The sequence below is a fragment of the Triticum aestivum genome, chromosome 2B, assembly GCF_018294505.1.
Source record: "Triticum aestivum cultivar Chinese Spring chromosome 2B, IWGSC CS RefSeq v2.1, whole genome shotgun sequence".
NCBI lineage: Eukaryota > Viridiplantae > Streptophyta > Magnoliopsida > Poales > Poaceae > Triticum > Triticum aestivum.
The window spans coordinates 683,463,955-683,536,043 of NC_057798.1; the positions used below are offsets into that span (position 1 = coordinate 683,463,955).

General features: G+C 46.7%; 2 protein-coding genes across 5 annotated transcripts; both read left to right on the plus strand.

Moving 5' to 3' along the window:
• Positions 1–32,019: 32,019 nt before the first annotated feature.
• Positions 32,020–34,486, plus strand: LOC123046698 (probable protein phosphatase 2C 43). Of its 2 annotated transcripts, XM_044470113.1 has the most exons (5): positions 32,020–32,556; positions 33,021–33,385; positions 33,700–33,936; positions 34,077–34,138; positions 34,236–34,486. In XM_044470113.1, exons 1-5 carry the CDS (start codon positions 32,238–32,240, stop codon positions 34,312–34,314), a joined length of 1,062 nt encoding a protein of 353 aa, XP_044326048.1. In that variant the 5' UTR covers positions 32,020–32,237; the 3' UTR covers positions 34,315–34,486. The 2 variants fall into 2 exon arrangements, with proteins under 2 accessions (XP_044326048.1, XP_044326046.1); XM_044470111.1 differs by having other exon boundaries at positions 34,077–34,486.
• A 6,113-nt stretch (positions 34,487–40,599) lies between these two features.
• Positions 40,600–54,068, plus strand: LOC123046697 (probable L-type lectin-domain containing receptor kinase S.5). 3 transcript variants are annotated; one of them, XM_044470109.1, is made up of 3 exons: positions 40,600–41,140; positions 51,353–51,436; positions 51,504–54,068. In XM_044470109.1, the coding sequence occupies exon 3, from the start codon at positions 51,681–51,683 to the stop codon at positions 53,796–53,798; it is 2,118 nt and encodes a 705-aa protein (XP_044326044.1). In that variant the 5' UTR covers positions 40,600–41,140; positions 51,353–51,436; positions 51,504–51,680; the 3' UTR covers positions 53,799–54,068. The 3 variants fall into 3 exon arrangements, 2 of the variants coding, with proteins under 2 accessions (XP_044326044.1, XP_044326045.1); XR_006422547.1 differs by lacking the exons at positions 51,353–51,436; positions 51,504–54,068 and adding an exon at positions 41,575–42,118; XM_044470110.1 differs by lacking the exon at positions 51,353–51,436.
• The last annotated feature ends 18,021 nt before the right edge of the window (positions 54,069–72,089 follow it).

The following is a 72,089-nucleotide window of genomic DNA, read 5'->3' on the forward strand; positions in this document are numbered from 1 at the left end:
CATCCCTACAAAATCATATAGTCTGGTTGTTGCTCTATCTTCATCACACAAAGTATTTAATCATGCACAACCCTGATGACAAGCCAAGCAATTGTTTCATACTTTAGTAATCTCAAACTCTTTCAACTTTCACGCAATACATGAGCGTGAGCCATGGACATAGCACTATAGGTGGAATAGAATGGTGGTTGTGGAGAAGACAAAAAGGAGAAGATAGTCTCACATGAACTAGGCGTATCAACGGGCTATGGAGATGCCCATTAATAGATATTAATGTGAGTGAGTAGGGATTGCCATGCAACGGATGCACTAGAGCTGTAAGTATATGAAAGCTCAACGAAAGAAACTAAGTGGGTGTGCATCCAACTTGCTTGCTCACGAAGACCTAGGGCACTTTTGAGGAAGCCCATCATTGGAATATACAAGCCAAGTTCTATAATGAAAAATTCCCACTAGTATATGAAAGTGACAACATAGGAGACTCTCTATCATGAAGATCATGGTGCTACTTTGAAGCACAAGTGTGGTAAAAGGATAGTAGCATTGTCCCTTCTCTCTTTTTCTCTCATTTTTTTATTTGGGATTTTTCTCCTTTTTTTGGCCTCTTTTTTTTTGGGCTTCTTTGGCCTCTTTTATTTTTTTCGTCCGGAGTCTCATCCCGACTTATGGGGGAATCATAGTCTCCATCATCCTTTCCTCACTTGGGACAATGCTCTAATAATGATGATCATCACACTTTTATTTTTCTTAAAACTCAACAATTACAACTCAATACTTAGAACAAAGTATGACTCTATATGAATGCCTCCGGCGGTGTACCGGGATATGCAATGAATCATGAGTGACATGTATGAAAGAATTATGAACAGTGGCTTTGCCAGAAATACGATGTCCACTACATGATCATGCTAGCAATATGACAATGATGGAGTGTCATAATAAATGGAATGGTGGAAAGTTGCATGGCAATATATCTCGGAATGGCTATGGAAATGCCATGATAGGTAGGTATGGTGGCTGTTTTGAGGAAGGTATATGGTGGGTGTATGGTACCAGCGAAAGTTGCGCGGCACAAGAGAGGCTAGCAATAATGGAAGGGTGAAAGGGTGCGTATAATCCATGGACTCAACATTAATCAAAAGAACTCATGCACTTGTTGCAAAAATTTAGAAGTCATAAAAAACCAAAGCACTACGCGCATGCTCCTAGGGGGATAGATTGGTAGGAAAAGACCATCGCTCATCCCCGACCGCCACTCATAAGGAAGACAATCAATAAATAAAATTGTGCTCCAACTTCATCACAAAGCGGTTCACCATACGTGCATGCTACGGGAATCACAAACTTCAACACAAGCATTCTTTAAATTCATAATCACCCAACTAGCATCACTTTGATATTATCACCTCCATATCTCAAAACAATTATCAAGCATCAAACTTATCTTAGTATTCAATTCACTCAAAAGAAAGGTTCACATATCTTGAATACCAAGTATATTAACATTAAGCAAACTACCATGCTATTAATGACTCTCAAAATAATATAAGTCAAGCATGAGAGTTCATCTATTTCTTCAAAATAAAACTACCACCATGCTCTAAAAGATATAAGTGAAGCACTAGAGCAAAAATTATCACGCTCAAAAGATATAAGTGAAGCACATAGAGTATTCTAGCAAATTCTAATTTGTGTAAGGCTCACTCTCATTAAAGGATTTCAGATCTTGAAACTTCATTCAAACAGCAAGCAAAGCTAAAGGAAACTACAATGCAAGGATAGCACAACTCATGTGAAGAAGCAAAAACTTAGGCTCAACCGATACTAACCGATAGTTGTTGAAGAAGAAAGGTGGGATGCCTACCGGGGCATCCCCAAGCTTAGATGCTTGAGACTTCTTGAAATATTATCTTGGGGTGCCTTGGGCATCCCCAAGCTTGAACTTTTGTGTCTCCTTAATTCCTCTCATATCATGGTTTCTCTTCTTTGTATCAAAAGCTTCGTTCACAACAAACTCAACAAGAACTCGTGAGACAGGTTAGTATAAACCAATGCAAAACCTTATCATATTCTACTGTAACAAATCACTTAAATTATTATTCAACATTGCATACTAAATGCCTCTGCATATTTAATACTCCTATCCTCAAATAGAATCATTAGACAAGCAAACATATGCAAACAACGCAAACATAACAGCAATCTGCCAAAACAATACAGTCTGTAAAGAATGCAAGAGTATCAATACTTCCCTGACTCCAAAAATTATGAACTAAAATTCCCACTGTAATAAATTTATCAGATCTCAATATGCAAAAAGATTCAACGTTAGACCATGCTCTGACTTTTCTAGGGAATTTTTTCAACAGCGATAAACTTTCTGTTTTCAAACAGCAACATGCATACTAGCAAAATAAGCATGGCAAAGGCTATCCTTGACCTTTTTAATTGAAACTAAAGAAGAAAAACACAATTCTAAATAAAATCAAGCAAACACTAACAAAAGAAAATGACTCTCCAAGCAAAACACATATCATGTGGTGAATAAAAATATAGCTCCAAGTAGAGTTACCGATGAACGAAGACGAAAGAGGGGATGCCTTCCAGGGCATCCCCAAGCTTAGGCTCTTGGTTGTCCTTGAATATTACCATGGGGTGCCTTGGGAATCCCCAATCTTAGGCTCTTGCCACCCCTTATTCCATAGTCCATCGAATCTTTACCCAAAACTTGAAAACTTCAACCACACAAAACTTCAACACAAAACTCGTAAGCTCCGTTAGTAAAAGAAAATAAAACTACCACTTAGGTACTGTAATGAACTCATTCTAAATTAATATTGGTGTAATATAAACTGTACTATAATTTCTCTATGGTCCATACCACTTAATACTAGCCATAGATACATCAAAATAAGCAAACAACACATAGAAAACAGAATCTGTCAAAAACAGAACAGTCTGTAGTAATCTGCATAAAAAGTATACTTCTGGAACCTCACAAATTATGAAATAAATTGATGGACCTGAGAAATTTGTCTATTAATCATATGAAAAAAGAATCAACCTAAAAGCACTCTCCAGTAAAAAATGGCAGCTAATCTCGTGAGCGCTAAAGTTTCTGTTTTTCACAGCAAGATCACATAAACTTCACCCAAGTCTTCCCAAAGGTTCTACTTGGCACTTTATTGAAACAAAAGCTATAAAACATGATTACTACAGTAGCATAATCATGTGGAAACACAAAAACAGTAGGATAAATATTGGGTTGTCTCCCAACAATTGCTTTTCTTTAATGCCTTTTAGCTAGGCATGATGATGACAATGATGCTCACATAAAAGATAAGAATTGAAACATAACGGGAGCATCATGAAGCATATGACTAGCACATTTAAGTCTAACCCACTTCCTATGCATAGGGATTTTGTGATCAAACAACTTATGGGAACAATAATCAACTAGCATAGGAAGGTAACACAAGCATAGCTTCAAGAATTTAAGCACATAGGGAGGAAACTTGATATTATTGCAATTCCTACAAGCATATATTCCTCCCTCATAATAAATTTCAGTAGCATCATGAATGAATTCAACAATATAACCAGCACCTAAAGCATTCTTTTCATGATCTACAAGCATAGAAAAATTTCTACTCTCCACATAAGCAAACTTCTTCTTTATAGCATACGCATCATCACAATAATCATCATAAATAGGAGGCATGCTTTCATCATAGTAAATTTGCTCATCAAAGCTTGGGGGACAAAAAATATCATCTTCATCAAACATAGCTTCCCCAAGCTTGTGGCTTTGCATATCATTAGCATCATGGATATTCAAGGAATTCATACTAACAACATTGCAATCATGCTCATCATATAAAAAACATTCTATAGATTTCTTCTTCTAGTACTTGAGCACAATTATCCTTTCCATCATACTCACGAAAGATATTAAAAAGGTGAAGCGTATGAGACAAACTCAACTCCATTTGTTTTATAGTTTTCTTTTATAAAATAAACTAGTGCTAAAACAAGAAACAAAAAGATTCGATTGCAAGATCTAAAGATATACCTTCAAGCGCTAACCTCCCCGGCAACGGCGCCAGAAAAGAGCTTGATGTATACTACACAACCTTCTTCTTGTAGACGTTGTTGGGCCTGCAAGTGCACAGGTTTGTAGGACAGTAGCAAATTTCCCTCAAGTGGATGAGCTAAGGTTTATCAATCCGTAGGAGGTGTAGGATGAAGATGGTCTCTCTCAAACAACCCTGCAACCAAATAACAAAAAGTCTCTTGTGTCCCCAACACACCCAATACAATGGTAAATTGTATAGGTGCACTAGTTCGGCGAAGAGATGGTGATACAAGTGCAAAATAGATAGTAGAAAAAGGTTTTTGTAATCTGAAATAATAAAAATAGCAAGGTAACAAGTGGTAAACGTGAGCGTAAACGGTATTGCAAAGGTAGGAAACAAGGCCTAGGGTTCATACTTTCACTAGTGTAAGTTCTCTCAACAATAATAACATAGATAGAACATATGACAAGCCCTCAACATGCGACAAAGAGTCACTCCAAAGACACTAATAGCGGAGAACAAACGTAGAGATTATGGTCGGGTACGAAACCACCACAAAGCTATTCTTTCGGATCGATCTATAAAAGAGTTCGTACTAGAATAACACCTTAAGATACAAATCAACCAAAACCCTAATGTCACCTAGATACTCCATTGTCACCTCAAGTATCCGTAGGCATGATTATACGATATGCATTACACAATCTCAGATTCATCCAACCAACATAAAAGTACTTCAAAGAGTGCTCCAAAGCTACTACCGGAGAGTCAAGAATGTGTGCCAACCCCTATGCATAGGTTCCCAAGTGTCACGAAACCTGCAAGTTGATCACCAAAACATACATCAAGTGGATCAATAGAATAACCCATTGTCACCACAGTTATCCCACGCAAGACATACATCAAGAGTTCATAAAAGACTCAATCCGATAAAATAACTTCAAAGGGGAAACTCAATTCATCACAAGAGAGTAGAGGGGGAGAAACATCATAAGATCCAACTACAATAGCAAAGCTCGGGATACATCAAGATCGTGCCATAGAGGAACACGAGAGAGAACACGAGAGAGAGAGATCAAACACATAGCTACTAGTACATACCCTCAGCCCTGAGGGTGAACTACTCCCTCCTCGTCATGGATAGCGCCGAGATGATGAAGATGGCCTCCGGCGATGGGATCCCCCTCCGGCAGGGTGCCGGAACAGGGTCCCGATTGGTTTTTGGTGGCTACAGAGGCTTGCGGCGGCGGAACTCCTGATCTATCTTCTTTTCTGTAAGTTTTAGGGTACGTAGGTATATATGGGTGCAGGGGGTACGTCGGTGGACCTCCGGGTGGCTCACGAGGTAGCGGGGCGCGCCCAGGGGGGCGCGCCCTCCACCCTCGTGGACATCCCGGGACTCCCCTGGTGTGCACTCCAAGCCCATCAGGTTGGTTTCCTTCCAAAATTAACTTCTCCGGTTGATTTCGTTCCGTTTTGACTCCGTCTGATATTCCTTTTCCTCGAAACACTGAAATAGGCATAAAACAACAAATCTGGGTTGGGCCTCCGATTAATAGGTTAGTCCCAAAAATAATATAAAAGTGGATAATAAAGCCCAATATTGCCTAAAACAGTAGATAAAGTAGCATGGAGCAATCAAAAATTATAGATACGTCGGAGACGTATCACTTGTCAACCTTTCAAACTGCTCTAGAGATGAAGTACGACTGCGTTTCTGCGCTTGGGTGCTTGGAGGAGCTGCCTTGTTGCGCCCACCTGCAGGATCGTGAGACTGCTTGGATCGGTGCTCTGTGCGGGGTGGTGAGTCGACCTCTTCTTCATTGTCCGATTCATCACTCTCTTCCTCATCTTTGTTGTCAGGGGATTGCCAGTCGGCACTCTCGTCCGCGCTCTCCGCTCCCTCCTGGGCTTGCTCCCCGTTCGGCATCGAGTACATCTGAGTATAAATCTGCAAAGCAAGAAGTTAAACAAACATCAGTCAGATTCAAAGATGGTTGTAAGTTAGAATGAAAAGACACTCGGTAATAAGGATCAGACCTTGTCCGGCTGACTTTCAGCGTCGAATGGGACGACTCTTCTGGACCCCCCGGGGTTGTCTTTGTTTCCAGTAATGCCCTTTAGCCACTGGGCCACCGTCTCATCGGCGACCTCCTCTGGGTGGACCCGAGCGGTGTCGTTGGATCCCGAATACATCCACATCGGGTGATCACGAGCTTGGAGTGGCTAGATGCGTCGACTGAGAAACACTTCCAATAAATCCATGCCAGTTACGCCCTCACGGACCAATTGGACTACCCGCTCGACTAGCATGGACACCTCTACTTTCTCCGCTGCAGACACGGTCAATGAAGAAGGTTGCTGGACTCAATCTAGTGTGAAGGGAGGAAGACTGGTCGACTGACCAGGAGTCAGAATAGCTTGGCAGTAGAACCAGGTTGACTGCCATCCCCTAACCGACTCGGGAAGTGTCATAGGGGGAAAAGTACTCCTAACCCTCATCTGAATCCCTAAACCCCCGCACATTTGAATCACGTGCGTCCTCTCGTCAGTCGGATTCGCCTTCTTCACAGATTGGGAACGACAAGTAAAGATATGTTTGAACAGACCCCAGTGCGGTCTGCAACCCAAGAAGTTTTTGCATAGACAAACATATGCAGCAAGGTATGTGATGGTGTTGGGAGAGAAATGGTGAAGCTGAGCACCAAAAAAGTTTAGGAAACCCCGGAAGAAAGGATGTGGAGGCAGAGAGAAACCACGGTCGACATGGGTAGCGAGGAGGACGCACTCACCCTCCCGTGGCTGAGGCTCGATCTCGTTCCCCGACAGCCTCCAAGACCCGTCAGCAATCAAGCCCGCAGCAGCCAGATCCTCCAGATCTTCTTTCCGAAGCATGGATCGAATCCAGTCCCCCTAGATCCAGCCAGGCGGCAGCCCGGACCTCGACGACGACCCCCGACTCATCTTCTTGCCCTTTGCCATCATTGTCGCCTTCTTCACGCGCTCCAGGGCCGCCGTCTTGTCCTTAAACATTGCGGCGGACGGTGCACGGGTGGGGCGGCGGCGTCGAGAGTGGAGGAGGACGCGGTGGAGAAGCAGAGGAAGGAGGAGGGGAATAGGGTGCACTGTGCAATCGCATCGGCCTCGACGCCTTTTATGAGCCTGCTTCCGAGTGGCTGACGCGTGGGCCCGAGCAATCCTGTCAAATCCCGCAAGAGTCACACGCCCAATACATGGCGAAAAAGGTGGCGCAAGAATCGAGGCGCCCTTGTCTATCCACCCTGTTTACTGCGGCGCACTCCGTCCCATGTGCTTCCCCAAAGTTTTGAATCCCGTGAGATCCGGAAATCGCAGAGTTACCAATCGCGCCAAAGATTTCGTACCATGTCAACACTCGAAGACTACCAGTATAAGTTCACTCGACGACCTCTGAATCAATCAAGGCGAATGAAATAAGGTTGAAGTTTTAGCATGATTCCCGAACTCAGTAAGAATGTCTGTGAAGCATAAAAGTCAGGACAGGGTCAACTTCAACTCTCTTTTCACTTGAACCTTAATCCATTCGAGGGCTAATGACGAGGCCATGGACCTAGGGTAGGGTCATAAGCCTGACTTATACGCCCTACCCAAGGTCACTACCCTATAATCGAGGACATTCAAAGTATAACAAGAGATACCGACTGAAGTAACCGTGGAGTGCAATCCACTCGACCAATCACCTCACTCGGATACCCCAATTCCATTTGACCAAGATGAAGTCATTCGACCATATCAAAAATCACTCGGAGTATAGAAGACCTAGAGTCACTCAGGATGGCAACGGTCAGGCATTCACTCCGTAGTGTTAAAGATCATTAATAGCTCTTTATAGTTGGCGTTACCAGTAACGCCATGTCTTAATGTACATTAAACCCTGTAACGGGGGACGGCTAGGGTCCTGGTGCACTCTATATAAGCCACACCCCTCCTCTGGCACAAGGGTTCGCACCCCCTGTAACACACACCCATATTCCAGTCGACCGCCTCAGGGCACCGAGACGTAGGGCTTTTACCTCCTCCGAGAGGGGCCTGAACTCGTAAACTCGTGTGTGCAACCTCATCATAGCTAGGGCCTTGCCTCCTCATACGTACCCCCTACTCTTACTGTCAGACTTAGTACCACGACAATGGGCATGTTACTAGTCTATGTTACTACATCTATAGTGGAAAGTAACATATGTGTGGTAACATGCAATACTTCATTTGTTAGGCTATAGACACATCTTGTCTTGACATGTGTGATGTTACTCATACTACTAGTAACTAGCTATTTTACTACTTTCCTCTCTTTCTTCATTTATTGCTTGCCACATCATCTAATTTATCTAGATATGTGTGATGTTACTACCTATGTTACACCCACTGTGAGTAGTCTAAGTGTCTTACCTTTGTACTAACTTTACCTCGGTCCGAAAATAAGTGTCTAAACTTTGTATTAACTTATTTTGGGATAGAGGGAGTATATCATAAATGATCATAGTTATAAATTTAAATGTTACAAATTTAATCGCTGCCCAACTGTAATTTTTTTATCATGCCACTTGCTTGTTTTGAGAGAGTGTCACTACTGAACCTATATGCCCCCCGGGTATACCCTTCATTACTGAATTCTTCTAGACAACTGCTACTATTATATTTTTACATTGCTAGAAATTATCTTTATCGCTTGTGTTTAATCTTGTGACTAGCAAGATGAGGGCTTGACAACCCTCCGTATTGGGGATAAGTTGTTTTCGTGTCTTGTGTGCATGTGTTGCTTACATTTGTTCACCGGTAGAAGCTCACACGGGATTGATAACCTTGGTTCTCTAACTGAGAGAAATACTTGCCGATGGGCTACTTCATCCTTACACTTGGTGATGGTATCCTGGACTAGGGGGTGCTTGCATGTCGGCTCCCGATCATATGGGTCAAGACAGGGACACCCAAGATAATCAACCAGTGGCCACATTCGTCGGGCCCAGGAGTGCCAAGGTGGATAACTCCCGAAGACTTGGCGCATACTCCAAGACTTAGAGGTTTTTCTTCATCACAATTACACTTTGATGTAACTGACGTATGTAAACCCTAGGCATCTATATAAGCCGAGGGGTGAGGACTGTAGACGACAACTCTGATACACACACGACCTCGTGGTAGATCAACCTATAACTTGTACTCCCTCCAAATCAATACAATCAAGCAGGACATGGGGTATTATCTCTTCAAGAGAGCACAAACCTGGGTAAATCCATGTGTCATTTGTTACCATTGTGCCAACGCTACTAGTTGGAGATCTCCTTCCCGAGATCTACTGGATTTGACTCCATCATTGGTGGCCCATGCAGGCCCCGACGAGTAGTCAAAGAAGTGTGATGGTGTGTATGATCGATGACCAGGTCGGCACCGGCGCGGTCCCTGCACTAGAGCTCCCTCACTCCGGCTCGACCGGCTAGTCAGGGAAAAACAAGGTTTTAACCCCTCACCGAGATGTCGAACTCGAGGATCAGTTCTTGCTGCAATCTCCTCACCCTTGACATAGAGATCAGGCCGAGGAGAAGCAGGTCATATTTCTACAAGCATCAACTTCAAGTCTGGCCTAGAGCTCGGATCTGATGAATGAGTGCGAAAGGCAGACGTAGCTGGCCCCGCTAAGTAACCCAGGGTTGATGTCAGATCGATCCTCGTTGACAATGTCAGATTGGATCGAAGCCACAATTTTGCTCCCACCCACCACCCATGCCGAGTATTGTCCAGATAGCACGTGATTAGCCGACATCTGGGATCTGGAGCTAGTCGCCCCAAAGAAAAGAAAAATTGTGTGGACTTGTTTTCTATCAAAGAAGAGTGAAATTCAGACTGTGTGGATGGGGAAGTGTTGGAAATATGCCCTAGAGGTAATACTTATTATTATATTTTCATGTTTGTAACTAAGAGTTTATATTCTGTGTTATAACTTATAACTGTTATGATCCTGAAATATGCGATTCACTGAAAAACTCATATGCATGTACAGAATGGTAAATGGTAAAATATGGTTCCATGTCAAGTGGGGAGATTTAACCATATCTCTAAGGTTTATGTTTAGAAACAAAGGGAGTACAACTTAGTTGCAGGTAGGATGTGAGGGTGGGTCATCGCGCAAAAATAAAAGACAAAAAGACAGATAAAAACTCAAAAAGGCAAAAATAATTCCATGTCAAGTGGGGAGATTTAACCATATTTCTAAATCTAGACTTTATTATTATGTACACAAAGTGGGAAGAAAATGAGATTTAAAAAAAAAAATATAGAAAATAAAACCCGACAAATAAGAACTCAACGAGAGCTCCTGCCCTTCAAGCATCTCTTTCTCCCCTGTACACTCTAGTCCACAGTAGCCCAGGTCAACATGAAAAACTAAAAAAGAGAGAAAAAGGAAAAGTCAAATAGTTTTCTTTTAGTAACGGAAAAGTCAAGGACAAGGAAGAGAGAACAACTATTTAACGAGCGCTCCTTCGGAACAAAATAATTTGGGAACAGCACGTATACGCCTTCCCCTACGCTCCTCGCCTAGGGTTTCTCTCCTCTATGGCGATCTGATCACCTAGAGTCTGATACGTCTCCAACGTATCTATAATTTATGAAGCATTCATGCTATTTTATTATCTGTTTTGAATGATTACGGACTTTATTATACACTTTTATATTACTTTCGGGACTAACCTATTAACCGGAGGCCCAGCCCATATTGTTGTTTTATTGCCCGTTTCAGTATTTCGAAGAAAAGGAATATCAAACGGAGTCCAAACGGAATGAAACCTTCGGGAGCGTGATTTTTAGGAAGAATATGATCCGGGAGACTTGGAGTTCACGTCAGAAGAGCATCAAGGAAGCCACGAGATAGGGGGGCGCCCACCGCCCCTGGGCGCGCCCTACCCTCTCGTGGGCTCCTCGAGGCTCCCCCGATCGACTTCTTTCGCCTATATAAGCCTACGTACCCTAAAAACATTGAAATAGAAGATAGATCGGGAGTTCCACCGCCGCAAGCCTCTGTAGCCACCAAAAACCTCTCGGGAGCCCATTCCGTCACCCTACCGGAGGGGGAACCCATCACCGGTGGCCATCTTCATCATCCCGGCGCTCTCCATGACGATTAGGGAGTAGTTCACCCTCGGGGCTGAGGGTATGTACCAGTAGCTATGTGTTTGATCTCTCTCTCTCTCTCTCTCTCTCTCTCTCTCTTTCTCTCTCTCTCTCTCGTGTTCTCTCTATGGCACGATCTTGATGTATCGCGATCTTTGCTATTATAGTTGGATCTTATGATGTTTCTCCCCCTCTACTCTCTTGTAATGGATTGAGTTTTCCCTTTGAAGTTGTCTTATCGGATTGAGTCTTTAAGGATTTGAGAACACTTGATGTATGTCTTGCCGTGCTTATCTGTGGTGACAATGGGATATTCACGTGATTCACTTGATGTATGTTTTGGTGATCAACTTGCGGGTTCCGTGACCTTGGGAATCTATGCATATGGGTTGGCACACGTTTTCGTCTTGACTCTCCGGTAGAAACTTTGGGGCACTCTTTGAAGTACTTTGTGTTGGTTGAATAGATGAATCTAAGATTGTGTGATGCATATCGTATAATCATGCCCACAGATACTTGAGGTGACAATGGAGTATCTAGGTGACATTAGGGTTTTGGTTGATTTGTGTCTTAAGGTGTTATTCTAGTATGAACTCTATGATAGATTGAACGGAAAGAATAGCTTCGTGTTATTTTACTACGGACTCTTGAATAGATAGAACAGAAAGGATAACTTTGAGGTGGTTTCGTACCCTACCATAATCTCTTCGTTTGTTCTCCGCTATTAGTGGCTTTGGAGTGACTCTTTGTTGCATGTTGAGGGATTGTTATATGATCTATCTATGTTATTATTGTTGAGAGAACTTGCATTAGTGAAAGTATGAACCCTAGGCCTTGTTTCCTAGCATTGCAATACCATTTACGCTCACGTTTATCATTAGTTACCTTGCTGTTTTTATATTTTCAGATTACAAAAACCTTTATCTGCTATCCATATTGCACTTGTATCACCATCTCTTCGCCGAACTAGTGCACCTATACAATTTACCATTGTATTGGGTGTGTTGGGGACACAAGAGACTCTTTGTTATTTGGTTGCAGGGTTGTTTGAGAGAGACCTTCTTCATCCTACGCCTCCCACGGATTGATAAACCTTAGGTCATCCACTTGAGGGAAATTTGCTACTGTCCTACAAACCTGTGCACTTGCAGGCCCAATAATGTCTACAAGAAGAAGGTTGTGTAGTAGACATCAAGCTCTTTTCTGGCGCCGTTGCCGGGGAGGTGAGTGCTTGAAGGTATATCTTTAGATCTTGCAATCGAATCTTTTTGTTTCTTGTTTTATCACTAGTTTAATTTATAAAAGAAAACTACCAAAAAATTGGAATTGAGTTTGTCTCATACGCTTCGTCTTTTTAATATCTTTCGTGAGTATGATGAAAAGGAAAATTGTGCTCAAGTGCTAGAAGAAGAATGCATTAAAATGTTTAGTACTAGATCTTTGTATGATGAGCATGATTGCAATGTTGTTAGTATGAATTCCTTGAATACCATGATGCTAATGATATGCAAAGCCACAAGCTTGGGGAAGCTATGTTTGATGAATATGATATTTTTTGTCCCCCAAGTTTTGATGAGCAAATTTATTATGATGAAAGCATGCCTCCTATTTATGATGATTATATTGATGAAAGTGGGTTTGGAAGAGTGTCAACTTTAGGAAGTAGTGATCCCACTATTTTGGAGGATGTTAAATCTTATTGTGATGAATATGAAAGTGGATTTGGAAGAGTGTCAACTTTATTTAGTGATGATTCCACTATTTCGGAAGAGGTTCCAATTGATTATGAGAACAAAGTTGCTATCTATGATGATTATTGTGATGAATGGTATGCTATGAAGAATAATGATAACCATGAAACTTGTCATCATGATTTTAGTTTTCAATTGGATTATGCCTCACATGATAATTATTTTCGTTGAGTTTTCTCCCACTACTATTGATGAGAAGAATTATGCTTATGTGGAGAGTAGTAAATTTTCTATGCTTGTAGATCATGAAAAGAATGCTTTAGGTGCTGGTTATATTGTTGAATTCATTCGTGATGCTACTGAAAATTATTATGAGGGAGGAATATATGCTTGTAGGAATTGCAATAATGTCAAATTTCCTCTCTATGTGTTGAAAATCTTGAAGCGATGCTTGTTTTACCTTCCTATGCTAGTTGATTATTGTTCACATAAGTTGTTTGCTCACAAAGTCCCTATGCATAGGAAGTGGGTTAGACTTAAATGTGCTAGTCATATTCTTCATGATGCTCTCTTTATGTTTCAATTCTTATCTTTTATGTTAGCATCATTTCATCATGCCTAGCTAGAAAGGCATTAAAGAAAAGCGCTTGTTGGGAGGCAACCCAACTTTACTTTCTTTCCTTGCTTTTTGTTCCTGTTTAGTAATAAATAATTCATATAGACTCTGGTTAGATGTGGTTTCATGTTTTAGTTAGTGTTTGTGCCAAGTAGAACCTTTGGTAAGACTTGGGTGAAGTCCTTATGATCTTGCTGTAAAAAACAGAAACTTTTGCGCTCACGAGATTAGCTGCCATTTTCTACTGAAGAGTGATTTTAGGTTAATTATTTTTGCAGATGATTAATAGACAAATTCCTCAGGTCCACCAATTTATTTCAGAATTTGTTGAGTTCCAGAAGTATACGTTTGATACAGATTACTACAGACTGTTCTGTTTTTGACAGATTCTGTTTTCATTGTGTTGTTTGCTTATTTTCATGAATCTATGAGTAGTGTCGGGGGTTGTGTTGACACCATATTTTGGCATGGTCAAAAATGTAATTAAGAAGGCTTCAAATGGAAAAGTGATCAAAGTGAGAAAGTTTCATGTTGTCAAAAGGAGAAACTTTGATATTTGGGCCATAGCCATCCGATCTCATCTCTAAGGCCAAAGTTGTGTTCGAAGTACTGAAATTTTGTATTCAGAACAGTATTCGGCTGATTACGCACCCAAGATGGCCTCTGATGGAAAAAGTTAAAACTGAAAAGTTCTTCGTCTCGTCGAAATGGACGATTTTAATATACAAATCGTCTTAATCCAAGGTCGTATGCAACCTGTGGAGGCAAAACAAGGACAGAAATAGAAGCTGCACAGTCGGACCGAGTTGATTGACTCGGTGAGACCGAGTTTATCCGAGAAATTACAGAAAGTTATAGAAAGTTGGCAATGCTCACTCGGTGGCACCAAAGCAAACTAATCGGTGAGACCGAGTTGATCCGGGAAATTACAGAAATTTACAGAGTTGGCCATGTTCACTCGGTGGGACCTAAGCAAAACAATCGGTGAGACCGAGTTGATCCGGAAAATTGCCAAAGATTCCTGTCTGAGTTAGGTTAGGGTTTTTGACGTTTTGGATGGAAATTTTAGTCCTTTTCTTGTACGAGAAGTCCAGCCGCCTCATAAATAGATGAGAGGTGACGGCCGATTGAACAACACACAATCGAAAAAATCTATCTACATCTTTTACCTTTACTTTTCCTTCTACCTTCTTCTTCTTCTTCCTCGTTCTTCATTCGTTCTTCTTCACTGCAGGGCAGCGAACCTCGAGGCCCTAGGGGCGGTCGGGCTGACCTAGGGTAGCCCATAGCCGCTGCGCGCCCTGACAGGGTCCCTCCCGGGCGTGTGGGGTTTCGGGTCATCAAAAGCGCTCGCTAGATTGCCTGCGTACCGCGCATCCGGACGGGTCTCCTTCGACGTGAGCTGCGGTGCATCACCCTCGGCGTTGGAGGTACACGGTGACGTGTTCATGTGCGAACAGGTAGGATGCGACATATGCCAATGGATGGCTTATCATGGTGGGAGCGAGTAGAACATCCCCGGTGCCTGGAAGCGGGATGAGGCGTAGACACAAACGTCGGCGTACTTTACCTAGGTTCGGGGCTCTCCTAGGAGATAACACCCCTAGTCCTGCTCTGCGGGGTCTCTGCATGATCACTATGGCTCAAGTGATACAATGGTGCTCCTTGAGCTGTATGCTAGAGGTAGGGGAAGGCAAGGCTAGCTCTCTCCTGCTCTAAGGAAGTGGCTAGTTCTAAAAGAGTGGGAACCCTTTGCATGGGTGCCCTAGTGGGTTTATATAGGCCTACCCCCAGGGGTACAATGGTAATCTGGCCGGGTGCTGGGCCCGGTCGTCAGTGTCTCTGGCCTCCGGCTTCTCCACCGATTACTGGGGCCCGCCGCCTGGTGGGCCCCGCCGACTGGTTGAGTACGGAGCCGACAGGCCGCTCCCACCGCTGGTGGGTCTGGTTGGTGGCTTCTCACTATAGCCGTGCTGCTAATGACGAGGGCTTGGTCAACTCAGCGTGGCTACAGTTCCGCCGCCTAGCGGGAGATCACTGTAGCCACACCTGGTCTTATCAGGTTAATGGTGCACTCGCTTCGAGGAAAGGGCGGCCGCCTGCTGGAGGCTGGCCTTCCCCTGATCCGAATGGTTTGGCATACGTCATCTTCCGAGGTGTCACTGTCTAGTAGGGCCCGTAGCCTGCAGGCCGTATCGACAGGTCATCGTGGGGAACAGGACTCCGCCTGTCCAGGGTGACGTCAGGGGGAAGTGGCAACAGTGCCACGTCGTGCGGAGATCTCCGCCTGTACGGGGCACTGCGCCCACGCCACGCCCAAGATTCAGAGGTGATGGGTTTTACTGTAGCCACGCCCCATCTCGTCCTCTTGATGGGGGCACAAACTCTGAGGGCGCCAAGTGGCCGCCTTCTTGACGCCGTCCTCTCTAGCGGTTGGCTGACTTGAGCCGGCTCCTCGTGGTGTCGTCTGTAGGTGGTTGGCCGTCCTCCGGAGGCCGGCCGTTGAACTAGCCGGCCCCGGAGGGCGGAGCTTTAGCTCAGAGCACTGCGAGCCGAAGCCGGCCCAAAGTTTTGATATGTTCAAGGACTCGGGTGAGGCTACCTGTGGCCCATTACTCTGAGAGTAGTCCCCGAAGCCGGTGAGGCGCTGTGGTCGCGGGGCCGCGAAGTCTCAGTGGCTTCCCCCCTCACTGAGCTCTGGAAGAATGTTCGGTCCGCCTTGCGGGGGGGCTGACTGCCGGAGTCGGCTTTGACCAGGCGGGATTGTTGGTCGATTTTGAACTCCAAGGCGGGAAAACAGGTGGCGTGCCTGCTAAGCTTCCCCGGGCCGCCGCCAGCCATAGGCACGCGGGCGGATCCGCTGTGCCGAGGTGGGCGGTTGCCATTCCCACGAGCGTTCAAGGCGCGGTAAATTCGCGCGGTAAACGGGGGGTCGTGGGGTCGTGGGCACAGTTAATCCTACGACCCGCGCCCCGCCCCCTCGGCTTCGTAGCCCGAGGGCTATAAGTAGAGGGGAGGGAGGGGTGCGGCAGGGCACGCGCGCCCCTTCCCGCACTCTCTTCCTCCTTTCGCTCTCCCCGCCATTGCTGTTGTCGCCGCTCCGTGCTTGCCGCCACTGCACCTCCTCCTCCTCCTCTCGCAGCCCCGCCTGAAGCTATGGTGCGCGAGAAGGGCGACGACTGGGACGGCTCGACGGTCATCGAAGAGCACATCACCTTCCTCCGGGACACGCGCTGGATGCCCAACGCGGCATTCGTCAAGGCATGGCTGCCGCCGGAGGCGGAGATTTCGCCGACGCCGAGGGGGAACGAGCGGGTCGTCTTCCACTCGCACTTCCTCCGCGGCTTCGGCCTTCCGGTGAGCGGCTTCCTCCGCTCGTTCCTCGACTTCAACCATCTCCAACCGCATCACCTGACGCCCAACACCGTGACCCTGCTCTCCGCCTTTGTCACGGCGTGCGAGGGCTACATCGGCATCCTCCCCACACTCGAGCTGTGGGGAGCATTCTTCTACGGGAAGCTAGGCACCTCCGCCAAGGACACGGCGGCCAAGTGCGGTGGCTTCGTCGCCGCGCCGGCCGGCAAAAAGGAACGCCTTCCCCGTCATCAAGCTGTCACAGTCGGTAGAACTGTGGCAGCAGTCTTACTTCTATGTTGAGAACATCGATCCGGCTGTCGACTTCATCAACCTGCCAGCCTACGAGGCCGGCCCTCATACCGGGCTTCGGCCCAACTGGGGCTACAAGCCGAAGCCAGTGTCGGCAGACGCGGCGGCCGCCATCAGCCGACTCCGGGTGCTCCAGGAGTCGGAGGGCCTCGTGGCCTCCGACCTCCTCATCGCCTTCATCGAGCGTCGGGTCCTCCCGCTCCAGGGCCGCCCTCATCCAATCTTTCGGATGAGCGGGCACCGCGACCCGAGCCGGCTGTGCACGAAGGAGATGTCGACTGCTGAGGTCACGCGGACGGTGAACGAGATCTCTGACCTCAAGGTGTCGGAGGGAGACTGGCGGTACGGGAAGCGGCCGTATTCCCGCGACGACCTGCCGCCTGCCGTAAGTCCCTTGATTTCTTCCTTTAGCTCTGTCTTTCAGTCTTGTTCTTATCGTGATGCGACTCCCTTCTGGAGCGCAGATTTATATGTCCGAGGCGATGGCCGCCATCGTAGGGCCGGGTGGTGACTACCTACCGGACAGGGCAGTGAGTGACGTGGACGACCCCGACTTGGGGGCGGCCGCCCTGGCGGACGGCGCAGCAGGCAGCAGCGATGGAGCAGGCGGCTCCAAGGAGGGCGGCGGCGTGGAGACCTGGCCTGACGATGACGACGACGAAGACGAGCCGCGCCCCGCCCGGAGCATAGCCAACACCGGTGCCGGCACCTCTACTGTGCCGCCCGCTCGTGGTGGCAAACGCAAGCAGAAGCAAGGCGCTGCCCTGTTTGGCAGTGCGTCGAAGAAACCCAAGAACCCGGCCGCGGCGACTAGGCGGAAAGAAACCGCGGCCAAGGTGGCCAAGTACCAGAGGCAGCCGAAGGTGCCGGTCATGGTGTCAGCGTAAGTATCCTTCTCACGCTTCCACCTCTTCACCGATCCGGCCTAAAAACTTTTTTGTCTTGTCTTCCTATCTCAGGGCCCCGCTCACTCTCGAGGGTCGGGCGCTGCCTCAGTCATCAGGTCGGTGGAGACCTCCTCCACCAGCCGGCGAATCGACCCGGCCGCCGACCTCCGGGAGGCGAGGGAACGGAACACGCGGGAGGCGCATGAGGAAGAGGCCGACCGTCTGGCAAAGGCGGAGGCGGACAAGGCCGCAGCATCCCGGCGAGGAAGCTGGCGCAGGCGGAGGCTGAAGCCGTGGAGAGGGAGCGGCTCGCAGAGGCTGCACGCCGCCAGGAGCCGCTGCTTGTGACGCCTCTGAACATTGCGCCACCTCCGCCGGAGTTTGAGGCGATGACCGGGGGAGCCGGTGATGAGCAGCCAGTCATGGAGAGGGAGGGCGGCGACGTGGCCATGCCGGACGTCATTGTGCTGCCGCCACCGACTAGCGGAACATCGGACGAGCAGCCAGTCGGGCCGCCGGTGCCACCAGCCGGGAACGTGGTGGTGACGGACCTGACTCCTCAGGTCGGCACACCCGCACGCCGCCGTCTTGAGAAGGCGGCCTCAGCACCGCGGCCGCTGGAGGCCGGTGTCGCGAGCTCATCGGTCCCCGACACCTAGGCGACCAGCGCCGCGCCTGCCAGCTGGATATGCGGGGGCGGGACGGGCACCCTGAACCAGGCGTCCCTCGACGTCCAGGCCAAGCTCCGGGCCGAAGCCGAAGCCCTCAAGCGCTGCAACGAGGCATTCTTGGATTCCCAGGCCGCCATTCGCGTAAGTTTTCTTCGCTTCTCTTTATTTTTTGATCTTTTTGCTTTCTTCGTGGGGGCGCGCAAGCGCACCCACTGGGTGTAGTCCCCAAGTTTTGGGCCGGCTACTGACCAGGTGGTCCGGAACTTTAACTTGTAAGTGTCAAATGCTGACTTCGTCTGGTATCCCTTCTACAGGACTACCACAATCTTCGCGCGGTTGCCTACAACTCCAGGGTCCGGGAGCTGGAGACGCAGACCGCCCATCTGTCCGAGAGCCGGAGTAAGCTTCGACTTCTTTCCTTTGCGGGGGCGCGCTAGCGCACCCTCGGGCTGTAGTCCCTGAGGTTCGGGCTGACTGGTGAGCAGTCGGGCCGAATCTTCCAAGTGACTTTATCTTTGCTAGCATTTCTTCTCTGCGGGGCGCGATGGTGCACCCGCGGGCTGTAGTCCCCAAGATTCGGCCCGACTGCTGAGCAGTCGGGCCGGATCTCCCCGGCAACTGCATCCCTCTTTGTTATTTGACTGACACTCTTTCTTCTTTCCTTTTTGCAGAGGCCAACACCGCCTTGCAGCAGCAGCTGGGCGAAGCCAACACCGCCCTGCACGGCAAGGGGGCGGAGTGCAGCAAGCTGGCCGAGGAGCGAGACCGGCTGGTCACTCAGCTCGTCGAGCAGGCGGAGGCCCTCAAGACGGCCCAGTGGAAGGGGAAGGCGAAGGAGACCGACCTCCTCAACGAGTTTGAGGTCGAGCGCTCCGCCTGCACCTACAAGGAGGCTCAGATGACGGCATGCTTCAGTAGCATCGATGACTTGGTCGATGGTGAGCTTTATTTTCTTTGTTTCTTGTTTTGAGTTGCCGACCCTTATCTAGGCTGACTGCTTGTTTCTGACTTTGGCTTTCCTTGCCTTCTGTCCAAGCAGACTTTTTCCCGGGCCACTCCGTCACCGCGAACCAGATCATCGAGGCCCAGTGCGAAGAGCAGAGGGCGGAAGGCATGCATATTGCCGCTGACGCCCCCTGGACCGTTTTATTGATGTCAATGTGGTGGATGGCGGTTCTGGTGTATCGTGGTGTGGCACCTTTGTCTATGGGGAGCCACGCGTTGAGAATCGAAATCGTATGTGGAAGCAATTGTGTGGGCTTAGAGCCAGATCGCGGGAGCCATGGGTGGTGTGCGGAGACTTTAACGAGGCACTATGGCAGCATGAGCACCTCTCTAGTACGACGCGGTATGAAACTCAAATGTTGGCATTTAGGGATTGCTTGGAAAGGTGCGAGCTTGAGGACCTCGGCTTTTCAGGGTTTCCCTTCACATACAATAATGGTCAGGCGGCGGACCGCAATGTATAGGTCCGGCTGGACCGTGCATGTGCTGATGAGTCATGGCGGGATTCCTTTCCTTTTGCGAAGGTGGTTCATCTGGTTACCCCCCTGTTCGGATCACTGCCCCGTCTTGATTCAGATGGAGGGTCAGCAAGAAGTGAGACATCAGGCGTCAAGCTTACGCTATGAGATTATGTGGGAACGTGACCATACCCTACCTGACATGATTGTCGGGGCGTGGAACAAACACAAACAATCTGGCAGCTTGGGCTCGGTGGCTACGTCCCTGAAGGCGGTGCTTAAGGAACTAAAAACCGGGAGTAGAATAAAGTTTGGCAACGTGTTAAAGGAAATTGAGAAGCTCCGATCACAACTTGAGGAGTTATAGTTGGCGGGCACAGACCGTGCTGTGGTTCGTGCTAAGATGAATGAGCTCGACGAGCTGTTATACAGAGAGGAGATGCTTTGGCTTCAACGCTCACGTATTACTTGGTTAAAGGAGGGGTAACACAATACCAAATTTCTGCACAAGAGAGCTATTTGGCAGGCTCGTAGGAATCTCATACGCTGGCTGCAGAAACAAGATGGTACTTGGTGTAACGCTCCGTCTGATATGGAGAGAATGATGTACTCCTACTTCAAGGAGATCTTTACTAAGGACCCAACCTCTCTCCGGATGAGGTCCTTGACTGTATATCGCCTAAAGTTTCAGTGGAGATGAACGAGTCACTATGTAGACCCTATACCGAGGAGGAAATCTCGGATGCCTTGTTCCAGACCAGGCCTCTCAAAGCCTCGGGCTGTGATGGCCTCCCTGCCAGATTTTATCAGCGTAATTGGGGGCTGCTGAAAACAGAGGTTGTTGCTACAGTCCAAGAGTTTTTTGTGTCGGGTGTGATGCTCGATGGTGTTAATGACACAGCTATAGTGCTTATTCCCAAGGTTCCCCATCCTCAGGAACTCAAAGATTTCTGGCCTATTAGCTTGTGTAATGTGATTTATAAAATTGTCTCTAAATGTATGGTGAACAGACTTCGGCTTCTCCTGACAAAACTTATCTCTGAAAACCAGAGCGCCTTTATCCCAGGACGGTTGATCTCTGACAATTCGATAATTGCTTTCGAATGTATCCACCGTATACAATCTGTAAGGAACTCTGATCCTGGGCTGTGTGCTTACAAACTTGACTTGTTGAAGGCCTACGATCGCGTGGACAAGAATTTCTTGGAGAGGGCTCTGGCTAAATGGGTTTCTCTCAGGTTTGGATCTCCCGTGTTATGGCGTGTGTTTCATCGGTGAAGTACTCGGTGAAGTTTAATGGAAAGCTGTTGGAATCTTTCTCTCCCTCAAGGGGACTCCGTCGAGGTGATCCATTATCACCCTTTCTTTTCTTGTTTGTTGCTGATGCTTTGTCCTCCTAGATTCATAAGGCTACGCAACAAGATGGTCTCAGAGGGATAAAAATATGCAGAGGGGCACCGGAAATTTCCCACCTTCTGTTTGCGGATGATTCACTACTGTTCTTCCATGTAACAGAGCAGCAGGCATTGTTGGTGAAAGGTTTGTTGAACACATTTGCGACGGCGACTGGCCAACTGATTAACCCGTCCAAATGTTCCATCCTTTTCTCAAACCAGTGTCCACAGAATGTTGCATTGCAAGTAAAAAGTATTCTGGAAATCACTCAGGAAGCGTTCGAACCCAAATATTTGGGCTTGCCGATCCCCAAGGGCAGGATGCACAAGGGGAAGTTTGAGACAGTACAGGAACGACTAAGGAAAGTTCTCATCGATTGGAGTGAGCAGTACATGTCTTCTGGCAACAAAGAGGTTCTGATTAAGTCGGTGGCTCAAGCCATTCCGACCTATGTCATGAGTATCTTCAAAATCCCCTACTCAGTGTGTAACGACCTGACTCGTATGATACGCCAATACTGGTGGGGGGTGGAGAACGACAAAAGGAAAATGGCCTGGTTGAGCTGGGATAAACTACGGTTACCTAAAACCATGGGAGGCATGGGTTTTAGGGACATGGGGGCTTTTAACCAGGCTTTGCTCGCCAAACAGGCCTGGAGGCTCATCGACAATCCAGATAGCTTGCGTGCGCGCCTGTTGAAAGCTAAATACTACCACTCGGGTCAGCTTCTCAATACAGTCTTTCCGAGCTCTGGTTCGGAGGTGTGGAAAGGAGTTATGCATGGCTTGAGCTTATCAAGAGGGGTGTCATCTGGCGTGTTGGTAATGGTACAATGATCCGGACTTGGCGAGATCCGTGGATTCGGCGTCCTCAATCCTTCCGGCCGGTCACTCCTAAACACAATTGTCATTTCAACTGGGTTTCTGATTTCCTTGATGACAATGGTGCATGGAGGTATGATCGGTTGAGGGAGTTTTTTTGGGATATGGATATTGTGCACATTCTGAAGATCAAACCCTCGCCGCGCCAACGCGATGATTTCCTGTCTTGGCATCCGGAGAAGAGTGGCCAGTCACTGTGAGGAGTGCTTATAAGCTGGCTACTTACGACCACAATGATACCTTTGCAAATGGTGCGTCTAGTACCAATCCAGAGGGGTACCGGTCGAGCTGGAACTACATATGGAAGTCCACGGTCCCCCAGAAAATGAAGATCACGGCCTGGAGATGTGCGACAGGAACGCTGGCTACACAGCAATGTACATCCTACAGACACTTGTTAACAAGATCCACTTGTCCGCTGTGTGGTGTTGACGAAGAGGACTCTTTCCATGCATTGGTAACTTGCACCCATGCAAGAATTTTATGGATAAATATGCGACGTAGATGGCCACTCCCAGGGGATGAGCTTCTCATCTCCGATGGAAAAGAATGGCTGGTCTCCTTATTAGCCAGATGCTCTGTAGATGTCTGTGATATGCTCATCATGCTTGTTTGGAGGATCTGGCAGCTGCGTAATGATACGACCCATGGGAAGGCAGTTCCCCCGGTGCCGTCTACCGTCGAGTACCTGGATAGCTACTACAAGTCCATCAAGTTAGCTGGTCACTTTTCTACTGAAGATATCCTAAAGGGGAAGATGCCTACAGCGGACATGGCCTTGCCGAGCCACACGGTGGACCGCCCTGCAGTCCCCTGGCCACCTCCGACGCCGGGCACCTTGGCGCTCTCGGTTGATGGATCTTTTCTCCGAGAGGATGGCTCTGCTGCTGCAGGGATGGTGCTTAGGAATGAAAAAGGGGAGATCTTGATGGCCGCGCATCGATATATATTTCACTGCAACGACCCACTCGAAGCTGAGCTACATGCGATCATGCAAGGTATGGCCTTGTCCATCCAGCATTCCGATATTCCGGTGGTCGTGCAGACGGAGTCCTGGAGATCAAGGATCTACTTGGTAGTAGGGAGTTTTTTCCTCAAAAGATTAGTAGGTTCCAAAATAGAGTTGTCGATCGACTGGCGAAATATAACCGATCCGAAAGAGCTACGGCTCTGTGGCTAGGTTCGGTTCCACCATGTATCGAGGACATTTGGCCTCTCGACTGTAACTCTATTCCTATGCAATAAAACTCCCTTTACCCCCGCAAAACAAAACGAGCGCTCCTTCGGGAGGCTCACAACGATCAGCGTCACTTGGCGTGCTCTCGGCTGCCCGCCATGTGTCGCGCTCTCGGTGCTCCCTCCGATTTTTTTTTATTTTTTCGCAAGTGTTTTTGGCCTTTTAAACGTTTTTTTTATGTTTCGGTTATTCACTGGTCTTCCTCCACTTTTAAAAAAATCGAAATAAAAATTACGCGAAAAAAACACGTTTTCCATTTTTTTGGGAGAGTCATGGTTTTGCTTCCGCGAGAGGCACGGTTTTGCTTTCGTGAGAGTCACGGTCGTGACTCTCGGAAACGAAAAAAGAACGCGTTTTTTGTTTTTTTCCTTCCGCTAGAGGCACAGTTTTGCTTTCGCGAGAGGCATGGTTGTGCTTTCGCGAGAGGCACGGCCGTGCCTCTCGGAAACGAAAAAAATGTGTTTTCTATTTTTTTTCATTCCGAGAGAGGCATGGTCTGGCTTTTGCGAGAGGTATCGTTGTGCTTTCACGAGAGGAACGGCCGTGCCTCTCGGAAACCAAAAAAAACCTGTTTTCTGTTTTTTTTTCTTTTGCGAGAGGTATGGTTGTGCTTTCGCCAGAGGCACGGCCTTGCCTCCTCAGAAACGAAAAAAGTGTTTTTCCTTTCGTGAGAGGCATGTTTTTGCTTCCGCGAGAGCCATGGTTGTGATTCCGCGAGAGGCACGGCGTGCCTTTTTCGGAAAGGAAAAAACCCCGTGCTCCCGGTTCGGTTTTTTTCGTGAAAAAAGTTTGGCAAAACCTATCAACATGGGGTATGCTTTTGAAGATCTCAACGCGAGGAATCCAACGGTGAAAACAGTTCGAAATTTGGACGCGCGGTTTAAGAGATAAAACGTTTTGAATAAACGAATCTACGAAAAAAGGGAACGCAACTTGAGAAAATGTGAGTGATCTTTGCATTGAGTACTCAATTTCGCAAAGAAGAACAACGCCACATTTTTTATTTTGAGATCCAACGCCACAAGAGCCCAATCGTACTTGTGTAAGAGAAAAAGGCAGCTCAGCTAAAGTTTCCACATTTTTGGAAAATTTGTTTTTCAAGAAAGTTCATAGATTTCAAAAAAAGTTCATGTAATAAAATCAAAAAAGCTCATGTATTCAAAAAAATAATTCCAAATTGAAAAAGGTTCATCAAATTTGGAAAATGGTTCATCGAATTTGAAGGAAAGTTCGTCGGTTCTGAAAACAAGTTATTTGGTTTTGAAAAAAAGTTCATCGTCTTTGAAAAAAATTCATCCGTTTTGCAAAAAGTTCGACGACTTGAAAAAAGTTCATAGAATTGGAAAAAAATTCATGGAGTTTTTCAGAAAAAATTCATCAAATTTGAAAAAAGTACATCGAATCCAGGAAAAAGTTCATCAATTTTTAAAAATGTTCATCAATGTTTTTAAAAAATTCATAGAAAATTGAATAAAGTTCATGGATTTTCAAAAGGAAAGACCACAAAAATGGAAAAAAGTTCATTGAATTTCAAAAAAAGTACATCGATTTGAAGAAGAAGTTCACGTATTTGCAAACACTTCATCGAACCAGGTCAAAGAAAAAAGGAAAAAGAGAAAACAAGAAAGGAAAGAATAGAAGAATAAAAGATAGAAAAGGTTGTAAGTTATCAGAAACTGCTTGGTGGCAGTGTGGTTGCACCAACATGTATCGATGTGTGTGTGTGTGGGGGGGTAATAGGTTCTTGCGATTAAAACATAGGGGAATCTACATGGCCGGCCCAACGCGGGGACGCTCCACGCGCCCATTTGCAAAATACACACTAACGGGCGCCTAAAACACAAAATAGGAATTGCCGATGATAGCTTCCCCGAAATCAGTAATTAAGGAGTACTTCTTTCAAAGATCACTCGCACCACTTGTTGCAACCTGAGAGTTTTCCTTTTTTTTCGTACATCTATTTATTCAAAAGGTTTTATCTTTTGAACCGTGCATCCAAATCTCGAACTGTTTTCACCATTGGATTCCTCGCATTGACATCTTCAAAACTAGATCCAATGTTAATAGGCTTTGATGATTTTTTTCAATACTGGTCAAAAGAGCTGGATAGAAAAACCGAATTGGGAGCTCGTTTTTTCTTTTCTGAAACAGGCACGCAGTGCCTCTCGCGAAAGGAAAAAATAAATAGAAAACACATTTTTATTTCCTTTTCCAAGAGGCACGGCCGTGCCTCTCGCGAAAGCACACCCGTGCCTCTCCCGGAAGGAAAAAACAGAAAACGTGTTTTTTTTCGTTATGCCTGTCGCGAAAGAAAAACCCTGCCTCTCGTAGAAGGAATAAAAAAATAGAAAATACTTTTTTTTTGTTTTTGAGAGGCATGGTCGTGTCTCTCGTGGAAGCAAAACCGTGCCTCTTACGAAAAAAACATGTTTTTCGTGCAAAAGGTAAGGAAGACCAATGGAAACCGAAAAGTAAAAAAAACAAGAATAACCTCGTTCAAAAAAGCCGAAAACGCGTGCAGAAAAATAAAATAAAAAACAAAATTCAAAGGGAGCGCCTGGAGCGCGACACATGGCCGCAGCTGAGAGCGCGCCACCAAGTGATCGTTGGAAGGTCCCCGAAGGAGCGCTCGCCAACTAGTTGCTCTCTAGCTCCTCTTGCCTGAAGATTTCTGCAGCGCTATGCGAATGGGTCGTTCAGTATAATTTATTTCCTGGCCGTACGTTTCTTTATCACTGTTTGTTTATTTATTTATTTTTTCTTTTCCTCTTTTTTATTTTCTTCTATTTTTATTTCCTTTTTGATTTTATATATTATATCTCAGTTTTTTTTGCTTCTGTCTTGGTTTTCTCTGGGTTTTATGTTTTTATTTTTCTCTTGTTTCACCGGTCTTCTTGGGGGGGGGGGGGGTTGTTTCACTAGTTTTATTCGGTTTTTTGTTTTCTTTAATTTGTTTTTCTTTCTTTCATGCTTTTCATCGGTATTTTCCTTTCTTCTTCTTTGATTTCTTTTTATATCTTTCTAGGTTTCTTTGTTTTCACTTCTTTATTTGGTTTTCTTTGTGTTTGTTTCTTTCATGCTTTCCTTTCATTTGTTTTATTTCTTTTGTGCTTTTAGTGTTTTTTTCATTTCTTCTTCTTTGGTTTCTTTTTGTATCTTTCTCATTTTTTCCTTGCTTTTTCTCTGTTTTCACTGTTTTCCATTCTCTTTGCACTTGTTTCTTTCGGTTTCTTTTTTGTTTCCCTTTCTCTTTGGTTTCTTTTGTTTCCTTTTTAGTTCATATTTTTTCTGTTTTTCTTTTTTTTCTTTTGATTTTCATGCTACATTTTTCGTATGCGTCAAGAATATTTTTCTAATACATGGTCAACATTTTTTAACACTTACTTTAAACAATTTTAAATGCTTCTTCAATATATTTCTAAACACAAGATTAATATTTTTGATACATTGTAAATATTTTTCCTATACACAATCTAACATTATAAAATGCTTGATTAACACTTTTTAAAATACAAGATTACTATTTTTTAATACGTGGTCAACATTTTTCTATAACATTTAACATTTTTCAATTGCTTGTTTAAGAGTTTTGAAATACTGTTTAACATTTTAAAATGCTTGTTTGACATTTTCTAAATATATGATCAACTTTTTCACACACTTTGTGTATTTTTGTATACATTTTTTGTATACCTAAAAAATATTTTCTTTATACACATTTCATATTTTTTAAATGCTTGATTTACATTTTTTGAATACATTGTCAGTTTCCTATACAATTTTTTCAAATGCTTGATTAATATTTTTCAAAATATAAGATTAATATTTTTAATACATGTTCAATATTTTTATACACGTTTTAACATTTTCAAATGCTTGATTAACAACTTTTAAATATAGAGTTTGACTTTTTGAATACATCAGCATTTTAGTATGCACATTTAACATTTTGCAATGCTTGATTAAGATTTTTTTAAAATACTTGTTTTACTTTTTTAGAAAAAATCTTGATTATTATTTGTTAAATACAAGATCTACTTTTTTCACGCATGTTGTATATGTTTTGTCTAGATTTTTAATATACATGAGAAATATTTTATTTATACACATTTTCCATTTTTCAAATGCTTGGTTGACTTGTTTTTCAAATGTTTTATGCAAAGTTTTTTCTAATATAATTATTTAGAATTTTTGGAAGTATAGCCTAAAGTAAGACAGAAATAAAGAAAAAAAAACCAGAAAAACACGGCCGATGCGCCCGGCACACCTGGACCGGCCCATTTTACGGAGGCGCCTGACATGATAGCACGCTAGGTCTCGCTATAAGCGAGACATAGCACTGCCCCTGTTTGGATCGCTTACCCATACACGTAACCTGAAACAGAATAGTGTGTAAACCAGTACGCGTCTCCTCGCAGTTTATCCAACGGTTGTGAAGTTGACTGAGACTTCGTTAACTCACATAACAACACTGTTTAATTAATGGAGAAGGCATATCTTTTGCCCCTGTTGGGCTTCAACGATTCATGATAGCCGAGCATGGTGAAGAAAGTCAATCAATTCAATTGTTAAGAGATAAAGTGATATTAGTCATCCCAATAGTTTCATTTCCTCTTCGCCTGAATTTAAAAGCAAGCCACAGATGCGTACATACACGATTGCACCAGCCCTCAAAGAAAACCATGTATAATCCGAAAAGCCTACGAGATTTTGAACCTAGCCTACGAGACTTTGGTGACTTGTGACTCGATCACGTCCATGTCTAATCCCTCTGCAATAGTGTCAAGCACACACTGCGTACACGCACACACCGTTGATCGGTCATTCGGTCGTATCGTACCTACTGGGCTAATGGAGAAGGATGGATCGATGATGTGGCTCCACCCTTATCATCAGCGGGTGCACTTCTCCGTCCGCCACCGGGAAAAGCGCGACCAACCCTACCTAAAAGAGAGCACGCAAAAGCCAGACCTTGCATCAGATACATGCATGAACTTGGTTTCTGGAGACCGGTAAAGTCAGACCAACTCCACCGCGCGACCCCAAACGAACATCCGTTTTGTCCGGTTTTGGTCCGTATGGGTAGGGGTTTGGGGTCGTGTCCGGGCCTGTCCTGGGATGCGGTGGCCGTGCGACCAGCGCGCGGCCGCATCCATTTGCCCCATCCTGTCCGCATATATTTCTTTGCAAGTCCTTAAACTTTTTTTATCATTCATTTTCGGTACATAACAATACATCATCACATTTTGACTAGTAAAACAAGGTCAAAGAAAACAAGAACCACAAGAATACATTTGAGAAGATACTCAACTTTCATAACTGCTCCCTTGAGTTGGGTTAGCACCTTCTCGATGCACTCATTGTTGATCTGTGGAGGAGGCACGACGTTGCCCCCTCCTTTCTTCTTCAAGCCAGAAGTCGACGTTGCTTCCTCACACGTAGTATCGTGCCTTGTTGCTTCTTCGCACGTAGTATCGTGCCTAGACTCTAATCTAGCAACAAATGCACTTGTCTCATCTAAAGCTTCTAAGCTAGCTAAAAGTGCACGAACATGCACTACATTTCGCTCTATCAACATATCGATGTACTCTTCTTCCCAATACCAAAACTTGCATCCAGTCTACACAAAAAAACTTAAAGTTAGCACCACTAGTCTAATCCAAGAGCACAAACATGCACTGAAGCTAAAAGAGCACATACCCCATCGTTTAAGCACTTGATGAACACCGGGATGCTCCGGCGTTGTAGACACGCGGCGCACGACCACCCTTGGGCAGTGGTCGCACTTGATGAGGGGCAACGGTGCGCCGACGAGCTTTTGGGCAAGCACCGAGCCCGGCCGGCCGCCATTCACGTATCTGCCGGCGGACCACCGGCGGTGCAGATCCGAGCGGCTAGAGGACGAGCCACTGCCTGCATGTGGCCTTGCGGCCCTGCCAGGGCCTTCCGGCAAGGTGCCCGGCCAGTCCATGGCGCCGCCCGGCCTCCCACAGCCGGGCGAGCTCAAGACCGACCGGATCCGCCCCAAATCCGGCCGGCGGGTGCGCAAACAAGGTGGCCGTGCTTGGGTAGCTCGGCGGCGACGAGAGGAACGGGCTGGGCAAGCGCGCGTCCGAGGTGCACGGCTGCAATGGCAGTGGGCGGCCGGCGGCGGCGAGGGGGAAAGAGAGGGGAAGAGTGTGGAAGAGTGGGGTGGATGCGGCCGGAGGGAGGAGGGGGGCGGATAGAAAAAGACCCGTCCTGTGCCACCGACGGGCGGGCCAGGGAAGGACACGCGCAGACGACCCGCGCGTCCGCGTGGTGTCCGTTTCACCCCAAAAGCGGCACAAACTTGGACCGCGGATGGGTCGAAAGCGGACACAAAATGGACAAAAGTCCGTTTGCGCCCGGGGCGTTGGTCTGACTTTACCGGGACGGACAGGATAGGGTCGCGCGGTGGAGTTGGCCTCAAGCTAGGGGTTGCTGCCAGGGCGCGGGCCGGATCGCTTGGCACACAGGCGAGCGCCGGTTGTTTTCCGCTGACGGGAGGCTCACCGGTTCATGCCATCTGGTGCGCGTACGTTGCATTCATCTAGTAGGCTAGGCTAGTTAGCAAAGTTTCAAATCGCGGGCAAAGTCATTTTGCGGCTGGCTCGGGCAGCCGCTACAGCCGCTATAGCCCGCAATAGCGGCCGCTAAGCACTTTCGCGGGAACCATATGCTTGTCATTCTCAAGTCTCAAATAGTACATGTGCATATCTGTCTCAGTAAACAGAGGATTTCCAGTAGAAAACAGGGGATTTTCAGTAGAAAACAGGGTATAAATTCAGAAAACAAGTGTTCACAAATCGGCTGTAGTATAGATCTACTAGCTGTTCTGTTACTGAACCAAATGCCAAACGAGTGAAGGCAGCAAACATATTCTTCTTGTACTGAATCAACAAATGAATGAAGGACAGAGAGGATTGGAGGACTCATAGACGTCGTTGTGCAGAGGTCCCTCGTCGCCGGTCGCAGCCTTCCTGACCGTGGTGTGAAGCTATAGGGCGGAACGTGGTCGCAACCCACTGTTGCAGAAACTGCCCGGAGTCTTGGGCGTCGCCTTGCCGTCACTGCTTCCGGCCAAGCAACGGCCGGCCTGCCGAGCGCACCTGTGAGTAACCGCGCAGCCGCCACAATGTTTTCGGTGGAGGGAAGGAAGGGAACGGGAAGAGAGGGAGCTAGGTTTCTGGAAGAGCTCCTCTGGCTTTTCGGGGCAAAATTTGGGCCGAGCCCTTTTTGGGCCTCTCTTTCGGCCTGTCCCAGCTAAATTGCAGCGACAACGAAGGGATTTAGCGCCGTTTTGCGCAGCGATCGCGTGATTACCGCAGATAGCGTTTTTTCAGCGATAGCGTCGCGGGAAGGCTCCCAGCCAGCGATTGCGCCGCGATCGCTCGAGTTTCGCCCGCGATTTAAAACTTTGCTAGTTAGTGCCCTTTGCATTCAAGTCTTATCTGAAAATCACATTCAGCCAGCAACCTGTGCAGTACGGTCCGGTCTCTCCTCTTCTCTCGGCTGCTGCGATACGTATCATGGATGGATGGATGGATCGGGTCCAGGACCGATCGCCGCGATGCCAACGTTGGCTTAAACATCAGCCGTACTGCATGCGCCTCCACTAGACTAGGGCTCTGACCGGCGTACAGCTAACGAGACGGTCCGCGAGCGGATGGTGTCACAGGTTCCCGGTGATGCGCGCGAGCTGCTCGAGTGCTCGTTCGACTCATCTGTCAGCGCCCACGGACGGCTTCTCCCGCGCTTTTTCTTCCACACAAGAGTGCGCTTTCTGATCTGTAAAGCGCCACTACGCGCTATCGTTGGCCTACGTACTTATAACAGTACAGTGCGTCGGTGCGTGCATTTGGTCATTTTATGTGATTTCTGCGAGGGCTTTTCTTCTCCATCGCTGCTTCCCGGAGATCGGGACGGCGGCTGGTGCACGGTTGGGTTGGGTCGGCGTAGCTGTCCGGCGACCCCTTTATGCCCCCGGGCTCGGGCTGTCCGCCGCTGTAATCTCGCTTTACACTGCATGCATTATCTGGAGAAGATCACATGACCCCTTCCCTAAACGATAGGAGTCCTCGCTGGAGAGGGAAGCGAGAAAGGGAATGCAGCTGCAAAAAGTCAAAGCCTTCCGGCAAGTACCTGAAAACCATCACGACCGGAGCCGCGCTTTTTTGCCTTTTCGCGCCTTTTCCATGATAGGTCTCCGGCAGGTACCTGAAATTCACAGGCTCATCTCCGGGAAAAAGCCTATATAATGGCCGCCACAGGGCCCCCACACTACGCACACGCAGCAGTGGAGTGCACTCCGCTAGTAATATTCCACTGCTCCCACCTTCTCGGTACGTAGGCAGAAGGAGTGAGACCTGGCCTTGTGATCTGTGATGGGGCAGTAGGCAGTAGGCAGCACAAGTCAGAGCTCAAGCAACTGCGTCGACGTGTTCGGGGCTAGCTCTCTTCTCTTGGGCACCGGGGCGAGCCAAATGTGGGATGTGGCCGTGGCTGGAGAAGATTGCGTCCGCGTGCTGGGACCGGGTCCGGAGGTACGCGCCTACGAGTACGAGGAGGGATGAGGACGGCGGCAGCGGCAGCGGCGCCGACGCCGACGACCTGCTGCTCTGGTCGCGGGACCTCGGCAGGCACGCCGCGGGCGACTTCTCCTTCGCCGTCGTGCAGGCCAACGAGGTGCTGGAGGACCACAGCCAGGTTGAGACAGGCGCCGCCGCCACCTTCGTCGGCGTCTACGACGGCCACGGCGGCGCCGAGGCCTCCCGCTTCATCTCCAACCACCTTTCCGCGCACCTCGTCCGTACGTACTGTCCCCTTCCTTCTACCCCATTTATTTCTTCAGCTATGTTTTGTCACTGTACTTTTTTTTTGCGCAAAGTTTTGTCACTGTACTTGTGCTATTCGCTAGCTTACAAATTGGTAGCAGTTGTTTTTTTTCCCTCAGAATTGCATAAGCAATATGCACTATGCAGTGACACAACTTGTATTTCTCGAGGATTTTCCTTGATTTATACTACTACTACGAGCAGAGTTTTTTTGTCTGCAACATAGTTCAACTGCGTTTAGCTGTTCCTTTACTTCCTTTGATGACTGCTACAGATTTTGAGGCTACCACCTCACATGTTCTGATTCATCTCCCTGACAATTGTTCTTCCTACTAAAGTTGAGTCATCTATTTTGGAACGGAAGGAGTAACAATAACTAGGATTTTCTCCATAAAACTATTTATATCATTTTTTGTAATGGAAACTGCTGTTATTACAGGTCTTGCCCAAGAAAGCGGAGCAGTATCTGAGAATGTTGTTCGAAATGCCTTCTCTGCTACAGAGGAAGGCTTCCTGTCGCTCGTGCGCAGGACACACTTGATAAAACCTTCTATAGCTGCCATCGGATCTTGCTGTCTGGTTGGTGTCATATGGAGAAAAACACTTTACCTGGCCAATCTTGGGGATTCTCGGGCGGTTGTCGGTTGTATAGTTGGATCAAACAAGATTGTTGCCGAGCAGCTAACGAGAGATCACAACGCAAGCATCGAGGAAGTGAGGCAGGAGCTTAAATCTCTTCACCCTGATGATTCACAGATTGTTATTCTGAAAAATGGTGTCTGGCGCATCAAAGGCATTATACAGGTATACAATACAGACCTTTTATCACAAGCCTTGTATATTTATGAAGCTTGGGTAAACAATTAAACATACTAACTTTATACTTTTGTTGTGGAACAAGATGACCAACCTTCTATTTTTAGTAGCATATCTCTCAAGGAACAGTAAATAGTAATTAATTTAGTATATGTATATGACAACCAACTGGTGGTCACTAGGTGCAGAATTGTATCACTATGTTCAGGTGTTTTTACTGGAAAATATGTTATGTCATCTAGGACTGTTATTAAATCTTCTGAATTATTCTTCTTTGGAACATTCGTCTGATTTGCTCTTAGGTTTCAAGGTCTATAGGTGATGCATATTTAAAGAAGCAAGAATTCGCTGTTGATCCGTCCATAACTCGATTCCATCTCTCCGAGCCTCTCCGACGGCCTGTTCTAACTTCCGAGCCATCAATAAGCACGAGACTTATTCGTCCACAAGATAGTTTTGTTATCTTCGCATCAGATGGATTATGGGAGCACCTTACAAACCAGCAAGCCGTCGAAATTGTGCACAACAATCCACGTGAAGTATGTTTTTCATCATTTCACCCTCTGTCTTTGCTTTTCTGGATGAACCTGTAATATTATTTGGGGAAACTTTACTTATGAATAAGTACAGTAGTTTTTTCTGTGTTGATGTGTAAAATTCTGCTTTGCTTCTTTGGCAGGGTATTGCAAGGAGGCTAATAAAAGCAGCTTTGAAAGAAGCTGCACGGAAGAGGGAAATGAGGTACAACGATATTACGAAACTAGAGAAAGGGGTTCGCCGATTCTTCCATGATGACATCACAGTTGTTGTAGTTTTCATTGATCATGGGCTACTGCAGGAGGGGAATGCTTCTGCTCCTGAACTTTCAGTTCGTGGGTTTGTTGAGTCAGGAGGCTCCTCCAGCTTTTCAGGGTTAAATAGCATTTCTTGATATACTAATCTAGTGATCTTGTCTTTATCATTCCACTGTAATCTTGAATTTACACTTTGAAGCCTTCTTTTGGTTCTGTTATTGCATAGCAGAGTACATTAATAGTTCAATGTATATAACTTCATGCCACCTTGGAATTGTTGTGCAATTCTTAGCAATGTCCGGCTACAGTGCTTGTCTACTGTCCTATAACAATAAGCACTGTTAGCCCGACGACGTTCATCGAACAATAATTGCTTATCAGTAAAGATATGGTATTTTGTGAACTCTTCTCGTGAGATGTGGTCTGCAGGAATTTGTGGTTTATCTAATGTGCATGAGAGTTGAAGCTTGGCTCGTATTTCGGTTTATTACCTGAAAATCTGAGATGGGCCTTGATAAAATTTTGCAGCTCTTGTCACTCCTTTGTTCACTCAGTTTAGCTTAATTTTCTTGCTTCAATTGAGTGAAATGTCCTTTTTCGAAAAAAGCTATTTTTCTATATGCGGTGGTACTTAAACGGTTGATATGCACTTGGTGACAAATTGTTCATTGGGGTTGAGATAAAAAAATCTGACTTGGATGTGGAATTCTGGCCTTCAGCAAGTAGAAAGCTGTTCAGGGATGCTATTCAGGAAAAGTAGAACTGACATGGCAAACAGAGAAATGAGATTAGCTGTGAATCTTGGTGGTATATTTGGCTGCACGACTATGGATCCACCAACATTATGATGGTAGCTCTCAACCGCTATGTTTCCTCCGTTTCCCCTCATCTATGGTTGTCTCTGGCACTAGAAGACGAGGGGAACCAATGATCAAGTTGAAGTCTTAGTTTCACAAGTTTGTGTCTTTGGCGCTTTGGCAATGACATCTCGACGATAAAGGCGGTGTTCGTCTGGAATAAAGGCTCCATAATTCTGCCCCAGTTCTAGTGTGGCTTTTGTGGCTGACAAAGCCGATACCGCAAAGGATGTGGTGTTTTAGTCCCGCGGTTAATGATTCTCCGTCATGTGGTTTGTTGTTCGATGCTTGGTATGTTCACATTAGCGGTTGCAATGATGGTGTCAAGTGTGGTGTGGTTAGGTGTTCTTCACTTTTGACTTTTGTCTACTTTTGGTCTTCTCCCTCAAAGAACACATTTGAAGAAATGGTTGACAATTTGCCTTGCAAGGGGTGTATCTCCAGCCACACCATGTTCAATGATACCAGGTTCTCACCTATTGTATGGATGGCAATCGCTTAAGTCTATTTGTGGGTCATATGTGGTTTCTTTACTGGAGTTATGGTGGAGCCTTGAGATGCAAGATGTGAAGCTCGAGACAACAAAATCGAAGAAACTCGATGTAACTTTTAGTTTTGTCACATATCATCGTTACTCTTTTTGTTCCAGTATGTTCGGTCTGATGTAATTTTCTTACTTAATTAATAAATTTAGATCGTTTGATAAACAAATGAGAACATGAATCTGATGAGACTTCTGAACCTGCCATTTGGATGAAATATTGAACAAACACATGATGAAAAATCATGTGGAGGAAGACAATGAAGCTCCTACTAGGAGCAAGAGATATAAGATCACAAGGTCCTTTAGTGATGATTTCATTGTATACCTTGGTGATGGCACTCCCAGTTTCATTCCAGAAGCTTATGCATCCCCAGATGTTGACTATAGGAATGAACATGTAAGTAGTGAGATGGATTCAATCGTGGCTAAGGGCACATGGGAGGTCCTCCATATGGTTGCAAACCTGTAGAATGTAATTTGGAGTTCAAAGGAAGTTTGGGCTCTGAAAATGCAAGGCTAATCTTGTGGCCAATGGATATACCCAGAAGGAAAGCGAAGATTTCTCATATACTTACTCACATGTGCCTAGACACACCACCATTCGAGTGTTAGTCTCATTGGTTGCCTTCCATGGTCTTCTCGTCATGTAACAATCAGATGGTTTTTGTGGTACACGGTCTGTAAGGAAAGGTGTGCAAATGATCAAGATATGGGCATGGCTTGGAAAAAGTACCTAAGCAATGGCATGAGAAGTTTGGTAAAATTTAACGTTTGATGGCTTTGTTGTTAATGAAGCTGACAAATGTGTATACTATTGTCGTGGTGGGGGTGAAGGAGTCATACTGTGCTTGTATATCGATGACATACCGATATTTGGAACCAACCACAAGTCATTGAGGAGGGTATTCTTTTGTCTCATAACTTTGAGATGAACGATCTTGGTGTTACTAATCACTGATGTTATCTTTAACATCAAGGTATTGAGACATGAGTATTGTGGGATTAGACTTTTGCAGTCACATTATGTGTAGAAAGTTTTGAGTCGCTTTTGCCTATTCAGATTATGATTCTTCTTCGATACCTTATGATCCTATTGTATTGATTCGAAAGAACCAAGGAATAGCTAGAGGTCAACTGAGATACTCTCAAGTCATCCGCTTACCTATGTATTTACTAGAACTATGAGTCATGGGTGTTTGCAGTAAGAAAACCGATCCATCTTGTTTCCAATGCGGGAGGTGTTCATTGACGTGCTCTTGAACGAGTTATGCACTATCTAAAGGGAAACATGAGCTATGTGATACACTATACCGGATATCCGAGAGTACTTGAGGGTATAATGACTCAAACTGGATTTTCTGATGCTCATGTGATAAAGGTCACAAGTGGATATTTGTTCACACGTGGTAGTGACATTATTTCATGGAGATCTTTATGGACTTGTCGGTGGATGAAAACCAATTTTGTCTTCCTCATCAACTGAGATAATTAAACTATAATTGTCATAGTGAACAGTTTGAAAGATAATATGAAGTATTTAAGGCATGTAAAGAGAAGGCTCAAATCTGTGAGGAGATTGACAAATTATGAAGTGATAGCTTTGAATTATATCCAAAATGCTAAGAATCAGTCAAATCCTTCATAATGGGCTATCATGAAATGTGATAGAAATGCATCAAAGGAGATGGATATGAGATACATGTGAGTTTCCATGGTAAACCAAACTACGTGATCAGATATCCTGTGAATTAGGACATGGGAAAAGAATTTACTGATAAAATAATCTCAAGTGAGCTCATGATTGTGACTTATATCCACCACTTAGTATTAGTGAGAAAATAGGTGAAACTTCATGCAAAACTAACAATTCAACGCATAGTCAGTTGTGGATAAGTGCTTCCACTTGCTCTTGGTGAATGTTCACCCTTAATTGATCTCCGATGAAGATACTAGAATATCAAAACAATGTTTAAAGAGGTAATATCACTGGGAGTTATAAAACTTTTTGGTGTTAGAACTATGGAAATACGGTTTTGTTGTTATCTAACTTGACTCGAGCGTGCAGATACGATCACAGTACACGCATGCAGGCATATGCCTGTATGACCCCACATGTCAGTGAGTGATGATGTTGGACGTGATGTATTTCTTACAGAAAACACCGTCATAGTTTTTATTCATGGAAAAGGTCAACTGCAACGGGCATATTTTTGCAAAAAACCTCCTCACATTTTTTTATTTGCGAAAAAACCTACCACAGTACTACACATATATGTGAAAATTAACAACAAAAAATAATACACTTGGACTCGAAACCACGAGCATCTATTTTGACAGGGGACGCTATTGATGACCGTATATGTACCGGAAAGGGAAGCATTTTTTTCTTTTTGAGAATCCTGGAAAGGGATGCATGTGGAGCTTAAATGGGCTGCATATACTGCAGCCCATTTTGCACACGCTTCATTTTAAAGATATTTGTAAAACCTTGAGTCATATAAATGTGTGTATTATATATTTTTGCACATGTTTTTGAAAAACAAAAGTGATTTAGTTATTATAAATCTGAGTATTATATAAGCCTGTGTGTTATATAAATGTGTGTATTACATATTTGGTTTTCTAAATTACAATTCAGAAATATTATTTTAGTTACAAACATTTCAATAATTATATGCACATTTTTACAGTTAGTCAATGTATGTATAATTAAATTAAGAAATTAAATATTCATAATTCATAATTTAAATTGTTAATATAATATTCAATCGTGGCTAATGTATAAACTATATTTTTTTTGAATATAAGTGATGAGTAAAAATTATACACAAGTAATTATTTAGTACACATTTGTATTCATCATTTTCTATAATTTAAATATAATATGCAAGCGTATATATATTTTGGATTAATTAAACATATTTATTTAATTAAAATTTTCATTTTTTGTGTTAACTAAATATTTTTATATAATACACATGTTTATATTTAAATGTTTTTATGTACTAGTTAGAGTTCGTATGTATAGTAATTTTAACACACAAATATTTGATCATAAATTTATTATTTATCTTTATAAATATCTTTAATTTTTTTGTTACTTACGTTTTACTAAGTATTTTATATATAATACACATGTTTATATTTGAATGTTTTTATTTACTAATCATCATGTATGTATAATATCAAAATATTTGAAAATAACTTTTTTACTTATTCAAATATCTTGAAAAAAATGGTGCGCCCAAAATGGGCCGCGGCACCCGCAGCCTATTTAAGCTCCACATGTGTTTTCTTTGAGTAGTATAAGCCTCTTATCCATAATATAAATCCCGACTTGGATGGTGCAGTGGGTAGACTATTTCGTGTTAGAAAGTTGGTCAGGCAGAGTATTTCATGTTAGAAAGTTGGTCACGTGTTAGACTCCTGCACCAAGCTAAACATGCGACACAAGTTCTATGACTCCTCGTGATATTACATCATGCTTAAAACAGAGGGCAATATAATGTACCTCCCAAATCTAGTGGGGTATTGTTGAAATTTAGGTCGGCAAACCCATATAAAAATTGATTCCTGGTAAATCTTAGTGGTCCATTTATAATGTCATGACATGGGTTGGAACTTTAATCCCACGACGAGAGTGGAGGAGAGTTTGGACGAACATATAAGGAACTCTTCATCATCCTGTTGTGACATAAGAATAAGAGTGACACACGTGTGCTCCTCCTCCTCTATCGCTCGCCTTTGACCGGAGTGCGTGGTATTTCGTGAATGAGTCAAGCCGATGTCAAAGCTATGTCATGTGTGTGTGTGCTTAAATGCCGTTGAATGATCAGATAATTAATTTCTAATTAACTACAAGTCGCTAATGGACATGTGAAATGCAATTGACCGCATTATTGGAAATGTCGTCAAACCCTAGACCTAGACGTCACCAATTCAAATGGCACCTGCTATCTACCGCCGCACACACACACCATTGTCGTTCCTCTTGCAGCTGCTGCTTTCACCTACTCCGTCCCGATGTGCATGCATGTGCACGACCATACAATAGAGCAAGCCAGAGCCGTGCCCTTTGGGATCCTACACTAGGAGAAGGGATATACGGTTTTTGGGGAACGTTCCGGCACGACTGCTTTCATCCATCTACATCCACGACTTCGACTACTTCTTCAACTTCTCCGACCACGTCATGGGTAACAACAGTGATGCCACGAAGAAGGCTCCGGATGCTACTTTTGTCGCTACCGTGCCATTGACTTTTCCGAAGGGTATGATTTGTTCATCCTATTTTTATGATCCATGCGATTGCAGTACATGTTATATTAATTGATTTGCATGTTCATACACACTCGCATGATTAACTTACAACATGTGATTGATATTGTTAACATTGTCATCACGAACCCCCTGAATACATTGTCATCATGATTTTACTATAAATTAAATTATTTAAAAATATAATAATATTTTCAACAATTACTCTCGTGAGTCGTCTCATTTGCCGAAATGATTATGGGAGATGAGGGCGGCTATTGGAGACGAGGGGAATCAGTTGACTAGGACTTGGCTTCTTGTCTGCGTGTAGGGCAGGGTTTTGAATTTCGGCCGTAAAAAATGGATTTCGGCCGAATTTCGGCCATCTCGGCCTAGGGCGAAATCTATCTTCCGCCGAAATTGGTCAAATTTGAGAAATTTTGGTCAAATTTTAATCAAATTTCAGTCAAAATTTGGTCAAATTTCGGCCGAAATTTTTAAAAACGACCGAAATTCGGCCATCTCGGCCTAGGGCGAGAAAAATCACAAAACGAAAATCAAAACGCTGGTGTAGGGTTGTGGATCGCCTCTCTGCCCTGCGAAGAAACTGATTTTTGTTACTTACCTTTTATTTGACAAATTGAGAGTTTTTTAGTAGAATTTGATAAATCGAGGTAATTTATGTCCGATTTACAAAAACGAAGAAACATCATATCTGACGCTTGTGGGCTCATTTGCATAGCCTGCCTAGTGCGCATAGGCCACAGCCCACCTCAATCGGAGAAGCGAATCTAAGAAACCTAACCCCTCTCAGCCGCACCAAGGGTCTCTCCTCTCACTGTTGCTCGAGCTCAGGCGGCCGGCGGCCGGCGGCCGGGACGGAGGACAGAGGGAAGTACTTCTCCTTCTTCCTTATTTCTCATACCGAAATACTTGATTGAAGACTGGAGAACTAGAATCTGATTGTTTCTTTTTCCGGCCAATGTCTTTGGGAAGGCAAATCCACAAAGATCCGCTGAAGGGGAAACAAGAAGAAGTGAAAATCAGTTGGCTTTGGCTGTTGCTTCGACTTCAATTCCATCTGAGAATGCACCACCTCAGCCTCGACCCCAACTGCAAAGTGAAACACAAGGAAAATGGCAGTAAGAAAATGGCCTATGATGCTGAGCTTCTTCCACATGATCCTGTCAAAAGGATATCTACCACGATGCATTCTATGAATTATCAAGGAGCTCTTCACAGAAGGTCCATGCTCAAAGGGCCATGTCAACCCTATCACCATTATTTTCTGGTAAGCAAAGCATGAGTTAAACAAGGCCAGCTTCAGTGTTAATTGTGATTTTGTACAATAAGTGCAATTGGATAGAATATAGTTTTTATACAGATGCCGCATTTTTTGCCTGTTATTTGTTCAAAACTAAGTGGAAAATTGCGAGGGCTGAAAGTTCTGCTAGAGGGTATTACAAAATAGATATGACTTGTTTGAAAGTCATGTGGTTGGTATAACAGGTGTTCATAATTGGGCTTAAGGGAAATACAACTACAGTAGTTCATTAGACCTAGAACATCAATTTCTCAAGTCAATTCTAATCCTTGACTTGCAAGTTTAAGCGATCTAATCAGATCAAACTCCTTGGGATCCCACAAAGCCACAATAATTACAGGCTTGGTGTGAGCAATCAGCAATAATACTGAAACTTTTCTTTTTTGAATGCAATACCGTAGGGGAAGCCCACCGGTGTATATTCTACAAAATTAAGGGGAACTTACAGACTGTACAGGAACAGAGATTGTAACAAGTCAAGGAGATGTTGAATAAAAGCTGCCTTGACCCTAGAGCGGTGGATCTGCAAATCATTTTGGAAACTTCTTATTTGCAGTCACTTCAAATTTTGCATGTGGTACACTTGTAAGTTGTAACAACTCTAAAGACAAGTTCTACACTGATGAAGCATCTTCAATAAAGAATTGTTAGATTCTATCCAAGTTCTTCAGGGGTGGCATTATCAAGTTGTCACTAATCACTATTCTACTTGTTCAACAGCCTTGTTGTTCCTCACAGACACTCCTCTTTTAACCTGGTATGCTTGTAAGTTGTAATAGCTCCAAAGACAAGTTCTACATCGACGAGGCATCTTCAATGAAGAATCGTTAGATGAAAGAAATTTCTATCCAAGCTCTTCAGGGCTGGCACTATCAAGTTGTCACTAATCAGTTGCTTGTACCCTCATAGTGTTTTTTTAATGTTAATTTCATTGTTCTACTTGTCCAAGAGCCTCGTTATTCTTCCCAGACACCCATCTTTTGTTCTGTCTCTAGTTAATAAAAGGAAGATGATGGCGTAGTCAAATATATTAATCGTAAGTAAAATTTCTCCGAACATTTCGCCTGCACAGATTATTAATTAACAATCAACAACTTTCTGCAGCTGTAGAAATATCACTGCCGGCGGTATCTGGCGAGTCCCATTGACTTTGTGTCCAAGTATTTGTCAGTTCCTCCCCTCCTCTGCATTGAAAAGCAAAGTACGCGGATCATATGAACTGGCATCCTCCTCTTTCTTGAGAAGGTTGCAGGAAGCTAAGGGAGCCATTTAGCCATGACAATACCCGACACCCACAGCATGTTGAGCTTTTCCTGTATAGTGTCTGCAGTTGTTGTCATCCTAGGCAGAACTTGCAGTTGCTTGCACTTCACTTACCCCACTTTCAACCCAGGCAACAGTGATCCTTTCAGCTTCAGCCCAGGCTCAGCAATCTCAGACAATTCCCTGCAAATCACGCCAAACACCGGGAACATGAGCCATCAGTCAGGAAGAGTGGCCTACGCAAGGGAAACCCTCAAGCTGTGGAACAGCAAGCGTACAATGCTCACGTCGTTCAGGACAGAGTTCGTGCTCAACATCCTCCCACAGAACGGGACTGCCGGAGAAGGTATGGCCTTCATGCTCACAGACAATCCATCCTTGCCCAGCAACAGCAGTGGCCAGTGGCTGGGCGTATGCAACAACCAGACAGATGGCGCGAAGACAAACTGAGTAGTTGCCGTCGAATTCGACACCAGGAAGAGCTATGCGGATGAATTTGACGGCAACCATTTCGTCTTCGACTTGAACAGCATCAAATCTGTTCTGCAATACCCGCTCAGTAATCAGTCCATCGTCCTCACAAGTGGGTCTGATGTATGGGTCAGTATGGCATACAATGGTACAACTGGACTGTTTGTATTAGATCTAGTCCAGGAGAGAACAATAGGAGTAGGGCAGTTTGAATCCAGCGGAGTTTTAAATGTTGATCTATCACAATATCTGTCAGACGACGTATATCTGGTGTTTGCAGGTTCCACGGGCGATTTCACCCAACTGAACCAGATAAAGTCCTGGAACTTCACCACAATAGAAAATGATGCCACAGTTGGAATAAGAGTTGGAATAAAGGTGTTTTTGGCTATTGCTGCTTTAGTTATATTTTCTACCTGTTTGGTTGGTGTGTTCTTCATGTGGAGAAGGCTGATACGTCAGAGAAGGCTCGCCAACCGCAACCTGGAGAAGATGATCGACGCACATGGTCCGGTCAAATTTAAGCTCAGGGAGCTCAGGCATGCGACTGCCAACTTCAGTCCTACACGTAAGCTCGGCAGAGGCGGATCTGGCACCGTTTACCTCGGCCATATCAATAGGATGAACTTGGAGGTGGCCGTGAAGCGGGTGTCAACGGGCAACGCCGATTCCAACCGAGTAGAGCAGGAGTTCGTCGCGGAGGTGAACACGATCAGTAAGCTGTCGCACCGCAACCTCGTCAAGTTGATCGGCTGGTGCCACGAGGGATCCGAGCTGCTCCTGGTGTACGAGTACTTTCCCATGGGCAGCATGGACAAGCTCTTGTACGCCAGTGCCAGAGAGAGCAACTCGTCGTCGGAGATTAGCGCTGTTGAGCTAACATGGGATCGGCGGTACAAGATCGTCTGTGGAGTGGCATCGGCGCTGGACTACCTGCACCACGGGAGCAGCAGAGGGTCCTGCACAGGGACATCAAGCCCAGCAATGTGATGCTCGACATGGACTACAACGCACGGCTGGGCGACTTCGGGCTCGCCCGCGTCATCCAGCATGACGGGGTCACACACCACTCCACACAGGCGGTGGCCGGCACTCGCGGCTACATGGCCCACGAGTGCTTCTTCACGGGCCGTGCCAGCCTCGACACAGACGTCTACGCGTTTGGGGTCTTCATCATTGAGGTTGTCAGCGGGAAGAGCCCCAGCAGTGGCGTGAAGTACATCCACGACAGCGACCAGGTTGGCAAGGAGGATTACTCGAGCGGCGGCCTAGGGCGACACCCCTTGACTGTGCACATTGTGGACTGGACTTGGAGTCTATACGGCGAGGGGATGGCCTTGCATGCCGCCGACCCGTTGCTCGATGGCGGGTTCGAGCAGGCGCAGGTGGACTGTGCGGTGAGGCTAGCGTTGGCGTGCTGCCACCCGAACCCGAGGGAGGCCGTCCATGAAGATGGTGGTGCAGGTGTTGATCGACGGTGCCCCGGCACCGGAGCCGCCGGTTAATAAGCCTGCTTTTGTTTGGCCTCCGGGTGGCAATCAGCGGGAGATTGAGCTACCGGATATCGGGTTGCTGTTCACCAGAGGGGCTGGGCAGCAGAACAGTTTCTGCTCTATGACCTCCACTTCCCTCGCGGCGAGGTGACAGGTGAGCATCGTGGATACTCTAATATAAGAGTGTTTTTGACACTAGTGTAGTGTAAGAAACGCTCTTATATTATGGGACAGAGGGAGTAGTTTTCAATAAGCTGGTGAGAGAAGATACCTAGCACGATGACCTCCACATGATCCCGGCAAAAGGATACCTGAAGCTGTTCAGAGAAGATATATCCTCAAAGGGCCATACCAACTCTGTCACCATTTTTTTGGTAAGGAAAATATCAATCGAAAAAACGCTGCTTCAATGTTAGTTGGTACCATTGGTGCAATCAGATTGACTGATTGAATGTAGTTTTTGTTAGGAATGAGCAACTATCTTCTCAGGAGGGCCAAAGGCCAATACATATACAGGTGTGTGGTAAAGTGCAAGAGACCCCTTATACAATGGGGATAAACCGAAAAGGGCTATACACATCTAACACCCCCCCTCAAACTCATGGTGGGTCGACAACACTGAGTTTGGAGAGAAGAAAACTATGTTGCGCTTGAGTTTGTGCCTTCGTGAAGAAGTCTGCCAACTGTAACTCAGAGGGCACATAGTGAAGAGCGAGAGTCTGGTCCTGCACAGCAGCACGCACAAAGTGGGCATCCACACCGATGTGCTTGGTGAGCTCATGCTTCATAGGGTCACGCGCAATGCTGATAGCACCAGTACTGTCTGACAATAAAGGAGTCGATGTAGTAGCAGACACACCAAAATCCTCAAGTAGCCATCGTAACCAGATCACCTCAGCTGTCAGCATAGCCATGGCTCGCAACTCAGCCTCTGTACTCGAGCGAGAAACTGCAGTCTGTTTCTTTGTCTTCCAGGCAATAAGAGAGCCACCAAGAAAGACACAATAAGCAGACAGTGAGCATCGATCAGAGGGATCACTAGCCCAGGTAGCATCAGAATAGGCCTGGAGCTCAAGAGAGCTGGAGCGGGGAAAGAAAAGGCGTTGAGAGATCGTGCCACGAAGATATCGTAAAACACGGAGTAGATGACTATAGTGGACAGAGGTGGGGGCGGAAATGAACTGACTCAGAATGTGGACAGGATAGGAGATGTCAGGACGCGTAACAGCAAGATAGACAAGACTGCCAACAAGGTGACGATAGCGAGTGGGATTAGGAAGAGGGTCACCATCAGAGGCATGAAGCTGAATGTTGAGCTCCATGGGAGTGACAACAGTGCGCTCATCACCGAGAGCAGCGCGAGCAAGAAGATCCTGAATTTATTTTTCTTGGGAGATGTAGAAGCCATCAGAGGTCGAGGAGATCTCAATCCCAAGAAAATAGCGAAGTGGACCAAGATCAGTCATGAGAAACTGGTCGCGAAGACGAGCCTTAACAAAGGCAATGTAATCAGAGTCGTCACCAGTGATGATCATGTCATCAACATAGAGAAGGAGAAGAGTCCGACCACGAGGAGACGTGTGAACAAACAACGCTGGATCATGATTACTGGCAAGAAACCAGCGGCAGTCACCACGGAGGCAAAACGCTCAAACCAGGCGCGAGGGGCCTGTTTGAGACCATATAGGGAGCGGCAAAGTCTACAGACCATACCATCAGGAGCATAGTACCTCGGTGGTGGCTGCATATAAACCTCCTCACGGAACTCACCATTGAGAAAAGCGTTCTGAACATCAAGTTGAGAGATGGACCACTGACGAACAGAAGCCACAGCAAGAAGAGTGCGGACAGTGGTCATGTGGGCCACAGGAGCGAATGTCTCATCATAATCGCGCCCCTGCTCCTGCTGAAAACCACGGGCCACAAGACGAGCTTTGTAGCGCTCAAGAGAACCGTCGGAGCGAGTCTTAATCTTGTAGACCCACTTGCAGGTGATGGGACGGACACCGGAATGAAGGGGAACCAAATCCCAGGTGCCAGAGCGCTCAAGAGCAGCAAGCTCTTCGGCCATCGCAAGTTGCCATTCAGGCTGAGGCATGGCAGTCCGATAGGAAGTGGGCTCAGCAAGAACAGAGAGACCGTACCGATCAGGGGAGTAGCGATCAGGTGGAGGGCGAGGCCGAGCACGAAGATTATGAACCGGGGGAGGCATGAGAGGTGCAGCAGAGGTGGAAGGCTCGTCAGAGGAGACATCCTCAGTACGAGATCGACGAGTATAGTGGAGAGGAAACGGGGAGAGAGGACGACGGACCGGAGATGATGGTGGAGAGGTGGAGGAGGAGGATGGAGAAGACGGGGTCGGTGGCGAATGAGAAGGAATGAGAGGTGTCGGAGGAAGAGGTGACACAGGAGGCACGTAGCGGGGTGTATCGGGAAGGACAAGGAAAGAAAGGTCATCGACAGAGAAACTCGAGGAAGAAGAACGTGAGTAGTAAGAACGAGACTCATCAAAAGTCACATCACGCGAGATGCGCAAGCGACGACCTACAGGATCCCAACATCGATAGCCCTTGTGCTCATCGCTGTAGCCAAGGAAGACACACTCAACCGACTGGCCAGTCAGTTTGGTGCGTTCTCGGGGGGCAAGAAGAACATAGCACACACATCCAAACATACGAAGAGCTGAGTAGTCGGGAGAGCGACCAGTGAGACACTCCATAGGAATACCACCTTGAAGAGCAGTCGATGGCTGAATGTTGATGAGATAGGTGGATGCGGAAACAGCCTCAGCCCAAAAATGGGGTGGAAGAGAAGCAACAATCATTAGCGCACGAGCTGTCTCAAGCAAATGACGATGCTTGCGTTCGGCAATGCCATTCTGAGCATGAGCCCCAGGACATGAGAACTGGGCAAGAGTACCCTGTTCCGCTAGAAAACCACGCAACAGCTGAGAGATATACTCCCCAGCAGAGTCAGCACGAAAAGTACAAATGGACGTGGCAAACTGAGTGTGAACCATGGCAGCAAAACGTTTGTATATAGAAAGAACCTCGCTACGAGATTTCATGAAGTAGAGCCAAGTGTAGCGAGAGAAATCATCAATAAACAAAACATAGTAGCGATGACCACCTTTTGAATCAAAGGGAGCAGGACCCCAGACATCAGAATGAACTAAGTCAAACGGATGCTGAGATACTGACTCACTAGTAGGATAAGGTAACTGAGTCTGTTTGCCAAGTCTGCAACCATTACAATGTAAGGAGACATCTCCAGATACAGACCCTAAGAGGCCCTGACGAACTAAAGAAGACAAGCGAGCGCCACAGATGTGACCAAGGCGATGATGCCACTGCTGGAAGGACGCAGACGAAGAGGGAGCAAGAGCATGGGAGCTGGCAGAAGTGGTGGCAGCGGAAGGAACACAAAGCCAGTCAACCTCCCAAAGGCCCTCTGACTCACGGCGCCGAGGGCTAGCTCCAACCAAAACCTTGGTGTGACGATCCTGAATGGAGCAAGAGTCGGTATCAAGAATGACACGACAACCAGAATCAGTAAGTTGGGCAGCAGAAAAAAGATTCATGGTAAGACGAGGAACATGTGAAACACTCGGAACAGAGAAGGACGGAGTGGAAAGAATACCACGACTAGCAACAGGAAGAGATGTGCCATCGGCAGTAAGAACATTAATAGGCGAATCAAGAGGTCGAAGAGAAGACAATACAGAAGAATTAGAAGACATATGGAAGGAGGCTCCAGAATCCAAAACCCACGAAGATGTACCTGACTGTGTAGATGCCTGCGGTGGTGGAGAAGTGGCTGCAGTCACAGCAGCAGCTGAACCAGTCGACGAAGAGCCTGAGGAGGCCAAGAGACGTTTGAGCCTCACAATGTCCTGGTCAGTGAGTGACGGAGTCAAGGAAGATCCAGGAGTCCCACTGGAAGAGGAGCGCCGCTGGTCTCGCTTCTTCTCACGGCAATCAGACTCTGGGTGACCTGGCCGAGAGCAGTAGCCACAGAAGGTGTCACGGCGCGACCGGCCCCTCTCAGTGTAAGCAGGTCGACTCACCCCCCCTGAAGGTGCGGGGAGGAGCAGTGGAGCGGTGAGCCGAGCAGACGACACAGGAGCACGAGCAGCCAACACAGGCGGGACCACCAGCAATCCAGCAAAGCGAAGGCGGGTCTCTTCAGCACGAAGCTCAGCAAGCACCTCGAGATAGGAACACGGCCACGAGCAAGCAAGTGAGCACGTCGTGGTTCAAACTCAGAGCGGAGACGTGACAAGAACTCATGGACCCGCTGAAACTCCAGATCAGACCGAGTAGTCTGACAGCAACGACAGGTGCCACAAACAACTGTCCGAAGAGAGTCAAGCTGACGCCAGATGGCAGAGCACTGTGAATAGAACTCATCAACAGAGGAATCACCTTGCTGGAGTGCATGCTCCTGACGCACGACAGATAGGTAGAGAGCATCACCAGAGGGCTGATAGCGCTGATAGAGGTAAGACCACATCGCTGCAACAGTGCCAAGTCCCATGAACTCCGAAGCAAACTGAGGAAGAACACTCGCAGTGAGAACAGCAGCAGCTCGAGCATCATCATTGCACCGAGTGTAAGCAGACAGATCATCCCGGTACACAGAGAGAGCATCGGAATAAGCGGATACCTGCTGATCATAAGCATCAACCGCAGCATCATCCAGAGCCTTGGCAGCATCTCGGTCAGCCTGAGAGGCATCAGCAGCAAGGACCGGCGGCACGGGTGGGATTGGGGCCACGGGTGCCACCAGACATGGCGGACAGGGGACCTCGCCAGAGAGAACCCCCCACAGAAGGAGTCCATGCATATGGATGCGCATGAAGCCCACAAACTCAGCATAATTGGTGCCATCAAAGATCACCGAGCACCGAGGAACCGCGACATAGCCCGAAGAGGACATGAGAAAGTCACTCTGCTGCTGTTGTCCGCGTTTTTTTTGGTCAACGGGCCCTCAACCAGATCTGGATCGAGGGAAAAGCCCGAGCGCTTCACCCCTCCTCGTGCGCACGGCAACGACGAGGACCAGAGGGGGCAGGGGGCGGGCAGGACCAGGCGGCGGCGGCCGGACCTGGGGGCGGCGACGGGGGCCGGACCTGGGCGGCAAACGGCGGCCGGACCTGGGCGGCAAGCGGCGGCCGGACCAGGGCAACAGAGGCGGCCGGTCGAGGCAGCCTCAGTTCGGCAGCGGCAGCAGCCGAACGGGGCGACGGGCGACGGCCGAAGGACGGAGAGGAGACGAGCGGGGGAGGGAGCAGCCGCAGGTCGGCAGCGGCAGCAGTCAAGCGAGCTCCCGAGGCGGAATCGAGCAGGGGCTGACTCACTCGGGGATGGAGAAGCGATGCAACGGGACAGCTGGGGCGGCGGATCTGGACGGGATGAAAGCGACGGCGGCAGCCAGAATCGAGCAGAGGAGCACGGAGTTGCAGCGTGCGGGGGAGCGAGGGGAACCTAAGCATCTGATACCATGTTAGGAATGAGCAACTATCTTCTCAGGAGGGCCAAAGGCCAATACATATACATGTGTGTGGTAAAGTGCAAGAGACCCCTTATACAATGGGGATAAACCGAAAAGGACTATACACATCTAACAGTTTTTACAAGGATTCCACATTTTTGCTTTTGTCTGTTATTTGTTCAAAAAGAAGGGGAGAATTGCGAGGGCTGAAAGTTCTGCTACAAAATGAAATAGATTCGACTTCTTCGAAAGTCGTGTGGGCTCTATAGCAAGTGTTCATAATTGCCAAAAGAAATCTTTTACGGTGATTGAGGAGTCACAATACTTACTTTCATGTAAGTAAAACTTGTAGTTTGTTAAACCCATAACATCAATTCCTCAAGTTTTAATTCTCCACCTATTAGTCTAAGCGACCTAATCAGATCAAACTCCTTGGAGTCACACAAAGCCACAGTAAGTCATAAACATTGAAAAAAGGTAGTACGATGGCGGTCGAGGTAAATAACAGCACATCACTGACTCATAGAAAAGCGACGTTCAGGCAGGGTTGCCAGCTTGGTGCAATGCGTTCGGCCACTACCCACGTTAATATTTTACAGTGAGAAGCGAGCTCTTTAAGATCACAAATTCCCGGCAGTAAGAGGTGGACATGTGAGAAAAATGATTTGGGTTCCGTCGATTCCATTTTCTATCCGTGCTTCTTCCATTTAGGATACATATGGCTTGGTCTGACCAGTAGTACTCTTAACTTCTTATTTCTAGTCACTTCAAATTTTCTACAGGAATTACAATGCACTTTAATCTGTTCCAGTTTTGATTTTACAGATGGAGAACGAAAAAGGGAGACTTAATTTGGCCTCATGTTGTATAGTGTAGCGTGAAAAACTGTGGTCCAATGTGATCTTCCATGTTAAGCGCTAGATCAAGACATTATGAGGATAATTCAAAATACGCGCACTAGAGGTAGCATTTAAGCAAACTAGATTACTCCAACAAATTGTAATCGTAGAGAAACTTTCCTTTTGGGGGGATAACTTGCAAATATTTGAATTGACAATGCCTTTGTTCTTTGATTGTAACAGCTCCATAGACAGGTTCTACATTGACTAAGCATCTTCAATAAATAATTGTTAGATGAAAGAAATTTTGACCCAGATTGTTCAGGGCTGGCACTATCAAGTTGTCACCAATCTATTTCTTGTACCCTTAGTGTTTTTTATATTAATCTGACTGTTTTACTTGTTCAACAGCCTCGCTGTTCCGCACAAACACTCCTCTTTTAATCTGGTACCACTTATAAGTTGTAACAGCCGCAAAGACTAGTTCTACATTCATGAGGCATCTTCAATAAAGAATTGTTAGATGAAAGAAATTTCTATCCAAGTTCTTCAGGGATCAGTTTCCTGTACCCTCTTACTGTTTTTCTTATGTTAATGTCACTGTTCTACTTGTTCAACAGCCTCGTTGTTCCTCCTAGACACCCCTCTTTTAATCCGTCTCTAGAGAAGAAAAGGGGATGATCACGTAGTCAAATATATTACTGGTGAGTAGCATATTGCTGAACATTTCTGCACAGATTATTAATTTAACAATTGGTAACTTTTCTGCAGCTGCAGAGATAGTATTGGCCGCTGTACCTGACAAGTCCCATTGACCATGTCTCTTCCAAGTATTTGTCAACTGCTCCCAGCCTCGTCCGTGGTGAAAAGCGAAGTACGCGGATCATATGAACTGGTATCTTCCTCTTCTCTGAGAAGGTTGCAGGAAGCTACAGGAACCATTTAGCCATGACAAAGCCCAATACCAGCAGCCTGTCGAACTTCTTCTGCATAGCTTGTGCAGCTGTTGTCATCCTAGGCAGAACCTGCAGTTGCTTGCAGTTCACTTACCCCAACTTCAACGCAAGCAACAGGGACGATTTCAGCTTCAGCCCTGACTCAGCAATCTCCAACAACTCCCTGCAGATCACGCCGAACGCCGGCAACATGAGCCACCGGTCAGGAAGAGTGGTCTACACAAGGGAAACCCTCAAGCTGTGGAACAGCAAGCGCACGGAGCTCACGTCGTTCAGGACAGAGTTCGTGCTCAACATCCTCCCACAGAATGGGACTGGAGAAGGTATGACCTTCATCCTCACAAATAATCCATCTTTGCCCAGCAACAGCAGCGGCCAGTGGCTGGGTGTGTGCAACAACCAGACAGACGGCGTGAAGACAAACCGATTAGTAGCCGTGGAATTTGACACGAGGAAGAGCTACAAGGATGACCTTGACGGCAACCATGTCGGACTCGACTTAAATAGCATCAAATCTGTTCAGCAACACCCACTCAGTAATCAGTCCATCGCCCTCTCAAGTGGGTCTGATGTATTGGTCGGGATCAAATACGATGGTGCATCACTGCTGTTTCAAGTAACTCTCGTCCAATACAGCACAAGTGGGCAGCATGTTGCCCTATTAAGTCGGTACATTAACCTGTCACTAGTTCTACTGGACGACATATATCTGGTGTTTGCAGGTTCCACAGGCAACTTCACCCAGCTGAACCAGATAAAGTCCTGGAACTTCACCACAATAGACGACGATGCCACAGTTAGAAGAGGGCATTACTGGAGAAGAAAGGTGCTTTTGGCTCTCGTTGCATTGCTTGTGTTCTCTATATGTTTGTTTGCTGGGCTGTTCATGTGGAGAAGGCTGACGTGGCGGAGAAGGCTCGCCTACCGCAACCTGGAGAAGATGATCGACGCACATGGTCCAGTCAAATTTAAGCTCAGGGAACTCAGGCGTGCGACTGCCAACTTCAGTCCTACCCGCAAGCTGGGCCGAGGAGGCTTTGGCACCGTTTACCTTGGATACGTCGATAGGATGAACTTGGAGGTGGCAGTCAAGCGGGTGTCGACGGACAAGCAGGCCGACACCAACCGGGGAGAGAAGGAGTTCGTGGCGGAGGTGAACACGATCAGCAAGCTGTCGCACCGGAACCTCGTGAAGCTGATCGGCTGGTGCCACAAGAAGGGCGAGCTTCTGCTTGTCTACGAGTACTTCCCCATGGGAAGCCTTGACAAGCTCCTTTACGCCAGGGAAAGGACCGCGTCGTCGTCCATGTCGGCGTCGACGGACACACCGGAGCTCACATGGGAGCGGCGGTACAAGATCATCTGCGGCGTGGCATCGGCGCTGGACTACCTGCACCACGGGAGCAGCAAGCGGATCCTCCACAGGGACGTCAAGGCCAGCAACGTGATGCTCGACACCGAGTACAACGCGCGGCTGGGGGACTTCGGCCTCGCCCGCGTCATCCAGCACGACGGTGTCACGCACCACTCCACGCAGGTCGTGGCGGGGACCCGCGGCTACATGGCGTACGAGAGCTTCTTCACAGGCCGTGCCAGCCTCGACACGGACGTGTACGCATTCGGGGTCTTCGTCATGGAGGTGATCAGCGGGAGGAGCCCCAGCAACGCCGTGCAGCACCCGTACATCCACGACAGCGACCACCGTGGTGAGGAGGATTACTCGAGCGGCGGGGGAGCGCGACACCCCTTGCCGATGCACATTGTGGATTGGATATGGAGGCTCTACGGCGAGGGAAAGGCCTTGCATGCCGCCGACCCATTGCTCGGCGGTGAGTTTGAGCAGGCGCAGGTGGACTGTGCGGTGAGGCTGGCGTTGGCGTGCTGCCATCCGAACCCAAGGGAGAGGCCGTCCATGAGGACGGCGGTGCAGGTGTTGATCGATGGTGCCCCGACGCCGGAGCCGCCGTTTAATAAGCCTGCGTTTGTTTGGCCTCCGGGCGGCAATCAGCGGGAGATGGAGCTTCCGGAGGTCGGGTTGCTGTTCACGGGAGGGGCTAGGCAGCACAGCAGTTTCTGCTCCTTGAACTCCACTTCCCTCACGGGGAGGTGAGCTTCGTGGAGAGTTGTACGCTTGCCTTGTACTGCCGAGTGTTGACTACGGTTTGCTTGTGAAATTGTACATTATATGTTCGTCGCTTCTCTCCTCTGGACGAGTTTGTTATTCGAAACGAACTGGGAACAAAGTTTGTAATCTACCCTAATGACAGATAGTTGGTTATACATGGCATTGTCGGCATTTTTCGTCATTACATTGTTGAAGGCATTGCCTTGAACTTGCTCAGACTTTATGTTTAGGGTGAAAACCCACGTTATAGCCTTTGATAGTTGGATCCGGTGATGGTGGCCTTTGAGCATCATTTCTTTTATGAAGGTGTTGCTTTTCGAGAACATTTCTCATAGTCCTTGTGTTGTCGAGAGATAGTTGATGCTCATGGTTGTTGTTTTTCCTTGTTTGTTGTTTTGTTCGCTTGAGAACTAGGTGGTAGCCTAGTGGCAATGGTCACAGTGGTGCACCATGTGCCCAAAGTTTGAATCCCGTCGAAAGCGAATTTCTAGTGCTTCAATCGGGTGGACTTCTTCTATAAAAATATGTCATGGGTGCTAATGCTCATGGATCTCTTCTTTTTGTTCGCTTCATATTTTTCCTTTTTATCCATCCTATGCATATCTTTGGTTTTCTATGACTTTGCTACTTACCAGCAGGATCCTTTGTGTGTGTGTACTAATGTTGATTGTATGCATCTTAACTATGCAGAGTCTGGGTGTGTGTTTATTATGCATGTATCCACTTGATGCTACATTGTGAATCAATAAAAATCGCCCTTTACCAAAAAATAACACACACACTAGAGATAGCGTTTAACAAAAGTAGTTTTTGTTTTTTAAAGGAGGTTAAGCCCCCAGTGAGTGATGGTATCCTGAATTAGGGGGTGCAAACCACGTTGGTTCCCAATGGGCGTGCGCCTGGCCGAGGACCCCCAAAACAATCAGCCAGTGGGTCACTGTCGGTGTCAAAACCGGCTGATCCCGGGTAGGGGGCCCAAGCTGTATGTTTGAAGACCGATGGTAACTATGAACAAAGGACACAGTGTTTACCCAGGTTCGGGCCCTCTTAATGGAGGTAAAACCCTACTCCTGCTTGATTATATTCGAAGGGTATAGGGGTTACAAGAGTTGATCTACCACGAGATCGAGTTGGCTAACCCTGGATTAGCTAGCCTAGCAATGTTGTGATCTTGCCTCCGATCTAACCCTTTGGTTTATATAGACACCGAAGGGCTTTAGGATTGTACAAAGTCGGTTTTACATAAAGGAATAACATATCCGGACACCTATACTTGCCATCCACGCATACGAGAGTCCCTACCAGACACGAGAGGTGATCTTCTATCTTGTATCTCGACGGCCCATTAGTCCGGCCCATATCCAATAGATCGGACGCCCGAGGACCCCCTAGTCCAGGACTCCCACAGTACCCACATGTGTTCAGCATGCACATAGTTTTCGGCATTGCAAGGCGGGTTTCATGAATAGTACACATCGGCTTCCCTCCCTAAAAGAATTGTATCTGGTTTTTCATAATGAACTCAACCCGTAGCCGCGAAGGTAGGATATATAAAAAAATAAGAACAGTGTCTTTTACTAACAACTTTTTTCGGCGAAGCGTCAGACTTGACCCTTCGACGTTTTAAACCGTTTTCACACCCCGCGTTCCGCGTTTCGAGGCTCTGCCCCATTGGCCCGTCGTGTCGAAACAGAGATCGTGCCCACTTAATATGGGATTGCTCATCAATAGAATTTGGGTAATCCAACCGTTTACGATGCACACTTTCATTGGGAATAGGCGAGCTTCAAGGCGCAAGTGGGGGGACGGTTTGCATTTTTACCGCCTATAAGAGTGCAATATATTTCTCTTTTCCTCCCCACGCCTTCCAGTCTCCTCTGCCTTCCAATATCCCAAGCTCTCAGCGCCAAAAAAGTCTCTGTCTTCACCACCACTACCACCTCCTCCGACCATTCCCGGATACGGTCTCAAAGGCAAGTGGGAGGCCTCCCCCGTCATGGAGAAGGAGATAAAAGATCTCCCGAGTGCAGGATACCTCGCCGCCAACATCGCGCACAGGCTCCCCCTCCCCAAGGGTCAAGTCATTCCCACCCCGGAGCCAGGCGAACGGGTCGTCTTCCTCCCTCATTTCCTTAGAGGGCTAGGTTTTCCACTCCACCCATTCGTCCGTGGACTCATGTTCTACTGCGGGCTAGATTTCCATGATCTAGCCCCGAACTCTTTTCTCCACATCTCGGCGTTCATCGTCGTGTGTGAGGCTCTCCTCCGCATCCACCCACACTTCGGCTTGTGGCTCAAGGTCTTCAATATGAAGCTGAAGGTGGTCGACGAGAAGCACACGGACTGCGGCGGAGCTATGATCAACGAGTTGCCCAACACCACGTGGCCCAAGGGGGCCTTCATGGAGACCGTCAAGATCTGGCAACAGGAGTGGTTCTATATCACCGAGCCGCGCCGCACTAACTGGATGGCAATTCCGGAATTCAGATCTAGACCCCCCCAATGAGGCTCGTCTCCTGGACCGCGAAGGGCCACGACTGGCGGTCCCAGACGGAGGTGCAGACGCTGCAAATGCGTATCACCAACGTTCTGGGGGAAAATGTTGGTCTAACCAACGTGGTTCAAATCATGCTCTTCCTCCACATCCTCCCCTGCCAGCGCCGGGCTTCCCCCATGTGGGGGTTCAATCCGGAGGAGCCACAGACTCTGCAGCATTTCCTCGGTACTACGCACGAGGGAATGTGGAAGCTGCTCTTCAAGGCACAGAAGAGCTGGCCCATGGAGACCGAAGATGTCGGCCTCAACGCCACGAATCCGGCCGCTCCGGTAAGTATTTAACTTCCCGAAGACATACCCAGTTTATATATTCGGTCGATACAAAACTCACCAGCCCATCTTTTGTTTTACAGGGCTAGACCAAGAAGTCGGAGCGGATTAAGAGTCCGGCTCTTTTACCTGAAGAACCAGTCACTCATCAGCTGGAGGAGATGCTGGTCCCGGCGCCTTCTCAGGCGCCGGAGAAAAAGTTCAAGAAGAAGGGCAAGGGGCCCAAGGACGGGCCCTGCCGCAAAGGCCCTCCGGAAGCAGTGTCTGGAGAGAACGAGGTCGTATCCTCTCACGAGGAAGACAAGGACAAAGAGGAGGAGGAGGAGGAGGAAGTGGAGAGCAACTCCCCCCTCAAGACGAGGAGGGGAAAGAGGACAGCCTCCGAGAACCTAGAGGGAGAGACATCGAAGAAGGGGAGGGTGGTCCTCTCGGATAGTTTGGGCTCAGAGTCCGAACACAGCCCGCAGAGGATCCAAATAGAGAAGCCTAAACGTAAGTATCGAAAACTTACTCGTTTAGTTATCTCTTAATCTGCCTCTGTCATATCAAATATTTTTCTGCTTTTCATCCCTCCGCGCGAGATCCCGATTCCATCCTCTTTGTAGGGGAACTCTCTAGCACCTGGAGAGGCGGAGAGTGACGGACCGTCTCACGCCTTCTCTCCCCCTGCCATGGAGGACACTAAGGTGTCGTCCCAAAGGCCATCTCCTGACCGAGGAGGAGCGAACGAGACCGTCCAGAAGGCGCCTGAGGACAACACCTCGGACGCTGTAGAGCGGGGCATGGCGACCCCCATGACCACCAAGGGTGGGGGGCCTCCACAGTCCGGGCCCTCGCCGAACACCATCTCGGAGACCAGTACGGCTCCGGGTTTGGACCAACACCCTGTTGGAAATATGCCCTAGAGGTAATAATAAAATGGTTATTATTATATTTCCTTGTTCATGATAGTTGTCTATTGTTCATGCTATAATTGTATTGACCGGAAACCGTAATACATGTGTGAATACATAGACCACAACATGTCCCTAGTGATCCTCTAGTTGACTAGCTCGTTGATCAAAAGATGGTCATGGTTTCCTGACCATGGACATTGGATGTCATTGATAACGGGATCACATCATTAGGAGAATGATGTGATGGAGAAGACCCAATCCTAAGCATAGCACAAGATCGTGTAGTTCGTTTGCTAAAGCTTTTCTAATGTCAAGTATCATTTCCTTAGACCATGAGATTGTGCAACTCCCGGATACCATAGGAATGCTTTGGGTGTCCCAATGGCTATAAAGGTATACTATAGGTATCTCCGAAAGTGTCTGTTGGGTTGGCACAAATCGAGACTGGGATTTGTCACTCCGTACGACAGAGAGGTATCTCTGGGCCCACTCGGTAACGCAACATCATAATGAGATCAATGTGACTAAGTAGTTAGTCACGGGATCATGCATTACGCAACGAGTAACGTGACTTGCCAGTAACGATATTGAACGAGGTATTAGGATATCGATGATCAAATGTCGGGCAAGTAACATACCGATTGACAAAGGGAATTGTATACGGGTTTGCTTGAATCCCCGACATCGTGGTTCATCCGATGAGATCATCGTGGAACATGTGGGAGCCAACATGGGTATCTAGATCCCGCTGTTGGTTATTGGCCGGAGAACTGTCTCGGTCATGTCTGCATGATTCCCGAACCCGTAGGGTCTACACACTTAAGGTTCGATGACGCTAGGGTTATAAGGGAAGTTTGTATGTGGTTACCGAATGTTGTTTGGAGTCTCGGATGAGATCCCGGACGTCACGAGGAGTTCCGGAATGGTCCGGAGGTAAATAATAATATATAAGAAGTGAGGTTTTGGCCATCGGAAGTATTTCGGGCGTGACCGGTAATGTACCGGGACCACCGGAAGGGTTCCGGGGGTCCACCGGGAGGGGCCACCAGCCTCGGAGGCTTGCATGGGCCTAGAGTGGGAAGGGACCAGCCCTAGAGTGGGCTGGTGCGCCTCCTACCAAGGCTCAAGGTGCAGCTAGGAGGGGAGAGGGGAAACCCTAGGCGCAGATGGGCCTAAAGGCCCACCCTAGGGCGCGCCCCCTCTCTCCCCCTCTTGGCCGCCCCCTCCATCCCATCAAGGGCTGTCGTACCCCTAGGGGTGGGAACCCTAGAGGGAGCACACTCTCCTGTTGGAAATATGCCCTAGAGGCAATAATAAAAGCATTATTATTATATTTCCTTGTTCATGATAATTGTCTTTTATTCATGCTATAATTGTATTATCTAGAAATCGTAATACACGTGTGAATACATAGACCATAACATGTCCCTAGTGAGCCTCTAGTTGACTAGCTCGTTGGTCAACAGATAGTCATGGTTTCCTGACTATGGACATTAGATGTCATTGACAACGGGATCACATCATTAGGGGAATGATGTGATGGACAAGACCCAATCCTAAGCATAGCACAAGATCGTGTAGTTCGTTTTGCTAGAGCTTTTTTCAATGTCAAGTATCTCTTCCTTAGACCATGAGATCGTGTAACTCCCGGATACCGTAGGAGTGCTTTGGGTGTACCAAACATCACAACGTAACTGGGTGACTATAAAGGTGCACTACAGGTATCTCCGAAAGTGTCTGTTGGGTTGACACGGATCGAGACTGGGATTTGTCACTCCGTATGACGGAGAGGTATCTCTGGGCCCACTCGGTAATGCATCATCATAATGAGCTCAAAGTGACCAAGTGTTTGGTCACGAGATCATGCATTACGGTACGAGTAAAGTGACTTGCCGGTAACGAGACTGAACGAGGTATTGGGATACCGACGATCGAGTCTCGGGCATGTAACGTACCGAATGACAAAGGGAATTGTATACGGGGTTGTTTGAATCCTCGACATCATGGTTCATCCGATGAGATCATCGAGGAGCATGTGGGAGCCAACATGGGTATCCAGATCCCGCTGTTGGTTATTGCCCGAGAGCCGTCTCGGTCATGTCTACGTGTCTCCCGAACCCGTAGGGTCTACACACGAGGAGTTTCGGAATGGTCCGGAGGTAAAGAATTATATATAGGAAGTGGTATTTCGGCCATCGGGAAAGTTTCGGGGTCACCCGGTATTGTACCGGGACCACCGGAAGGGTTCCGGGGGTCCACCGGGTGGGGCCACCCATCCCGGAGGGCCCCATGGGCTGAAGTGGGAGGGGAGCCAGCCCATAGTGGGCTGGTGCGCCCCCCTAGGCCCACCCCTTGCGCCTAGGGTTGAAACCCTAGGGTGGAGGGGGGGGGGGCGCACCACATGCCTTGGGGGGCACTCCTCCCCCCTTGGCCGCCGCCCCCTTGGGAGATTGAATCTCCCAGGGCCGGCGCCCCCCTGGGGCCTATATAAAGGGAGGGGGGAGAGGGGCTGCCGCACCCTGAAGTCCTGGCGCCCCCTCCCCCTGCTACACCTCTTCCTCCTCCGTCGCGTGCTTGGCGAAGCCCTGCCGGAGTGCTGCTGTTCCACCACCACCACGCCGTTGTGCTGCTGCTGGAGCCATCATCATCAACCTCTCCTTTCCCCTTGCTAGATCAAGAAGGAGGAGACGCCATCCGTTCCGTACGTGTGTTGAACGCAGAGGTGCCGTCCGTTCGGCGCTAGGATCTCCGGTGATAGGATCACGACGAGAACGACTACTTCAACCCCGTTCTTTTGAACGCTTCCGCTCGCGATCTACAAAGTGGTATGTAGATGCATCTCCCTTGACTCGTTGCTTAGATGAACTCATAGATGGATCTTGGTGAAACCATAGGAATTTTTTTTAATTTTCTGCAACGTTCCCCAACAGTGGCATCATGAGCTAGGTCTATGCGTAGTTCTCTATTGCACGAGTAGAACACAATTTTGTTGTGGGCGTAGATTTTGTCAACTTGCTTGCCGCTACTAGTCTTATCTTGCTTCAGCGGTATTGTGGGATGAAGCGGCCCGGACCAACCTTACACGTACGCTTACGTGAGACCGGTTCCACCGACTAACATGCACTAGTTGCATAAGGTGGCTGGCGGGTGTCTGTCTCTCCCACTTTAGTTGAAGCGGATTCGATGAAAAGGGTCCTTATGAAGGGTAAATAGAAGTTGACAAGATCACGTTGTGGTTATTCGTAGGTAAGAAAACGTTCTTGCTAGAACCCAGTTGCAGCCACGTAAAAGATGCAACAACAATTAGAGGACGTCTAACTTGTTTTTGCAGCAATTGTCATGTGATGTGATATGGCCAGAAGTTGTGATGAATGATGAATGATATATTGTGATGTATGAGATCATGTTCTTGTAATAGGAATCACGACTTACATGTCGATGAGTATGACAACCGGCAGGAGCCATAGGAGTTGTCTTTATTTTTTGTATGACCTGCATGTCATTGAAGAACGCCATGTAAATTACTTTACTTTATTGCTAAACGCGTTATCCATAGAAGTAGAAGTAGTCATTGGCGTGACAACTTCATGAAGACACGATGATGGAGATCATGATGATGGAGATCATGGTGTCATGCCGGTGACGAAGATGATCATGGAGCCCCGAAGATGGAGATCAAAGGAGCTATATGATATTGGCCATATCATGTCACTATTATATAATTGCATGTGATGTTTATTATGTTTATGCATCTTGTTTACTTAGAACGACAGTAGTAAATAAGATGATCCCTTACAAAAATTTCAAGAAGTGTTCTCCCCTAACTGTGCACCGTTGCTAAAGTTCGTCGTTTCGAAGCACCACGTGATGATCGGGTGTGATAGATCCTTACGTTCACATACAACGGGTGTAAGACAGTTTTACACATGCAAAACACTTAGGGTTAACTTGACGAGCCTAGCATGTACAGACATGGCCTCGGAGCACGGAGACCGAAAGGTCGAACACGAGTCCTATGGAAGATACGATCGACACGAGAATGTTCACCGACGATGACTAGTCCGTCTCACGTGATGATCGGACACGGCCTAGTCGACTCGGATCGTGTAACACTCAGATGACTAGAGGGATGTCTAATCTGAGTGGGAGTTCATTAAAATAATTTGATTAGATGAACTTAATTATCATGAACTTAGTCTAAAACTTTTTGCATAATATGTCTTGTAGATCAAATGGCCAACGCTCATGTCAACATGAACTTCAACGCGTTCCTAGAGAAAACCAAGCTGAAAGATGATGGCAGCAACTATACGGACTGGGTCCGGAACCTGAGGATCATCCTCATAGCTGCCAGGAAACAATATGTCCTAGAAGGACCGCTAGGTGACGCTCCCGTCCCAGAGAACCAAGACATTATGAATGCTTGGCAGTCTCGTGCTGATGATTACTCCCTCGTTCAGTGCGGCATGCTTTACAGCTTAGAACCGGGGCTCCAAAAGCGTTTTGAGCAACACGGAGCATATGAGATGTTCGAGGAGCTGAAACTAGTTTTCCAAGCTCATGCCCGGGTCGAGAGATATGAAGTCTCCGACAAGTTCTATAGTTGTAAGATGGAGGAAAATAGTTCTGTCAGTGAGCACATACTCAAAATGTCTGGGTTGCACAACCGCCTGTCCCAGCTGGACATTAACCTCCCGGATGAGGCGGTCATTGACAGAATCCTTCAGTCGCTCCCACCAAGCTACAAGAGCTTTGTGATGAACTACAATATGCAGGGGATGGTGAAGACCATTCCTGAAGTATTTTCAATGCTGAAGTCAGCAGAGGTTGAAATCAAGAAAGAACATCAAGTGTTGATGGTCAATAAGACCACTAAGTTCAAGAAGGGCAAGGGTAAGAAGAACTTCAAGAAGGACGGCAGAGATGTTGCCGCGCCCGGTAAGCCAGTTGCCGGGAAGAAGTCAAAGAATGGACCCAAGCCTGAGACTGAGTGCTTTTATTGCAAGGGGAAGGGTCACTGGAAGCGGAACTGCCCCAAATACTTAGCGGATAAGAAGGCCGGCAACACCAAAGGTATATTTGATATACATGTAATTGATGTGTACCTTACCAGTACTCGTAGTAACTCCTGGGTATTTGATACCGGTGCCGTTGCTCATATTTGTAACTCACAGCAGGAGCTGCGGAATAAGCGGAGACTGGCGAAGGACGAGGTGACGATGCGCGTCGGGAATGGTTCCAGAGTCGATGTGATCGCCGTCGGCACGCTACCTCTACATTTACCTACGGGATTAGTTTTGAACCTTAATAATTGTTATTTGGTGCCAAGTTTGAGCATGAACATTGTATCTGGATCTCGTTTGATACGAGATGGCTACTCATTTAAATCCGAGAATAATGGTTGTTCTATTTATATGAGAGATATGTTTTATGGTCATGCCCCGATGGTCAATGGTTTATTCTTAATGAATCTCGAACGTAGTGTTACACATATTCATAGCGTGAATACCAAAAGATGTAAAGTTGATAACGATAGTCCCACATACTTGTGGCACTGCCGCCTTGGTCACATTGGTGTCAAGCGCATGAAGAAGCTCCATGCTGATGGACTTTTAGAGTCTCTCGATTATGAATCATTTGACACATGCGAACCATGCCTCATGGGCAAAATGACCAAGACTCCGTTCTCCGGAACAATGGAGCGAGCAACCAACTTGTTGGAAATCATACATACCGATGTGTGCGGTCCAATGAGTGTTGAGGCTCGCGGAGGATATCGTTATGTTCTCACTCTCACAGATGACTTGAGTAGATATGGGTATGTCTACTTGATGAAACACAAGTCTGAGACCTTTGATAAGTTCAAGGAATTTCAGAATGAAGTAGAGAATCAACGTGACCGAAAGATAAAATTCTTACGATCGGATCGTGGAGGAGAATATTTAAGTCACGAATTTGGTACACACTTAAGAAAATGTGGAATCGTTTCACAACTCACGCCGCCTGGAACACCTCAGCGAAACGGTGTGTCCGAACGTCGTAATCGCACTCTATTGGATATGGTGCGATCTATGATGTCTCTTACCGATTTACCGCTATCATTTTGGGGATACGCTCTAGAGACAGCTACATTCACTTTAAATAGGGCACCGTCTAAATCCGTTGAGACGACACCGTATGAATTATGGTTTGGGAAGAAACCTAAGCTGTCGTTTCTAAAAGTTTGGGGATGCGATGCTTATGTCAAGAAACTTCAACCTGAAAAGCTCGAACCCAAGTCGGAAAAATGCGTCTTCATAGGATACCCTAAAGAAACCATTGGGTATACCTTCTACTTAAGATCCGAGGGCAAGATCTTTGTTGCCAAGAACGGATCCTTTCTGGAAAAGGAGTTTCTCTCGAAAGAAGTAAGTGGGAGGAAAGTAGAACTCGATGAAGTACTACCTCTTGAACGGGAAAGTAGTGCAGCTCAGGAAAATGTTCCTGTGATGCCTACACCAACTGAAGAGGAAAATAATGATGATGATCAAGGTACTTCGGATCAAGTTGCTACTGAACTTCGTAGGTCCACAAGGACACGTTCCGCACCAGAGTGGTACGGCAACCCTGTCCTGGAAATCATGTTGTTAGACAACGGTGAACCTTCGAACTATGAAGAAGCGATGGCGGGCCCAGATTCCAACAAATGGCTAGAAGCCATGAAATCCGAGATAGAATCCATGTATGAAAACAAAGTATGGACTTTGACTGACTTGCCCGATGATCGGCGAGCGATAGAAAACAAATGGATCTTTAAGAAGAAGACGGACGCGGATGGTAATGTCACCATCTATAAAGCTCGACTTGTCGCTAAGGGTTATCGGCAAGTTCAAGGGATTGACTACGATGAGACTTTCTCTCCCGTAGCGAAGCTTAAGTCCGTCCGAATCATGTTAGCAATTGCCGCATACTATGATTATGAGATATGGCAGATGGACGTCAAAACGGCATTCCTTAACGGGCATCTTAAGGAAGAACTGTATATGATGCAGCCGGAGGGTTTTGTCGATCCTAAGAATGCTAACAAAGTATGCAAGCTCCAGCGATCCATTTATGGGCTGGTGCAAGCATCTCGGAGTTGGAACATTCGCTTTGATGAGATGATCAAAGCGTTTGGGTTTATGCAGACTTATGGAGAAGCCTGCGTTTACAAGAAAGTGAGTGGGAGCTCTGTAGCATTTCTCATATTATATGTAGATGACATACTTTTGATGGGAAATGATATAGAATTCTTGGACAGCATTAAGGCCTACTTGAATAAGTGTTTTTCAATGAAGGACCTTGGAGAAGCTGCTTATATATTAGGCATCAAGATCTATAGAGATAGATCGAGACGCCTCATAGGTCTTTCACAAAGCACATACCTTGATAAGATTTTGAAGAAGTTCAAAATGGATCAGTCCAAGAAGGGGTTCTTGCCTGTATTGCAAGGTGTGAGATTGAGCTCGGCTCAATGCCCGACCACGGCAAAAGATAAAGAAGAGATGAGCGTCATCCCCTATGCCTCAGCCATAGGATCTATTATGTATGCCATGCTGTGTACCAGACCTGATGTAAACCTTGCCGTAAGTTTGGTAGGAAGGTACCAAAGTAATCCCGGCAAGGAACACTGGACAGCGGTCAAGAATATCCTAAAGTACCTGAAAAGGACGAAGGACATGTTTCTCGTTTATGGAGGTGACGAAGAGCTCGTCGTAAAGGGTTACGTCGACGCTAGCTTCGACACAGATCTGGATGACTCTAAGTCACAAACCGGATACGTGTATATGTTGAATGGTGGAGCAGTAAGCTGGTGCAGCTGCAAGCAGAGCGTCGTGGCGGGATCTACATGTGAAGCGGAGTACATGGCAGCCTCGGAGGCAGCGCATGAAGCAATTTGGGTGAAGGAGTTCATCACCGACCTAGGAGTCATACCCAATGCGTCGGGGCCGATCAAACTCTTCTGTGACAACACTGGAGCTATTGCCCTTGCCAAGGAGCCCAGGTTTCACAAGAAGACCAGGCACATCAAGCGTCGTTTCAACTCCATCCGTGAAAATGTTCAAGATGGAGACATAGATATTTGCAAAGTACATACGGATCTGAATGTCGCAGATCCGTTGACTAAACCTCTCTCGCGAGCAAAACATGATCAACACCAGAACTCTATGGGTGTTCGATTCATCACAATGTAACTAGATTATTGACTCTAGTGCAAGTGGGAGACTGTTGGAAATATGCCCTAGAGGCAATAATAAAAGCATTATTATTATATTTCCTTGTTCATGATAATTGTCTTTTATTCATGCTATAATTGTATTATCCGGAAATCGTAATACACGTGTGAATACATAGACCATAACATGTCCCTAGTGAGCCTCTAGTTGACTAGCTCGTTGGTCAACAGATAGTCATGGTTTCCTGACTATGGACATTAGATGTCATTGACAACGGGATCACATCATTAGGAGAATGATGTGATGGACAAGACCCAATCCTAAGCATAGCACAAGATCGTGTAGTTCGTTTTGCTAGAGCTTTTTCAATGTCAAGTATCTCTTCCTTAGACCATGAGATCGTGTAACTCCCGGATACCGTAGGAGTGCTTTGGGTGTACCAAACGTCACAACGTAACTGGGTGACTATAAAGGTGCACTACAGGTATCTCCGAAAGTGTCTGTTGGGTTGACACGGATCGAGACTGGGATTTGTCACTCCGTATGACGGAGAGGTATCTCTGGGCCCACTCGGTAATGCATCATCATAATGAGCTCAAAGTGACCAAGTGTTTGGTCACGGGATCATGCATTACGGTACGAGTAAAGTGACTTGCCGGTAACGAGACTGAACGAGGTATTGGGATACCGACGATCGAGTCTCGGGCATGTAACGTACCGAATGACAAAGGGAATTGTATACGGGGTTGTTCGAATCCTCGACATCGTGGTTCATCCGATGAGATCATCGAGGAGCATGTGGGAGCCAACATGGGTATCCAGATCCCGCTGTTGGTTATTGCCCGAGAGCCGTCTCGGTCATGTCTACGTGTCTCCCGAACCCGTAGGGTCTACACACTTAAGGTTCGGTGACGCTAGGGTTGTATGAATATGAGTATGCAGTATACCGAATGTTGTTCGGAGTCCCGGATGAGATCCCGGACGTCACGAGGAGTTTCGGAATGGTCCGGAGGTAAAGAATTATATATAGGAAGTGGTATTTCGGCCATCGGGAAAGTTTCGGGGTCACCCGGTATTGTACCGGGACCACCGGAAGGGTCCCGGGGGTCCACCGGGTGGGGCCACCCATCCCGGAGGGCCCCATGGGCTGAAGTGGGAGGGGAGCCAGCCCATAGTGGGCTGGTGCGCCCCCCTAGGCCCACCCCCTGCGCCTAGGGTTGAAACCCTAGGGTGGGGGGGGGCGCACCACATGCCTTGGGGGGCACTCCTCCCCCCTTGGCCGCCGCCCCCTTGGGAGATTGAATCTCCCAGGGCCGGCGCCCCCCCTGGGGGCCTATATAAAGGGAGGGGGGGGGAGAGGGGCAGCCGCACCCTGAAGTCCTGGCGCCCCCTCCCCCTGCTACACCTCTTCCTCCTCCGTCACGTGCTTGGCGAAGCCCTGCCGGAGTGCTGCTGTTCCACCACCACCACGCCGTTGTGCTGCTGCTGGAGCCATCATCATCAACCTCTCCTTCCCCTTGCTGGATCAAGAAGGAGGAGACGTCATCCGCTCCGTACGTGTGTTGAACGCGGAGGTGCCGTCCGTTCGGCGCTAGGATCTCCGGTGATAGGATCACGACGAGAACGACTACTTCAACCCCGTTCTTTTGAACGCTTCCGCTTGCGATCTACAAAGTGGTATGTAGATGCATCTCCCTTGACTCATTGCTTAGATGAACTCATAGATGGATCTTGGTGAAACTGTAGGAAATTTTTTTAATTTTCTGCAACGTTCCCCAACATCTCCTCCCCTCCTCCTATATATAGTGGGGTTTTTGGGGCTGCCAAAGACACGAGTCTCTCTCTTTCTCTCTCTCTCGGCGTAGCCCTACCTCTCTATTGGTGAACGTAGCAGAAATTCAAAATTTTCTACGCATCACCAAGATCAATCTATGGAGATTCTAGCAATAAGAGAGAGAGGGAGTGCATCTTCATACCCTTGAAGATCGCTAAGTGAAAGCGTTACAAGAACGCGGTTAATGGATTCGTACTCGCGGCGATTCAAATCGCGGAAGATCCGATCTAGCGCTGAACGGACGGCGCCTCCGTGTTCAACACACGTACAGCCCGGGGACGCCTCCTCCTTCTTGATCCAGCAAGGGGAGAGGAGAAGTTGAGGGAGAACTCCGACAGCACGACGGCGTGGTGTTGGTGGAGCTCGTGGTTCTCCTGCAGGGCTTCGCCAAGCACTACGGAGGAGGAGGAAGAGTTGGAGGAGGGAGGGGTTGCGCCAAAAGCAAGGGTGCTGCAGACCTCCCACGCCCCCTCTATTTATAGGGTGAAGAGGAGAGGGGGCACGGCCCCTCTAGATCCCATCTAGAGGGGGGGGGGGGCGGCCAGGAGGGGAGACTTGCCCCCCAAGCAAGGTGGAGGCGCCCCCTCCCCTAGGGTTTCCAAACCCTAGGCGCCTTGGGCCCTTAGGGGTGCACCAGACCACTAGGGGGCTGGTTCCCTCCCATATTCAGCCCATTAAGTCCCCCGGGGCACGTGGCCCCACCCGGTGGACCTCCGGACACCTTTCGGTGGTCTTGGTACAACACTGATAACCCCCGAAACCATTCCGGTGGCTGAAACTGGACTTCCCATATATAAATCTTCACCTCCGGACCATTTCGGAACTCCTCGTCACGTCTGGGATCTCATCCGGGACTCCGAACATCATTTGGTAACCACATACTAATTCCCATAACAACTCTAGCGTTACCGAACCTTAAGTGTGTAGACCCTACGGGTTCGGGAATCATGCAGACATGACCGAGACATCTCTTCGGCCAATAACCAATAGCGGGATCTGGATACCCACGTTGGCTCCGACATGTTCCACGATGATCTCATCGGATGAACCATGATGTCGGGGATTCAAGCAATCCCGTATGCAATTCCTTTGTCAATCGGTACATTACTTGCCCGAGATTTGATCGTCGGTATCCCAATATCTCGTTCAATCTCGTTACCGGCAAGTCACTTTACTCGTTCCGTAATGCATGATCCCATGACTAACTACTTAGTCACATTGAGCTCATTATGATGATGCAATACCGAGTGGGCCCAGAGATACCTCTCCGTCATACGGGGTAACAAATCCTAGTCTCGATTTGTGCCAACCCAACAGACACTTTCATAGATACCTGTAGTGCACCTTTATAGCCACCCAGTTACGTTGTGACGTTTGGTACACCCAAAGCATTCCTACGGTATCCGGGAGTTGCACAATCTCATGGTCTAAGGAAATGATACTTGACATTAGAAAAGCTCTTAGCAAACGAACTACACGATCTTGTGCTATGCTTAGGATTGGGTCTTCTCCATCACATCATTCTCCTAATGATGTGATCCCGTTATCAATGACATCCAATGTCCATGGTCAGGAAACCATAACCATCTATTGATCAATGAGCTAGTCAACTAGAGGCTCACTAGGGACATGTTGTGGTCTATGTATTCACACATGTATTACGGTTTCCAGTTAATACAATTATAGCATGAACAATAGACAATTATCGTGAACAGGGAAATATAATAATAACCATTTTATTATTTTCTCTAGGGCATATTTCCAACAGTCTCCCACTTGCACTAGAGTCAATAATCTAGTTCACATCACTATGTGATTGTAATGAATTCAACACCCATGGGGTTTGATCATATCTCGCTTGTGAGAGAGGTTATTAATCAATGGGTCTGAACCTTTCAGATCCGTGTGTGCTTTACAAATCTCTATGTCATCTTGTAGATGCAGCTACCACGTTCTATTTGGAGCTACTCCAAATAAAAGTTCTACTATACGAATCCGGTTTACTACTCAGAATCATCCGGATCAGTGTCAAAGTTTGCATCGACGTAACCCTTTACGACGAACTCTTTTACCACCTCCATAATCGAGAAAATTCCTTAATTGACTAGTTACTAAGGATAAGTTTGACCACTGTCATGTGATCAATTCTTGGATCCCACTTCTACCCCTTGACTGACTCATGGCAAGGCACACTTCAGGTGCGGTATACAGCATAGCATACTGTTGAGCCTACGTCTAAAGCATAGGGGACGACCTTCGTCCTTTCTCTCTATTCTGCCGTGGTCAGGTCTTGAGTCTTACTCAATGCTCACACCTTATAACACAGCCAAGAACTCCTTCTTTGCTGATCTATTTTGAACTCCTTCAAAATCTTGTCATGGTATGTGTTCGTTTGAAAGTACTATCAAGCGATCTTGATGTTCAATGTTCAAGCAGCTTAATCTAGGTTTTCCATTGAAAAACACTTTTCAAATAACCCTATATGATTTCCAGAAACTCTACATCATTTCTGATCAACAATATGTCAACAACATATACTCATGAGAAATTATATAGTGCTCCCACTCACTTCTTTGGACATACAAGTTTCTCATAAACTTTGTATAAACCCAAAATCTTTGATCATCTTATCAAAGTGTATATTCCAACTCCGAGATGCCTACTCCAGTCCTTGGAAGGATTGTTGAAGCTTTGCATACTTTTTAGCATCTTATAGGATTGACAAAACCTTCCGGTTGTATCATATACAACCTTTCCTCAAGAAAATTGTCGAGGAAACAATGTTTTGACATCCTATCTGCAAGATTTCATAAATAATGCAGTAACTGCTAATATAATTCCAACAGACTCTTAGCATCGCTACGAGCGAGAAAGTATCACCGTAGTCAACTCCTTGAACTTGTTGGAAAACATCTTAACAACAAGTTGAGCTTTCTTAATGGTGATACTTACCATCATTGTCCGTCTTCCTTTTAAAATCCATCTGTACCCAACAGCCTTACGACCATCAAGTAGTTCTTCCAAAGTCTATACTTTGTTTTCATACATGGATCCTCTCTCGGATTTTTATGGCCTCGATCCATTCGTCGGAATCTAGGCCCACCATCGCTTCTCCATAGCTCGCAGGTTCATTGTTGTCTAGCAACATGACCTCCAAGACAGGATTACGTACCACTCTGGAGTAGTACGTATCCTTGTAAATCTATGATTTTTGGTAGTGACTTGATCCGAAGTTTCATGATCAATATCATCAGCTTCCACTTCAATTGGTGTAGGCGCCACAGGAACAACTTCATGTGCCCTGCTACACACTAGTTGAAGTGATAGTTCAGTAACCTCATCAAGTCTCCACCATCCTCCCACTCAATTCTTTCAAGAGAAACTTTTCCTCGAGAAAGGACCCGTTTCTAGAAACAATCCCTTTTGCTTCCGGATCTGAAATAGGAGGTATACCCAACTGTGTTGGTTGTCCTATGAAGATGCATTTATCCGCTTTGGGTTTGATCTTATTAGGCTAAAACTTTTCCACATAAGCTTCGTAGTCCCAAACTTTTAAGAAATGACAACTTAGGTTTCTCTAACCATAGTTCATACGCTGTCATCGCAACGGAATTACGTGGTGCCCTATTTGAAGTGAATGCGGTTATCTCTAATGCCTAACCCATAAACGATAGTGGTAATTCGATAAGAGACATCATGGTATGCACCATATCCAATAGGGTGCAACTATGATGTTCGGACACACCATCACACTATGGTGTTCCAGGCGGTATTAGTTGTGAAACAATTTCCACAATGTCTTAATTGTATACCAAACTCATAACTCAGATACTCATCTCTATGATCATATCATAGACATTTTATCCTCTTGTCACGATGATCTTCAACTTCACTCTGAAATTACTTGAATCTTTCAATAATTCAGACTTGTGTTTCATCAAGTAAATATACTCAGCATCTACTCAAATCATTTGTGAAGTAAGAGCATAACGATATCCACTGCGTGCCTCAGCACTCATTGGACTGCATACATCAAAATGTATTACTTCCAACAAGTTGCTTTCTTGTTCCATCTTACTAAAAACGAGGCTTTTCAGTCATCTTGCCCATGTGGTATGATTTGCATGTCTCAAGTGATTCAAAATCAAGTGAGTCCAAATGATCCATCTGCATGGAGTTTCTTCATGCGTACATACTAATAGACATGGTTCACATGTCTCAAACTTTTCAAAAAACGAGTGAGTCCAAAAGATCCATCAACATGGAGCTTCTTCATACGTTTTATACCAATATGACTCAAATGGCAATGCCACAAGTAGGTAGTACTATCATTACTATCTTATATCTTTTGGCATGAACATGTGTATCACTACGATCGAGATTCAATAAACCATTCATTTTAGGTGCAAGACCATTGAAGGTATTATTCAAATAAACAGAGTAACCATTATTCTCCTTAAATGAACAACCATATTGCGATAAACATAATCCAATCATGTTTATGCTCAACGCAAACACCAAATAA

Coding starts and splice junctions, on each gene's coding strand:
- LOC123046698 (XM_044470111.1), top strand. CDS start 32,238: ATGTGGCCGTGGCTGGAGAAGATTGCGTCCGCGTGCTGGGACCGGGTC. Junction 33,386..33,699: donor GCATCAAAGGCATTATACAG/GTATACAATACA, acceptor ATTTGCTCTTAG/GTTTCAAGGTCTATAGGTGA. Junction 33,937..34,076: donor TGCACAACAATCCACGTGAA/GTATGTTTTTCA, acceptor CTTCTTTGGCAG/GGTATTGCAAGGAGGCTAAT.
- LOC123046697 (XM_044470109.1), top strand. CDS start 51,681: ATGACAAAGCCCAATACCAGCAGCCTGTCGAACTTCTTCTGCATAGCT.